Below are 72089 nucleotides of genomic sequence, written 5' to 3'. Positions count from 1 at the left end.
AGGGCCGGTTCACCCCAATATCTATTGGCCACATTGAAACCCTACAGGCTACAACTTAAATATCTTAAGGTAAACACATCTCTACAATAGGAAACTCTTCAAGCTACATGACATAGAAGGTTATTTCTTGGAATTTTCTTAGATACCATCTATGCATCCCTATGGTAATGCTTACAATGACGGGCCGTGGTTTACTTCTCATAAAATAACAAAAGGCAGAAGAGAACTCGAGCAATAGAGTTGCCTCCAGACATTGTGAATTAAAACGTTATATAATTTTAGTATGAAGTTATTTTTATACATACTTCCTCATCAACCTGAAATGTCCAAAACTATTGTGAGGCACTGGCATAGTTCAAAGAGGAAACATGGAGCCTTCCTCACGTCAGGCCCAAAGAAAGTAAACCAAGAGAAGATGAAGGTCAGTACAGCTTACCAAGATTAATTGAGAACAGAGTTTGTTCCTGATGTAGATAGGCCCCCAAACTGGAGATTTTTCTTCCCCTTTGGGCATATGTTAGCCATATAAATGAATATTTGTGGCTGTGGTTTTAATCAAATGGTTGCTTCCATAAAGCTTGGAAACACCATGAACTGATAAACTGGAGGATCTGAATGGTCAAATGTCTGCTCAACTGAAATTATTTTACTGATAAGTGAACTCAATTTTCTAATTGATGATGAATGCTTTAATGGGCTAGCAATGATATCCTGAGGCATCAGATTCAAAGACCAAAATATATCAGCATAGATTTTTGTTTTGTTTAGTCTCCACCCTCCTTTGATAGATTGTGGGGCTTGAACTCTTGGCCTGGATGTTGTCCCTGAGCTCTTCATCTCAAGGCTAGCACTTTTCTCCTGGAGCCACAATGCCACTTTTGGTTTTCGGGCGGTTAATTGGACATGTCCGGCTTCAGATAGCTTTGAACCGCCACCCTCAGATCTCAGCTACTTGAGTAGCTAGGATTACAGGTGTGAGCTTCTGGTGCTGAGCTCAGGATAGGTTTTATACCTCCCTAACAACAATCTCAGTCCCAGAACTAATATAGTCGCCCATTGCTCATACTAAAATTCAGGCATTTGCAGGAATGGGCAGCACAAGTTTAGGACAAGTTTCTACTTCAGCCACATCTCCTGCCTTATCCTAAAGTCACTTTGGATATATCACTCCAGACATCAAGCTGTTTGAGAAATGCTGAACTTTCCTCTCAAATAGATGAAGAGGCTCTCTACCCTAGCATCATCACATTCTGGATATACTGAGAGGTGTATAAATCTAGCTGGACTTCACTCCCTGTCCATTTTTAAAATAATGAACACTATCATTGACTTATACTGACTGCCATAAGAGGCACATCAGGGAAGCCTTGACAATCTAGATTCTACATTAAGAAAATTAAAATGTAATTTCTAGATATCATCATGGACCATATCCTATACTTTACTTAATAAAGCTCATAGATAAGTTAGGCTTCCCAAAGTTCAAACTAAGCGAAAAATTATCAAACATTCATTTCCCCTGGTATTCAATAACAAGAAAAATTGTGATATCCACTATAATAATCATACTTACTGCATGCATGTATAAATATATGTATATATGCACAAATTTACAGAATGTAAGTTTTTTTCTTTATTATTTTTGTCAGTTGTGGGGTTTGAACTCCAGCTCTGGGTGCTGTCCCTGAGCTTTTTCACTCAAGACTAGTGCTCTGCCACTTTGAGCTCCACTTACAGTGTTCTGGTGGTTGATTGGAAATATGCATCTCTGCTATAGCTGGCTTTGAACCATGATCCTCCAATCTCAACCTCCTGAGTAGCTAGGATTACAGGTATGAGCCACCAGTGCCTGGCATATGATTCCTTTAATTCCATCTTTTCTCTTCATTTTTGCTGGGTTTCCCACATGTTATTTTTTTATTTTTATTTTTTTTGGGTCACCACTGTTAACTACCAGCCTGAAACAAATTTTTATTCTTTAATACTTGTCTGAAACCTTTTGTATTCCAAAAAGTTAACAGTTAATCTGATGACGATTTATAAAGCTGTAAATACACCAATATAGCCTCTTCTATGTCCAACATTTAAAATGGTCAGAACCAAACTATATATTAAACAGAACATAAATAAGACCATAAATAAATAAATGAAGAAAATAAAATCGTACAGTACAACTACACAAAATTCTATAAACATTTCCATGGTCAAATGTAAGAAGCTGAAAACAGCTGACCTTCATTCATTTCACTCTACATTAAATAACTTGTGTATGTTTTGTTGGTACTTGCACTCTATTCGGTGGCTCTATAGCAAACATGCATAACATTTCATGGCCCCATGACAAAACAAAAACAACAACCCCACCCCCACCCCAGGATTTTCATGGCCTGTTTATTCACACTGACAGACCTAAAAGGAGAACTGAACATAGCTTTCAAGATCCAAGAAAAAAGAAAGATATCCTTTGAGAATCTGTAATAAAATAGACTGATTTTAATAGGTACCCTAACTCTTGTTCAATAACCATGATCAAAGTCACAGTAGTAATGCCACCGCATCTTGGCTCTCAGTTTTCAGAGCAAGACTATCTGGCAGGTTCAGATGAAATTTGACCACCCTCTGCTTTCTTTCCCAATGACCAAATGTCCAATTGGACAAGTATGGTAAAAGTGTCAGCATTTCAGGGGGATAATGATAAAATTCTACTTTTTCAAAATGTTCCATATTTCAATATTCAGGGTCACTGAGGAGAAATGTTCAAGGCAAGAAAGAAGATTCATTAAATTGGCCCTAAATTTTTGACATGGATTAAATTTCTACTTCCAAATGATGGAAATGTAATTGCTGTCATGTAGACAGCACGCTATGGGAGATTGTGGTCACTCATTTTACGCTTTCTTTATGAGAATTATTGCTCTGAGACAGAAAAGCTTATTTCTACCAAAGCATAAGACTGTCAAACATGCTACCACTCTAGACCTCGAGTTGTGGCTTATCTCAGGGGCAGTTTAGTTTATAGTTCAATCTCCTTTCTCTTCACAGTGTGATCTCTTTCATGCTAGGGTACAATTTAAGGTGATTTATAGAAAGAAAATGAAATAATGAAATTAAGGTAAAAATCTCCCATCAATAAACCTTATTTTGTGAACACTCAGAAGCCCTTCTGCTAGTTCTCTGATAACCTATATTTCTCTGTTTTTCTTGTACATTTTATGTCCTCATGAATAATAACATTGTCAAATATCCCATCAATAAGAAGAAGAGATGGAAGAAAAGAAGGAAGAGGAAAGTGGAAGAGAAGAGGAAGAGGAGGAAGTAGAGGAAGAGAAGTGGAAGTATAGGAAGAAGGGGAAGAAAAGTAGGCAAAGGAGCAAAAGAAGGAAGAGGAAGATCAGGAGGAGGAAGAGGAGGAGAGGAGGAGGAGGAGGAGGAGGAGGAGGAGGAGGAGGAGGAGGAGGAGGAGGAGGAGGAGGAAGAGGAAGAAGAAGAAGAAGAAGAAGAAGAAGAAGAAGAAGAAGAAGAAGAAGAAGAAGAAGAAGAAGAAGAAGGAGAAGCATAAATTCATTTATTTCACCTTACCTTTTGGAGTCTCTGGAGACTGCTTTGTGCTGATCCTAAGACCATGGGAAACTTTTGCTCATAGATTCAACAACAACTCCCAGAGGAAATTCCATACTAGGCAAACTTTGTATAATTTGTAGTTAAGACCTCCTCTGATATTTTTGATAATTGGTAATTGGCTTGTGGAACTGTCTTTCTTTAAATTGTGATTCTTATTATAATGGTGGACATACAGAAGGGTTACAGTTACGTAAGCCAGGCAAAGACATTTATTTTTGGGCAATGTCACCCCTTTCTTCCCTGTCTCCCACTTTTCCCCTTCCTTCCCTATGAAACTATATTTTCCTTCACTGATTAGTATTCTCACCTAGACAAATATAAACCTTTTGTACATTATCATGTTAACAAATATCCATGAATTTATCACATTAACAAGTGTTATTCCCTCAATGTACAACATGATTGAAATTTTAATTCAATACAAAATAGACTTCAATATTGTGATTTCTCTTCAGATCATCTAAATCTTTAGCTTTTCCCCTAATAGACTTCATTCACATTCATTCAAAAGCTATTTACAGAGCTTGTCTTAATAAGACTGCTAGAACTATAAAACATACAATACTATGAAAGGGGGAAGCATGAACTTTACTTTTAAGGAATAATGGTCTCTAGTATCTGAAATGAGTAAGATTAGCAAATCTGTATGTTTGGTAATCAGTTACAACTACTGGATGCTAGAAATTATCTACCTCCACACTTAACGTTTCTACTTTGATCTGTTTTTCCCTTTAAAACTCAGTCCAGATGTCACTAATTGGCTCTCTATAGTAAACAAAAAAAACAACCTCCTGAATGGTAGATAGTATGTACAACTTTTTATATATAAATTTTTGACTTGTAATAACAACTAGACTGTGAAGTTTTAACATTTAGGAGAGACTCTATACTAGACAGAGCACCCACCAAACATAGTCACCTTTACTTTAGACATCAACTAAATGCCTCACATATGACAATTATCTGTATCTAAGTATTACTTACATGCAAGAGGTATACTTAACCTCATGAATAAATTCTCAAAGCTCTGGTAGTTACATGAAGACATAATTGGGTTTGTAAGTTTTAAAAGAATATGGTGATTGCTTCACTATCACAAATGACAATCATGTTTGATCTCCATACTCTGTTCTTTCTATGATGCACAATGAGTTATTTTAACTCTAAATGAAAACTATCCAACCTATCAACTCTTAACTCATCATATAAATGTTTCATTATGGGATACTGGTTTCTGGAAGAATAGTTGCAGTGTTACCATTCAGCTGATGAACACCAGATAGCATAGGTTAATTTTACTCCAACTTATCAACAAAATGTGAGATTCTATTCTTTGTTTTTAACACTTTTACCTTCCTCCAGAAAAGCCAACACCATTTACATAAGATTTCCTAGTCAATATCTAGTCAAATCCGGCCCATTGCTCTCACATGTCCCTCGCTCATGTTACATCTGTGAAAATGCAACTCCACATCACCTATTGAGAAATGTTTTTAAGGCACTTTTAGAAATTGTTATTGTAAAGATGATAGACATAGGATTACAATTACATGTCAGATAAAGTGTACATTTCTTTTTAAACAATGTCACCCTTTCCCTTGCTCTCTCCTAGATTTTCCTTCCTGTCCCCACCTACAAGTTGAATAGTTCATTGTTTTATATCGTCCTTTCCATAATTATGCTCAGAGTGGAATCACCATGCAATAGAATACTCTACTTCCCAGAATTTGGTGAATACTTCCAACCTTGAGCATGCATCATCTGGAATAAAGTTTACATTTTGTTTCGCTTTTTCTCTATTTAGAGTATTTTAAAATTATTGTTATATGAAGGTGATGTACAGAGGGGTTATCATTTCATAAGTCAGGTAATGAATACATATCTTTTTTTTTTTTTTTGGCCAGTCCTGGGCCTTGGACTCAGGGCCTGAGCACTGTCCCTGGCTTCTTCCCGCTCAAGGCTAGCACTCTGCCACTTGAGCCACAGCGCCGCTTCTGGCCGTTTTCTGTATATGTGGTGCTGGGGAATCGAACCTAGTGCCTCGTGTATCCGAGGCAGGCACTCTTGCCACTAGGCTATATCCCCAGCCCATGAATACATATCTTAATGAGCAATCCCATTCACTCTCTCTTTCTATTTGTTTGTTGGTTTTTAAAAATTCATTTTAAAGCATCATTGTCATTATATCCCAGGAACCTAGTATTATATAGAAAATAATTTTGGAGTGCTGAGTAAATAAATAAATTAAATAAATTAATGGAATACTTAGGGCATTTATATGCATTGTGGAAATCACAAAAATATGATAGTAGTCCAAAATATGACTGAAGACACTCTTAAATGGCTAAGTAATGTAGAGATTGGGTTAAATTATTCTTTTCATATTTAACTGCTGAATAAATTGATTTCGTCTTTCAGAGTTTAATTTCTTTTATCTGTAAATCAGAGGTTTTATACCTGTTAAATAAGTTTATAATTATATAAAGTTCATTGAAAGAATTTACTAGATAATAATAACCAAATAAACATTAACTATTTATAATGGCATACATATGGCTCCTAATACACAACTTTTCTCACGATAAAATCAATAAACACACATTTATCTTCCTTTATGTAAGCATAATAATAATAAATTTAAATTCAAGCAAAATGTAGCATAGAAATGAAAACATATATACAGTGTGTATATATGTACATATAATCTATATATGAATATAATCTATATACATATAGATTATATATAATCTATATGTATTAATTATTAATAGATAGATATTAATAGATATTATAGATTATAGATTAATAGATATTATAGATTAATATAATCTATATGTATATAGATTATATTCAACATATAAAACACACATTTGTATGCACATTTTGAGATAGAATTTTTGTACCAGACTTAATGATTTATTTTCTAAAACAGAAATAGAAATAATAGATTTTTTAAATGGCTTGATTATGGTTGTATTTTTCCTTGTTGATTCTTCTTAAGTTTTTTTTAATATAAAACATTTAAATCACATCAGATTACCTCCTTACTGACCTGTAAGCCCCAAACTGACTGATTAATCTCACACATAAACTATTCCTTAGGTTATGTTACCATCAGCTCCTTCATTAGCAGCCAGCTGAGAAGAAGCCATGAGAAACAGAAAATAAATTTCTAACTCATAATTCTATTCATCTTTGGAAAAGGAGAGTTGTGTATGTAGGGAAAAATAGATAGCTGTGCTAGGTGCACTTAAAGCAAACATTACTTAATAGAATTTAGCTTTGCCTGCTTTTACATAGGCAAACTCTTGTAAAGGGCCACTTCTAGCACAGGGCTCCAAAGAACCCCCCTGCCCTCTCTCCCATTCCTGACAAGGTAGCTTTGAGCTGAATGTGTGCTGTCACATTCATAGAAGGCATCAAACCTAATGGAGACGTGCTGGGGTTCTGCAGAGTGTGAATTATTAACTCAGGTGTGTGAGCGAGTATTAAACGAATCTGGGAGGCAGAAGGCATTGTTTAATGCTCTGTTTGTGTGTGATTCTTTTTGTTTTCCATATACCATTGGAAGCCAGGTAGGAATGCTAACAAGAAATTTCAAATAGATAAGAGAGAATTTTAAACCATGGCCATCAGTCCTCACTTCTGTCAGCGCATGCAATAAACAACTTCAAACGAATTAGGCAACAATGAGAGAGACAAAGGATGGCAGAAAGGGAAATCAGCCTTAGCCCCATTCTCCCAGTCATTACCAAGGTTCAATTAAGTAGGTCTTAAATCTAACTGAGGCAAAGTTTCCATAATGTCTTCCTATTTCTGTATTATTTACAAGAAATCTTGAGGGCTATTGGGCAATGTATCTGAAAACACTGTTTTCTAAATTGTTCTGAACTTTGTACTTACTAATTATTAACAAATTCTTATTAATTATATTTGTAATCAAGATCCAAAATTAAATTGCCATTAAAATAGATTATTCTATTTGAGTATACCCTTGCCTGAATCATATGAAACTTTGAAAAGCAGAGTTCTCTTTACCTGAAGTAAAATAGATGCAATCTGGCTGACTTAAACCAACAGGTATAGTGGTCATTTGTGGCAACCATATAACAAAGACATGTGAGAGCCATCTGGGGAGATGACTGCACTCCCCAGCCTCAGCCTACAGTCAACAAGACCACAGAGACCACATAGTCTTTATGATTTCAGGAACCTAAATTCTGCAAGCATCTGGTTATTTCTCTTTCCATGATTTCTTCTTAGCTTCAACTAGTTGTAAGAGATGGTTTCATTCTGACACCTCATATATGGATACAAGATAACTCAATAAGCTTCATATCCTCTGGCCTTCTCCTTACTCTCCTCTCCAGATAGAGAAACTGAGTGTGAGATTAGTTATAAGCTTAGCCTGTTGAATTAGTTTCTTGGAATCACTTTCTTTGCAGTAAAAAATTTCCAGAAACTGCTGGGTTTTAAACAAAACAAAGAAAAAAACAGAAATTTATTCTACAGATCTTCTCCCATAGATCTAGCGGCTAGGAATGTAGGTATTAGATAGACCAGGGGCTTTGTGAGTCCTGAGAAAATCATGACTTGTTTCTTTCTAGCTTGTGGTGGCAGTTCTCCCTTCTGCATCCTTTGACTTGTAGCTGTGTCACTCCAAGCCCCGCTTCGAGCCTCCTATTTATCTTCCTATGTCTTCCAATTTTCATATAACAGTTTCCTTTCCTTATGAGGACACTAGTCATACTGAATTATGAATCATTCTAGGGACCTTACTTTAACTTATTGCATCAACAATGACTCTATTCTCAAATGAGATCATAGTCATAATTGCAAGAATTTACTTATGTATGTATGTATGTATGTATGTATGTATGCATGTATGTATGTATGTATGTATGTATTTATTTATTTATTTATCCAGTCTTGAGGCTTGAAATCAGGGCCTGGGCACTGGAGCTTATTTTGCTCATGGCTAGTACTTTACCACTTGAGCCACAGATCCACTTCCAGCTTTTTGTGATTAATTAGAGATGGAACTCACAGGCTTTCCTGTCCAGCAGGCTTCAAATCATGTTCTTCAGATCTCAGTCTGGGATTAGAGGTATGAGCTCTCAGCACCCAGTTTAAATGTATTTTGATGGGATGGAGAACATAATTCCACACATAGCACCCACAGAGACTCTGAGCAGAGGAACTAGTTTATGGGAGCCCATATTGAAACATGAGAAAACAGGATTGTGCAGTCTGATCAAACTTATTGTCATATGCTACATAATAGAAGAGATGTAACATGGTACATTATTTTTTTGAGATTCACTGTCAAGAAAATAAATGACATAGAAATAGAAGTAAGAGTTTATCTATAAGTCTGTCATGAGTAGCTTGAACCTGTAATTCTCTATCTACTCTAGAGAACTAGGCTTTGAAGCTAGCTCCAGCAAAAGTTTATGGAGGCCCTTATCTCAACAGAAAAAAGCTAGACATGGTGGCACACATCTGTTACTCCATCTATGTCAAGAAGCATAAATATTAACTTTACCATCTGTAAAATGGGAATTGTAATTGTTCTTTGGGGATTGTTGCCAGTCCTTAGTATGCCTGACACATAAGACGTATTAAATAAATGTTATGTCTTTCTGTGATTAATATCAATTTTGGCTACCTGGATATTTAATAAATACTATTTGGGGGGAAAAAAGAAGCATAACTATAGGAAGAGTCTCAAGGTTTGGTCAGTCTCTTGATTTAAGTGCCAGCCTTGCCTGAGAAATTGTTAGAAATATAAACATGAGCATTCCAGCCCAGACCTACTAGATCAGAAATTTGAATGGTGGGCTAGAAAAAAAAAAATTTTAACCAAGCCCTGTTGGTGATTCAGACTTGTGGTCAAATAAACTGCCACTGAGATAAAGAACTCTTATCTTCTTTGTTAAATTTAATTTCTTTTTTATTATTATAATGGTGATGTACAAAGGGGTTACAATTACATAAGTAAGGTAAAGAGTCCATTTCCTTTGGGACCATGTCACCCCTTCTCTTGCTTTCTCCCAGTTTTTCCATCCCATTCCCCCCACAAGTTGCATAGTTCATTTTCAATGTGGTATCCAGTGAGTAAAGGACTGTCTCTTGATTTTAAGCACAGAACTTGCTCAACTCCCATCTTTGTTAGAACCATAGCAAACCCAGCACAGTCAGGATCTTCCTGTGTCCATTCATGTTGCAAATATACTTCATTTCTCATTATCTTTTATTTTCTTGTGGTTTCCTCTCCTCCAGAATATAAAAGTAGCATTTCTTATAGAATAAAAAAACTACTTAAAATGCTGTTAAAGGTGGTATTTGCATAAATCAACTATTATGATGACACAATTTAGTAATTTGAATATTCATATTATCAAATGACCCCTCTAAACACATGAACATAATAAGCAGTAGCTTTTAAGAAAACAATGGAAGCACTATCCTGAAGTAAATTCATGAATAGATAGTATGTATTTCCTAAAGTCATTGAGTTGTATATTGGCACAGATCTGTTGCTAGACTTCTCCAAAGATAAGGATTATTCCATAAAATATATAATTATAGGACTAAAGCAGCTCATATAACCATGTGTCTCGTGGACCCATTACTTAGAAGCAGAAAAGAGTAGAAGATAAAGTATGCAAAGCACATAAATGTTTAACAACCACATAGAATTTGAATAATTAATGGAATGATAGTTTTTAGTGCGATCCCGTATCTTTAAAATATAAGTGCAGTATTTCAATATTTAAGCCAAAGTAACCAATGTAGTTTCTCCATGTTATCTATAAGTCTAAGCAATGGATTGAACAAATGCTTTGCAATAATAAAATGGCTTTTAAATATGAATTGGTCTCATAAGATGTAAGTATTTCTCTAGCTGACACAATTTATTCAGAATAAGATTAGTAAAGACAATTTTTGAAGCTATAGCATTCATTACCTCCACACTTTATAATACTGCTAGTTCAGTGAATCTGAAGTGGTCTAGTGCATGCAGGCTGAACTTTCATCACTTCTAAACAGCTTAACTGATAGTTACTTGATAACTCTTTTATGAAGCAATTTTTTAATAATGCTTTCATATTTCTCGTTTATGATGCCATTAAAGTCATCATTTGTCACATTAGTAATAGAGAGATTCTTAAAATATCCCCAACAGCAATCCAGGATGGCTTTTAATGTCAGCATAAATCTCTGTATAACTAAACTAGCTATTTGAAATATTAACAGCGTTGTTTGCAATTTCAAAATATATATGACAACATAAGTATATAGCATGAATCTCTTAGGTTTAGTTGGAAAGAGCTAGAAATTTAAAGAGAGTACACTAAAATCAGTTAGTGTAGGGGATGGCTCTAGCCAACTCCCACCTTCTTCCAGGTCCAAAACTGGAAGAGATGCCAAACCAGCCCCACCTCTCATCTAAGAGCACATGTGCCACCATGGCGCCGGCTGAGCCAGGCCAAGCCAAGAGGCTGGGCCTCTGCGGGAAGTTCCGTGACATCATCGTGATGGACATGCTCATTAGCCTATCGTTAGCACCTGGTCAGTCCCTCCCCTTTGCTAGTCACTGCTGCTACAAGTCTGTTAGCCCCTGCCTTGAATAAACAGAATGCTCCTTGAAGCTTCTCCCAGAGCCCACGTGCCCCTGTCTTCCTTGGCGAGTATAGGGATGGGGGAGGGCATTCTCGCAACCACACGCTGACCAAGGCTGCACGTGGACCTCTCTTCTGCAGTAATTCCTACTGGCCAGAGGATATGTGTTGAGAGCGAAAGGAAACCACACGGAGGGGGAAAATAGGCCCAGAATCTCTACACTGAAGGAGGTGTAGACTTAGCCCGGCAAGTTAGCTTGACCTTATGATATTATTTATCAGCAAACAAAAATGTCTTTTGATTATGGATGGGCCTGAAAAGTTTTTGATATAGAATTATTTATTTCCCATGTGCTAAGTAATTTAAAATGGAGAGAGGAAAAAATCAGCCCAGAATACAAATTTCTAGGTTAGGTCCAAATTCATAGAAATGATGCTCAGTTCTTTTAGAACACGAAACACTACATGGCTCATCCCTTTTCCACCCATTGTATCGCAACCTGGGGTGTCTTCCTAGAGGACCATGGATGATGCTTTTAAGATCTAAAATTAGAATGGAACAGCTGGGTATAGCTGGTTTGCTGCCTCAGGCTGTGTCCATATGAAGCACTGACCTATTGTGCTGTCAGTAGCTTTGTTTTTTTCTGGATCATCATCATCATCATCATCATCATCATCATCATCATCATCATCACCATTGATGTTATTATTAATATATTTTGACATTAATAGAGTATTTTCAACCCTAAACCCTACCATTGGACTGTTTAGGAGGCAAGCTGCACCCTGTGTCTCTCTGCTTTGTGTCTATTATACCAATGAGATAAGAAGAGAAAGATTGCATTTCTTTCTTCATGAGTGTGTAAAGCCACAGGTCTCATTTCTGAAGAGAAGTTTCTATTTGCAGTCTGTAATTTAGCCTTTTTATTTTGTATATGTGGTATGAAATCTACCTCAGAAACGAATCCATCTACTTACGATCATGAGAGAGGATTGTGCTTGCAAAATAGCATTAGTAGAAAGGGATCACTTGTTAGGAAAGTGGGTTATGATTGAACTCTATTTTTCTTTCTCAGATTGTAGAGTACTATAGTTCTATACTGATCTTGGTACATCTATAATACAATCCCACAAGGATTCATAATAATGTAAAAGCACTGAAGTGAAAATCAGAAAGTTATGCTTTTTAGTGCTGTTGTGTACTTGGGCCAAACTTCTCACATACGAATCTTAGTCTCTTTAAACATATTCTCTCTAACACATCATAGAAAAGATTCAGTAAAAACATACTAAAGATAAAATAGTATTACATAAATGGAGCTTGTAGAATGAGAAGTTTCTCCAAGCACATCAATGAGGGGATGTGAAGGATTGGGACATTGCTACCCATTACTGTAGGAATTCCTGCTGAGCACATGTGGCTTACCACTGTAGGCTCAGCTACTCGGGAGGTTGAGCTATAAGGACTGTGGTTCAAATCTAGCTCAGGCAAGAACGTCTTCTATTAACCACCATAACCTGAAAATGGTGTTGTTGCTCAAGTGGTAGAGCACTAGTTTTGAACAATATTAATAGCTCAGGGACAGTGTTCAAGTCCTGCTACCAAGAAAAAGAGAAAGAACAAAAAGTAAAAGAGAAATAAAAAGAATTATTTCTTTAATAACAAATTAACCTTGGTTCGCTATAATATTCCTTTTTTAGTTTTATTTTCTTTTTTATTCTTCTTGGTTGTGGGACTTGAACTCTGGGCCTGGGTGCTATTCTTGAGCTCTTCAGCTCAAGGCTAGTACTCTACCTACCACATGAGCCGCAGTACCACTTCCTGTTTTCTGGTGGTTAATTGGAGATAAGAGTCTCAAGGACTTTCCTGCCTAGGTGGCTTTGAACCACAATCCTCAGATCTCAACCTCATGAGTTGCTAGGATTATAGGAGTGGGCCACTGGTGCCCGGCTTTCTATAACATTTTTATATAGCAAGATTTATTCTTTTGACTGATTTTTTCAGTCCTGGAGCTTCTTTAACCCAGTGCTAGCAATCTAACAATTGAGCCACAGCTTAATTTACAGCTTTCTTTCTTTTTTTTTTTTTATTAATTTATTGGAAATAAGAGTCTCATGAACTTTGCTTCCTCGGGCTGGTTTCCAACTGCAATCCTGAGATCACAGCTTCCTGATTAGCTATGATTAGAGGTGTGTGCCATCACCACCTGACTTGCTTTTTTACTTTTTTACTCTATTAATAACATACAGCTTAAAACAAACAAAGTGCTGATTTACACAAAATGCTTTCTTCCTTTGTGATTTTTTTTTTTTTTTTTTTTGGCCAGTCCTGGGCCTTGGACTCAGGGCCTGAGCACTGTCCCTGGCTTCTTCCCGCTCAAGGCTAGCACTCCGCCACTTGAGCCACAGCGCCGCTTCTGGCCATTTTTTCTGTATATGTGGTGCTGGGGAATCGAACCTAGGGCCTCGTGTATCCGAGACAGGCACTCTTGCCACTAGGCTATATCCCCAGCCCCCTTTGTGATTTTTTTCCTCTGTATTTCTTACATTTTAATTTTTAGGTCTTTGGTTGCTAAATATAAAGACACTAATATAAATGTTATCACTCCCCGTACCCCCATATCTTGGCCTATTGGGAGGTTGGGAGGTCTTCTGGAACGTCAGCATTTGTCTTTAGTCTCTTCTCATGGCAATGCCTTGTTCTAGATCTGTCCTGAGGAACCTGCCTTAGGTTTAATTGAACAGCTGCTATTCTTCTCATGAATTTTTCCACACTAGTTTGTTTTGTTTGTTTGTGTTTTTCATCATTTTAAATGGGTAAGGTGGCAACAGTCTTCGTCTTGATGCAAACCTTTCAGTGTTGGCAAGCTATGATAAGGAGTCTGTTGAGTTCTGACAAAACTTCTGCTGAACCTGTGTTCTTGAGGAATATTCTTTTCCTGTTTGTAATTTCTTTTCCTTTGCATATTCTCCAGCCACGAATTTTGCAGGCAATGGGAATTCCTCAGCTCCATTCTAACATTATGGGACAATAGTCATATACATGATTGCAGTATTATTAAGTGAAACATGGCATTACCTTCACATATATGTGCAGAGAGAGAGGGAGAGAGAGAGAGAGAGATAAGTGTATTTTACAACAGTAGTCAGATTAAAACCACAAGAAAAGATAAATCTACAAGCCCCAGCATAAAAGACCTCTTGTTTTCCAGTACCTAGAATGCAGGTCTTTGGAATGAATCTGTCCCTATTTCTACCACACCCGACAAGCTATGGCTTCTCTAATTTTGTAATCTGCACCAATCCTCTTCTTTATGCTGAAATCATAGACTCAGAGGTGCAAATATCAGTTGGGTTTTATCCAGTCGTCTTCTTACATAATCTATGATGTCTCATCTCTCTCATCTCTGGCTTGCAAAGCAATCTAACTATGCTTCCTTTTTGCCTATGACATCTGCTGAAACTGCTTGGACTCGACAGTATATTTTGCCTTGATTCCATTGCATTTCCCTTATAATTACCGTAAGTCTGCTAAGACCACCACGATCAGAATTAGCACTTTATCATACCACATATAGTTAACAAAATATAGACTCTTTTATCCAGAAAAGAATAATTCTTTTGATTTTATACAGAATTTTCTTTCTGATCTATGACTAATCAGTCTACCTAAGAGTATATTTTGAAGAGTTGTTTCATTAGGTAACTTGAATTATTCTTAGTAGATTTCACAAACAAAATGTTCTTAAACATTCTTTTTGGTGAAACTGTGATTTGAACTCAGGATATCACTCTTGCTAGGCTTGCTTTCTCAGCTAACCCTTGAGCCAAACTTCCAGTTCTGCTTCAAACTGGTTATTTTGTGAACATCTATACTCATGCTAGTTTTGAACTATGATTCTCCACATTTCAGCCTTCTGAGTAGTTAGTATTATAGGTATGAACCACTAGTACCTGGCTTAAATATCTTTAAAGGAACAATTTAACTCAAGTTGTCCTTATTGTCTAGTGTATTAAAATTTTAATTCTGAGCAAGTAGTAGCTGTATTATTATCATTATTATTGTTATTACTAGTCATGGGGATTGAACTCTGGTACTGGGTACTGTTTCTAAGCTCTTCAGCTCAAGGCTAGTGTTCTACCACTTTGAGCCACAGTGCCATTTCTGGTTTTCTGGCGGTTGTTTGGTTTTTCCTTCCTATGCTGGCTTTGAATTGCAATCCTCAGATCTAACCCTCCTGAGTAGCTAGGATTATAGGTGTGAGCCCCTGTTACCTAGCTTAAAAAATATTTTATTAAATATATAAATGAAAGTTGCCATTCTTGGTAAGCAGTTGACCTTATCTCCAACTCCTAACTAGCAAACATATTTTTCCAGGTTGTATAGATTGCCTGCATTTAAGCTTCTTCACTTAACAAAAAATTATGATTAAGTTGAGCCCATCCAGATAACCCACTATAATGTCCTTATCTCAAAATCTTAACCAATTTTTACATGTGCAGTGTCTCTTTTGCCTTGTAACAAAATATATTCACAACATTTGCAATTTAACACATGGACAACTTGAAGCATCATTGGTCTTGCCACACTAAGGTAAAATTACCTTAGAAATACATTAAGAGTCCAAAATATTTCTTTTTATTTATTTTTTCAGCAAAACAATGTTTGTAATATTAGCTCCTTTCACTAAGAAACATTCAAAAATAAACTGTATGGTTCCATATGGTACTTGGAATTAAGCAAGTACCAAAAAAACTAAAGTTACAGTATTAACTATATACCCTAATTAATATCATTTTCTAATGACTAATAAGGCAGTCTGAATTGCAATTGAGATCAATTTATCTTCATTTAAAAATATTTTCTGCACAGTTGTGGCTTGATAATTAAAACATTTGTGTCCAGGGACCATCTCCTTCTAAATCAGAGTCATTATTGTCTGGTGAAGTCATTAACTTGGATTAATTAGGTAAGAGTGGCATAATAATCTGTGGATGACTTCAGCTCTTAGGAGAGTACTAGAGACTTTCTATTATCTTTAGAGTAGTATAAAAATTTAGCTTCATGAACTCAAGTTCTCAGTCTCCTTCAGTTCAGTCCTAGAACATTGTATATCATAGAATAACTTATCAATTAATATTTTAAAACAACAATGAATAAATCAATATGTGGGACCAAGATAATATTGAACAAGAAAAAACAATGAAAATAAGAAATGTTTTAAATGAGGGTTTATTTTATATCCTGCATCTTTGCCAAAGTTTTGGATCAGCTCTAGTAGCTTGGGAGTAGAGTCTATGGGGTTCTTTAGTATAGGATCATGTTATCTGCAAAGAGAGAAATTTTAACTTCATCTTTTCCTATTTGGATCCCCTTTATGTTTTCTTCTTGCCTAATTGCTCTGGCTAGAAATTCTAGTACTATGTTGAAGAGGAGGGGAGACAGCAGACACCCCTGTCTTGTTCCTGATTTTAAAGGGAATGGCTTTAGCTTTTCACTGTTCAGAGTTAACTCACAGAACTATGCCCACTTAACCTTTGATAAAGGAGGTAAAATGTAGGATGGAAAAAAGATAGACTCTTTAACAAATGGTGCTGGCAAAACTGGTTCAACAGCTGCAACAAACCAGAACTAGATCCTTATATATCACCCTGCACCAAAATCAATTCCAAATGGATCAAAGACCTCAAAATTAAAACAGATGCCCTGAAAACACTAAAAGAAAGAGTAGGAGAAACACTTGGGCTCCTTGGCACAGGACATAATTTCCTTAGCAAAGACCCAGAAATGCTACAAATCAAAGAAAGGATGGACAAATTGGAATGCATCAAACTCCAGAGCTTCTGCAGGGCAAAGGACATAACTCACAAGATAAACAGAAAGCCTACAGATTGGGAAAAGATCTTTACCCGCCATACAATGGACAAAGGCCTCATATCTAAAATATATGCAGAACTAAAAAAGTTAAATTCCTCCAAAACAAAACTGCAAAGAACCAACAGCCTCCTCAACAAGTGGGCTAAAGACAAAAAAAGAGACTTCTCTGATGAGGAAATGAAAATGGCCAAGAGACATATGAAAAAGTGCTCTACATCACTGGCCAAAAAGGAAATGCAAATCAAAACAACATTGAGATTCCACCTCACCCCAGTAAGAATGTCCTTTTTCAAAAAAACTAACAATAATAAATGTTGGAGGGGGTGTGGACAAAAGGGAACCCTACTTCATTGTTGGTGGGAATGTAAACTGGTTTTTTCACTCTGGAAAGCAGTATGGAGATTCCTCAGAAGGCTAAACATAGAGCTCCTCTATGACCCAGCAGCCCCACATTTGGGCATCTACCCAAAAGACCACAAACAAGAACACACTAAAGCCACCAGCACAACAATGTTCATCACAGTACAATTTGTCATAGTTAAAATATGGAACCAAACCAGATGCCCCTCAGTAGATGAACGGATCAGGAAAATGTGGTACATATACACAATGGAATTTTATGCCTCTATCAGAAAGAATGAGATTGCCCCATTCGTAAGGAAATGGAGGGACTTGGAAAAAATTATTCTAAGTGAAGGGAGCCAGACCCAAAGAAGCATGGATTCTATTGTCTCTCTCATAGGGAATAATTAGCACAGGTTTAGGCTAGTCACAGCAGAGGATCACAGGACCCTAATAGCTATGCCCCCATGAATGCATAAGATAGTGCTAAGTGAAATGAACTCCAGTGATATATCACTGTTGTAATTACTTTCAACATGCCATGTGAAACGTAGCTTCTATCGTTGATGATCGTCTTGTATCCCCTTCCTGTGGTTGTACCTGCACTATCACTGCGTCTTATCTGAGTACATTGGAAACTGTATATACTGGTAATAGAATTAGGAAAGTGAAAGGGAATACCAAAATCGAGAGACACGGGATAAAAAGACAAACGACCACAAAAGCACTGCTTGCAAAACTGTTTGATGTAAACCAACTGAACAACTCAAGGTGGGAGAGGGAAAGGGGATAGAGAGAGTGGGGAATGAGGGGGGTGGTAACAAACAGTACAAGAAATGTGTCCAATGCCTAACATATGAAAATGTAACCTCTCTGTACATCACTTTGGCAATAAATAGGGAAAAAAAGAAATGTTTCAAATGCTTCTCATTAGTTTACTTGAGATTGATATTCTTTATATTACCATTTATTTAACCACATTTTTCACACTGTAGAAAACATTTTAATAATACGTTTGAATAGTCCATGCATATAGGACTTTGAATTGTTATAGGCCCTTAATCCATTTTCTATGTCTTTTGATGGCTATTCAGCACGGGGAATAGGCAGATGGGAATTGCCAGTTCAAGAGCTTTACAAGGCCCACAAAATTATATACTTCTCATCAGCTGCCCCATTTGCCTGCATTGATAATTTTGTACAACCTACACATTACACATATTCAAATGTCCCATGCTAAAGAAAAGATTCCCTATCCCTGTCTAGGATATATGAAGAGACTTCAGAAACAATAATGCAAGTAGATGTAATAAGAGAAAACCAAAAGTTATAGGAGCGCTCTTCTGTACGAAGCTGCAAGAAATAGTTTGCTCTTTTTGAGAACAGTGTCATATGAGGGAGAGTTCCTGAAGTTCACAACAGCCAAATGCTCACTGACTTTAAAAAGCACTGACTGACAGAGAGGTCCTATCATATTCTTAAAAATAGGCTTTCTAAGTCCCAAACTTGGCTTTACTTTCAAGTCATAAAATCATCTATCTTTTCCCCTGAATCTGATCTTGGAAGAGGAAAATGAATCCTACCAATGTCAAGAAATGGACCTAATGTATAAATACCTTGCACTTGGAGGTCCACTAGCTTATTCTGTGTGGATTGTTGTGGCATGATATCTTTCTGTTGTAATATAAGACTTTAAAATTGCCTTCTGACAGAGTAACATGTGTTAGCCCTACATTACTTGCAGAGTTAGTGCTGTATCTCAACATGATTAATTTGTGCCCTCATTAAACTTAAAATTTCATTAATAGAGTAAGCATTTGCTTATATGCAGAAGCCACCATTATTCTTGTTTGTCTTTGAGCTCCACAGGTAAATAATTCATGTGTCAAAATTGAAGGAGAATTGAAAGGGGTGAAATAATTTTGGCAAAGTGGACATAGAAAACAGAAACCAACTCAGACTTCAAGACATTTCTATCTATTCTAACCAGCTCAACATGCCTGAAGAAAAAAATGGAAATGAAATATTATAGAGAAAAGGAAGAAGTGTTGTCTGAGGTGAGCATAGCTTGTGGAGTGTGATTAATGTGCCTGGAATCTCTAGGCTTCATCACATTAAAAGTCAATAATAATTTGGCTCCCAAAAAATGGACCTCCAGTCTGGCTTGCATTCAGATAGCATAGCAAAGTAAAACCTGTGCTTTAATTTTGCCTTTTTGATACAAAAAAGCATACTGATTGAACTTTAAGGAATTCAGAATACAAAGACACACAACAGACATATTTATTTTTTTAAAAAATTTATATTATAAAACTGATGTACAGAGAGGTTACCGTTTCATACGTTAGGCATTGGATACATTTCTTGCACTGTTTGTTACCTTGTCCCTCATACTCCCCTCTCCCCTCCCCCTGTCCCCCCCCAGGTGTTCAGTTCACTTACACCAAACAGTTTTGCAAGTATTGCTTTTTTTGTTGTTTCTCGTATTTTACCCTTTGTCTCTCAATTTTGGTATTCCCTTTGAATTTCCTAATTCTAATACCAGTACACACTGTTTCCCATACACTCAGATAAGATTACAGAGATAGTGTAGATACAATCACAAGAAGGTGATACACAAACATCATCAATAGTAGAAACTACAGATACACATGGGATGTTGAAAGTAGTTACAACTCTCATATAACAATCATTTTCATAAAATGGAGTTCATTTCACTTAGCATCATCTTATGGGATCATAAGGGTATAGCTATTGGGCTCTTGTGATCCTCACAACAGACATATTTAGAGAAGGGTGAAACAAATATTTTATTCTTTACAATTAGATAACAATTGAATCTCTATACTTCCTATTTTGTAAAGAGAAAATATTACATTTTTAATTATTTTATTACCTTTAAATAGTTGTACAAAGGTGTTACCATTTAACAAAACAATTTATGAACACAATGTATCATGATCAATGTCACCCGTTTCAAAATTTATTCCCAGCCCTCTCTTATCCACTCCTTCTCTTACTTTTCTTAGTTCTGTAGCATATACATTAACCACATCCTCGCCCATTCTTGCCTTTTGTCTAGCCCTCTCTTTGTGACCCTAACCTACCACTTGCAAGTACCCATTTCCTGGTCCTTATTTTACTGTGTTTTTCCAATGCTTTTCTACAGAATTACATTATTTGAGTTCTCCCTTAAATACATTTGTAAACACATGCATAAAACCCAACTTGTTTACTTATAGATTTATGGTATCTGTAACTTTCACATATGAAGGAAAATATACAAGTTGTCTCTATGGGCCTGACTTAGCACACTTAATATAATTTTTCACGTTTTTCCATTTCTTAACAAATTGTACAATATTATTCTTTCTAATAGATAACTACGGTACCATTGTGTATATATACCACATTTTCTTGATCCATTGGTCCAGTGAGTATTTTCTGGGCTGATTCTGAAGCATGGCTATGGTGAATAGTGCTGCAAAGAACATGGTTGTGCCTGTGGCTTTACTGTAACCTGATTTGTGATATTTTGGATAAATTCCCATCAGTAAAGTCATCAGTTATTTCCCTAGTAAAAGGCAGACACATAGACATAGACACTAAATAGCTAGGCTTGTAATGTGTTGGTGTTTTGTCAAATAAGTACCAGGAACACCAGAAGAATGTGTGAGAATGTAACCAAATGAAAGATTATGAAATACAAGTGATCAAGAAAGTACTAAATATTGAATATGAAGAAAGATATTGTTATAGTGAATGAAAATAAAACATGATATCAGGTTATATGTCTTCATAGGTCAAAGATCTAAGTAGACAGTGAACTGAAAAGATAGTGTATGATAGAGATTACATAGTTGATTATAGAGCATTTAATGTTATTAGTCATGTCAAGATCTAGAGTCAAAAATTAGAAGGATTAGGAAAGGACATGGAAGAGAACATAAGATCATTACAGAAAAATAAAAGAATTTTAAAAATACTGAAATGAGAAAAAAAAATTATGTCAAAGGCAACTTTGGAGACAGAGGCTAGAAAGTAGCCAAAACTGCAACATTAGTGGATGATTGCTCTAAGAAAAGGTAGTGGGTGGTATAATGCTGGGAAATTACTTTTGAATGAAGGGAGAGAGATTGAACCAGAAGGAGGAATAAAGGTTACCCATACTTTGCTAATACTAACCCAATTAGAGAAAGATGTGTTGACAGCCTCAGGCAGCCTCAGAATAAAACAATGTCTTTTAAGAATAGCTAGGTTTCGGGCCGGGAATATGGCCTAGTGGCAAGAGTGCTTGCCTCCTACACATGAAGCTCTCGGTTCGATGATTCCCCAGCACCACATACATGGAAAACGGCCAGAAGGGGCGCTGTGGCTCAGGTGGCAGAGTGCTAGCCTTGAGCGGGGAAGAAGCCAGGGGCGGTGCTCAGGCCCTGAGTCCAAGGCCCAGGACTCGTCAAAAAAAAAAGGGGGGGGGGCATTTATAAAGCAGAAGAAACTGAATTTCATTTATAATTTTTAATTTTATCTTTGATTTGGCCAGATGTAGAAATGGAGTACATGAAAATTTTACTGCAGTGGTAAAAAATATTCCCTTCTTAGTGAATACCCAGAAAGTAATGGATATATGCTGCTCACTTATATGTAAGCATTCTTCCAAAATTCCTAAAATTCTGTCTGCAAAAGATTGACATCTCATATATATGTAAACTTGAAAATACATGACTAGTTCTTGGACTATTGGATAAATCTAGGCAATGTTTTGTGGTAGAACTGAACAACAGTTTTGTGTTAGAAGCTGGAACAGTTTCTAGACATACTTTGATGAAACAACAGAAATTGCAGATACATTATATGAAGAGATTGAAGATCATCAGAGAGAAAAAACTAGATATTTCAAAGTTCCTATCCAAGAGAATTGGGTGGACAGATTTACATGACAAATATAAAGTCCAGAGTTCAAACCTTAGTATTGTTAAAACACACACACACACACACACACATATACAAGAAAAAGTTAAGAAAGATAGAAAAGATGGATAAAGAACCATTCCAAGTGGTGATCAGGGCTCAATCATGAATGAGATAGTTGTGAAATGCCCATTTTAACATCCAAGGAGAGATGTTTACCTAAAAGTTGGGTATATGTTTTGAAGTATGGACTGGAGATATAAGTTTGGATATTTTATATATAATATACATGTGTATATGTATTTGTGTATGTTCATATGTATATACACATGTATATGCAAAGTTGTAAGGAAATTACTGTAACATAAAGAATGAGAGGAAAGAGAAACAAATCAGTTTAAAATATAGCCAGGGGTGCTGGCTCATATCTGTGATCTCAGCTACTCAGGTGGTTGAGATCTGAGGCTGAAAGTTTGAATCCAGCCACAGCAGGAAAGTCTGTGAGACTCTTATCTCGAATTATGTACCCAAACTGTCCGAAAGTGAAGCTGTCACCAAAGTGGTAGAGGACTAGCCTTGTGCAACAAAGCTCAGGGACAGCACAAAGGCACTGAATTTCCAAGCTCTATTTGGAAGGAAAAGAATAGAACTGGAGAACAGGAAGTCATCATTATTTAATATTATGAAAAACAAAGTAACATGAATGGTATATTCATGTATTATGCAGAATTTAAACATAAGGTTTTAGAGAGGAACTCACTGGCATGAGAAGACTATCTGGCTATAATTATGACAGTTACAATAGTACATTCCATATATGTTATTATTTCAGCTATTTATACATGTATATGTGCATGCATTTCAGTATGCACATGCTACTGTGTACAAAATTGAATATTAATTTTGCTATCAGAAATCAATTCCTTTTTTTCAATTCTCATTTGTGAACAGTAGCAGGAAAAACTGAATATGTTGTTTCCTGATTTTTGTCACTTTTAATTTAAAACTCTATCTCTTTCAAATAAATATTTATTACAACTCAAGCATTATCATTATCTCAATTTTCAGTACTTTTCTATCATTTCTCCTACTGCCAAAGATAACTTTCTCCAATTCTCCTGAGTATTTTTTCCTGACATAACAACATAATTTTAATAATCAAGATAAATTTTAAATGGGTCAAAACACTTACCCCAACTTATCAAAAAATGTGATGAGTGTTAAAATTTTGGAAAACTGCAATGTATGTTATTTATGACTCCTAATTTTAGCACATTAGATGCACTAAATAATTATTTCAATTTCTGGTTACATTTTAAAGACTAAAATAATCAATATTGTACATTCTTGGTACAAGGGCAAAAGCATGCTGGTGTGAAAAAAAGGTCTTTTTATCCATATGACCAGTTGGAGAAAGTGAAATTTCTCCCATGAAAAAATAGCTATATCAGGATTTCTCTAGAGAAGGAATATGGGCCAGTACACATAGTTTGAAAATGATTACAAATATACTGGTATGATTCTCAACATCCTGACTGCCAAATTATGTATCACTCTTCCCTATTAAATATAGCTTGTTCTTATATTGAAAAAACTAACTTGAGCCCCTTTGTACATCACTTATAATTTTTTCGGAATAATTACTTATTTATTGTCAAAGTGGTGTACAGAGGGGAAACAGTTTCATACATAAGGCAGTGGGTACATTTCTTGTACAATTTGTTACCTCCTCCTTCATTTACCCCTTCCTCTCTCCCCCTCCCCCTTTCCCTCTCTCCCCATGAGTTGTTCAGTTGGTTTACACCAAATGGTTTTGTAAGTATTGCTTTTGGAGTCATTTGTCTTTTTATCCTTTGTCTCTAAATTTTTATATTCCCTTTCCCTATCACTGTTGTAATTACTTTCAACATGCCATGTGAAACCATAGCTTTTTGTTGTTGATGATCCTCTTGTGTCATCTGCCTGTGGATATCCCTGTGCTATCACTGTATCTCATGTGAGTACCATGGATACTATATGTACATCACCCTTATAATAACAATTTTTTAAAAAATTAGAAAGAAAAAAATTTGACTCAATGATTATCTCAGTCCCTATAGAATGATTCTAATTGTTTCATTTTATATCATTTTTTTCTCTGACAAGATCCATATAGCTAGATTTCTGCTCTGTTTGTAACTGCTAAGTACACTGCCTGTGACTTTATTTGATATAAAAGTGTACTTGATAGACCATTGCCCCTCAAATGCATTGTCAGAAATGTCATCTCCACTGAAGCATCACTCTTCTTTCACTCATTAGACATTGGGCAATGGGTAATCTGTCAGATTTCCTTGCTCATTTTGACTTTGAGGAGGTCAGATTACATTTCTGGCTTAAGTGGGAAGTTTCATCATTCCTTCTCTCTCCGGTAGATGTTTCCCTACACACACTGCATGTCATCTTTCAGTCTTTTAATTTTCATTTAGTTAATAATGTTATAACCATTTTAAAGAGATTTTTAAGCTAAATGGACTATAAATTGGAAATAAAAAATTTAGCAGAGATAAGGGCCAAAATTTTCAGTTTGAGACATAAAAAATGAGAGAACTTGGATCATAACAGTAAGGGAATGGCTTAGGGAATAGAGCAGAGATAAGACAGGAAGCCTTCCTTGATCAATATAGAACAAGGAGAAATAGAATGGAAGAATGGAAGCCAACTGGCTGGACTATCAAGGAACTCTGTAACTCCCAATAAGCTATTGAAGAAGAATAAAAGGAAGAGGAGTAAATTTAGAAACAATGTCTGGTAAAAGAGCTACTAAAATAGTAATGCCTTTATGGTTGTCCTCTGAAACTTCAACTTCAAGTATTATTATTATTATTTTATTTTCTGAGGAATGGGGGAGTTTCATCAGCACAAAATGGTTCTTGTCCTGTGACCCCTCTGTATATCAACTCTACAAAAACAATAATAAATAAAAAGAGTTCTTGTCCCAAACATCCCTACCGCTGATATCGTTAAAGTGCTATGGAATCTTATGTGGCATTGGAGGTCTGTTCTTTCTGAAATCCTGAAATAATTCTAACCTTATATCATCATTAGATATGAATGATTTTATTATAATTTCCTCTGTGAAACCTTCCACCTACCACAACAAAACCAATCTGTCTGAAATAATGGCTGCTTAAGAAAGGGTATCCTTCGTCAAGTGACCATTAATTAGTTCAAGAAAATAGCTAAAGTGTAGTTCCCAGAAGAGATTACCAGACACTCAGGATTCACATCCCCTCAACTCATGATAATACAGTAAAATACCAGAAAGATCTTAGAAAACTCTGATTCTTACTACATGTACAGTAAGCTCTCTCTCTGTTTCCACACTCATTTGTATACAGATGTTAGTTTAAAAAATTATCAGTATATGAAAGATTCCATGTAATCCCAGTCAGAATGACTTTCTTCGAGAAAACAAACAAGGAATGCTCCAAGGACATGGAGAAAAAAGGAACTCTCACACAGTGTTGATAGGAATGCAAACTAGTACAACCACTATGGAAAGCAGTAGGCTAAAAATGTACTTAACATATGGCCCAGCCCTATCAGGAGATATCTGCACCTTCATATTTTTACAGCATTATTCACAATTATCAAACTCTGGAATCAGCCTAGGCGCCCAATACCAATGAATGAGAAAATCAGGCATATATACACAATAGAGTATTGTAGCCAAACAGAACTATGAAACTATGTCATCTGACAGAAAGTGGATAGATCCAGAGATAATCACATTAGATGTGATAAGCCAAATATTGCATGTTTGCACTCAAGTGGAATCTAGATCTGGAAGGATGAAGATAATTGAAGGTAGGACCAGTAGTGCCAGTGGTAATGATGGTGGCAATGATGATTGTAACAATGAGTCTTGCATCTAAAAGGGTCCATTTTTGTTTTATTAGAAGGTGAGGGGGTGAGGGTGGTGAAATCACCAGGAAGGGAAAGGGAAAGAAGATACTGGGGGAATGAAATACAATGTTCTCAATATATTTTCTTATCAGTTCAGTCTACCAGAAAGTCCTCTGTGTATTATCACATATATTAGTAATTTATATCTGAGATAAATACAATTTGTCAATTACCTTGCTGCTAAAATACTTTATATCGCATATATAGATACATATATCTACATATATGTATATGTAGATATATGTATATATGGTGATACTGTGATTTGTTATTGGGGAAATCAATTTTATTTTATATATTAGACCATTGTAACAAAGGAAAAGAGGAAACCTAGGAAAATATTTACAATGTATACATATATAAATTAGTGGTGTCTTATTTGAAGGGGACAGGACACGTTTTAGCAGGGGCATAAGGTTTTTTGTTTGTTTGTTTTTGGATAGATGTTGTTGTTAGAAAATAGAAGCCAGAAAGAACAGTGGTAGTTCTAGAATGCAAGCAAATATTGGTTTTTAAAACACAAACTGACATAGAAAATAGATCTCATAACCCTACATACAGAAATATCTAGTTTTGTTTAAAAGTTTGGTAGGACTATTGTTGCAATTACAGAATGCAGAAAATAACTCAATGAAGCTGCATAGGAAACCCTTATTCAACACTTTGCTTTGCTCTCCCCTTTCTTTGAGTATATCTGACACTATAAGCATAACTGGTCCTCTGTGGACCTCTTAAATAATTTAAAGATGCTGAGCCTCATATTCTATAGCCCAAAGATGCTGACATTATTTTAAATTAGGTTTTTACACTTAAAACGTATTGAAGTGCATTGGGAGGAGATGAAGTTTTGCTACCTGTGCTTTTTTCCCTCCTATTAGAACAGTGCTCAGCAGACAGAGCTGAAATAAAATAATATCTTTGTGGATTTGCTTTTAATTTTTTACCTTCAGTAAAATGACATGAAGGAAGGTAACACATATATGACAACCTGGTAATTTCAAAATAAATTATGAATGCAACAAGACGTGTTTATGTTTAGTGAAAAGGGAATTTTTGAAATACATTTTCTAAGAAGAGCAATAAAGTAATCTAGTCTTAGAATATCTCTCACTGTTGTATGGATTTGGAGTTTACTACAACCCAAAAGATGCTTTTGATGCACAAAGACACAAATAAGGGATGACTGAGATGCTGAGATGTGGCCTGTATTCTATTCATTCTGAAACTCCATGTTTTCCTGTAGGAAGGAAGAAAGCAAGCTTCATACCATTCATGAGAGAACTGCCACACGTGGTTTTAAAGTCCCTAGGTTGTATGTATCTGGGTCAGAGGCAAAGCTCAAAGTTGAGCTAGGGCCGAGTTCACTGCTTGGCCTCAATCAGAATTTTCCTTATGTGATCAGGCATGCTCCCAGTTGCCAAGCAATGTGCATTGGCAAGGGAGAAGGGGAGCAAAGGAAAAAAAATATAATTCATCAAATGGGCACCTTGCCAAGCCTTCATAGAGTGAAAAATTGGAGCCCCTCAGAGAAGCAAATGTTTGGAACTGCTAACCCTTCTGCCCTATCACATTCCAAGTCAGTCAGATGGTCACAGCCATCTCTGCCAGAATATGCCATGTTACTGAGCACAGAGACAGACTTCCAGGCTCACAAGCTATGGCATCATGTGGTGGGACAGTGCATGAGTTCACATCAAAGATTCCTTTTGGATTGTCCCAATGACTAGGATTTGAAAATCTCCTTCCTTATTATGGATTTTTTTCTCTTGTCCAACAGGACTTCATTTTTTAAGTGAAATGTTAAATTCTTTATTGTCCTGATTATAGGGAATGTATTTTTCTTGCATGAGTCAAATTCATGGTCAGTACTAATAAGTCTAATATACAAAGACCAAAAAAATAACTGCCTCAAACAGGGAGACATTCCTCTCAGAAGGCAAAAATACATAAAATGTTAAAATATTTCAGGCCTATTCAGACTTCATGATATGATTATAGTGTATTTAAGTGCCAATTGTTTTAGAAAAGCTCAAGTCAATCAGAAATGATGGAGGAATTTAATGGATCAATATTTTCCATGTGAGTGAATTGAATGTGGTCATCAAGTGGCCATCAAGAGATGAATGGATAAAGAAAACTATGGTGAATATAAACATGATAGAACATAATCAGGCTGTTGAAAATTGAAATCCGGCTAATTGCAATAATATGGGAGACCATGAGAACATAACATTTACTGAAATAAACTTAGGCATTGAAAAATAAATACTACATGGCCTTGCCTACCTGTGAAATCTAATATAAATAAAATAGTTAAACCAAAGCATAAAACCAAAGCAGCTTTCCAAGAGCTGGTATAAGAGGGCATTTACAGAGATGTTGATCAAAAGGTACAAAATTTCAATCACGTAGCAAAAACAGGTTGAAGAAATCAGTTTTACAACATAGTTAGGGAATATCACACATAGTTAATACCAAGAATCTAGTATTTTTGAGAATTGTTGGAAGATATGCTATTCGTCCAAGATGCATCCAAGTACATCACCAAAGGTGTACTCAGAAATTCCCATGCTAGGTTGAAACTCTTTTTAAAAAAATTATTGTCAAGATAATGTAAATAGGGGTTATACTTACATATGTAAGGTAGTGAGTCCATTTCTTGTCAAACTTGTTACCGCCTCCCTCATTTTCTCCCACCTTCCCTCCTCCACAAATCCCCCTCACATTGTACAGTTCGTTTACAACATATTGTCTTGTAAGTTTTGCTATTGCATTGGTTCACCTTTTACCCTTTGTCTCATCATTTTGATGTTCCCTTTCCCTTCCCTAATTCAGACAAACATACATTCAATACCCAAGGTACCAAAATCAAATACAGTGACAACAGGGGCTAAACCATAGAGAAGATAAAAGAAAAAAAATAATTTCACATAGTATGTTAAAAACAACAAGAACAATGATGAACCACTTTTTTCCATATCTTGGAGTTCATTTTGCTTAGCATCATCTTAAGCAATCATATGTACATTGAGCTATTGAGCTATTGTGATCATCTGCCAGGACTATCCTATACATATACTAATTATTACCAATGAGGGAAACCAGAGAGTCTATGCTTCATTGGGTCTGACTCACTTCACTTAGTATGATTTTTTTCTAAGTCTTTCCATTTCCTTATGAATGGGCAATGTCATTCTTTCTGATAGAAGCATTGAATTCCATTGTGTATATGTACCATAATTACAACTATTTAGAGATTAAGTTTAAAAAAAGCAAATTGCTGAGAGATTTTTAACAATTTTTCACCACCACCACCCACAACAAAAAATGTATTGGAGGCATCAAATACGTTAATTACTCAATTTATCCACTTCATCTTGTATATGCTTTTAAATGGTACACATAAGTATCATTTTGTCCATCTAAAAGTAACTAAGCAATAAAATCTGTCTTATAGGTATCAAAAGTGATTTTGTATTTCCTATGACTTAGGGATAACCACTTTATCGCTCATAACCTATTTCTTCACTTACCAATACATGCTTCATATGTTCACATAAAAGGTTGTTTGAAAAGTCAGTTGAGATGACACCTAAGAAAGAGCTGTTTGTAAAGTGTAGGAAACTGTGTGAACATAGGTATCAGCTTGGCCTTTCCCGTGATTCTGAAGCAGTTGGGGCATCTGCATCTCTTCCAGAGCCTCTTGACTTAAAGCCTTGAACAACTTGTGATTGAAGTGGTTCATAAATTCCATTCTAACAGCTTTGTTGAAGTAGAATTAATATCCCATACAATTTCATTATTTTACATGTATAATTCAGTGCTTTGCATGCAAGAATAACTTAACTTTTGAACATTTTCCCACTAAATACACACACACACACACACACACACACACACACACACACTTACTTGTAAACAGTCACCATCCCAACCCAATAAATCCTATTTTCTCAGCCCTAGGCACAAATTCAATCAAAGGTATGTCCTTATGAAAATGCCTGTTTGGGACACTGGACATTTTATGAAGAAGGGACATTTCATACAAATTTCTTACCAATATGGTCTTTAGATCTGACTTCTTTCATTTAAAGGAATTACAGTTTATGTCAGAGTTTCATTCCCTATGGCTAGATAATATTCTTATGGCCATATGAACATACCATTTTGTATACTTATTTATCAGTTGATAGACATTTGGATTGTTTGAATGTTTTGGTTATTACAATATCTTTTATATTTTTCATCTGTAAGTTTTTGTGTGCTATGATTTTTGTTACTCTTGAGCACACATACATTAAACTATCTATTAATTCTATTATATTGGTCTGTATGTGAATTTTAAAGTTAGTATTACAAAGTCTTCATTAACAAAGATTTGCAACATCATGTAGGTTTTCCCATAACATTTTCATACATTTTTGATAAATTTATACTTGAAGGGTTTTTTTTTTTTGGTTGGTCAGGGGACATGAATTCTGGTCCTGGGTGCTGTCCCAAAGTACTTCACCTCAAGGCTAGCACTCTACTATTGAGCTATTGCACAAGTTCCAGTTTTCTGGTGGTTAATTGTAGATAAGAGCCTCACAGACTTTCCTGCCAGGCTGGCTTTGAACCGCAATCTTCAGATCTCAGCCTCCTGAGTAGCTAGGATTACAAGTGTGAACTACTGACACAAGGCTTACATCTGAGAAATTTATTTTGGTGTTTTTATAATGAGTACTGTATGTGTAATTTCATTAGAATTATATAGAGTGTCACTCTATATAAATATAATTGATTTTTTTTTCAGTCATGGTACTTGAACTCAGGGCCTGGGCACTGTCCCTAAGTTTTTTTTGTTCAAGGGTAATGTTGTACCACTTTGAGCCATAGTAGCACTTTGAATTTCTTGGTGGTTAATTGAGGATAAGAGTCTCATGGACTTTCCTGCCCAGACTGGCATCAAACTGCAATCCTCAAATCTCAGCCTCCTGAATAGCTAGGATTACAGGTATGAGGCAGTGGTGCCCAGCTAATTTTTTAAAACTGCCTTGTTTCTTTTCTTTTACTTATATCTTTGTTGAACTTTGTAAGTTCTAATTTTCTTTTGTGGATTCCTTACAATTTTCTGAAGTCAATGTAGCATTACCTGAAAACACAGATTTATTTCTTCCATTTCAATTGAGATGTGTTATTTCTTTTTGTTCCTAATTGTTTTGTCTAGACTTTCAGCAACTATTATTTTATATGTCAGAGGGTACAGTGTTAATTTGTTACTTTTTAAAGAGACAATAGTCTTAGGGGAAGAAAACAGTTATGAAAAAATGAATGGTTATAGGTATATTCATTTATTTCTGCTTAATTTTGTTTTATTGTCAAGGAGGTATATAGAGGGGTTACAATTACATAAGTAAGGCAATCAGTATATTTCTTGTCCAACATTGTTAACCTACTGCCATATTTTTCTATCATTTTCATGTGTTTTTATAATTGAGTTGGGGAATTTTAGTTGTTTGTTGACACGAAAAGTGCTTATGCGTTGTGTCCTCTTAGTTTGGTTATTTATTTGTATTTTATTTTATCTCCACAGTGATTTTTGAAGGACCTAATAATCCAATATAAATGGGAAGTAAGCAGCCTTCATAAGACAGCTTTAGGAGTTGTAAGGACTATTTCAGAGCTACTCTCATTTCTATTTGCTTTCCTTAGGTGTCTGACTAAAATCTGTGACAACAAATAATTGTGCTTTTAACACGAACCTGCATGAAGGAAACTGGATCACAGCAATTTTATAAGCTCACAGAATTAATAATTAGAAAAATATTTATTCTGTCCTCAGTTATCACAATATGCAAAGCTTGATAAGCATATACTTATTGTTATATGTGAATGAATACAATTATGTAAAATGTTTAACATTTTGTTGCATTTTCCACAAAAAATGCTGCTAATGTTTACTCTGCCTTTACTTTTTATGATAGTGTGTATAATTCATGTTTTTTAGTTGCATGTATTTCTTTACCAGCCATACAACGGACAAAAGCCCAATATCTAAAATATAAGCAGAACTCAAAAAGTTAAATTCCTGCAAAACAAAACTGCAAAGAACCAACAGCCTCCTCAACAAGTGGGCTAAAGACAAAAAAAAAAAAAGACTTCTCTGATGAGGAAATGAAAATGGCCAAGAGACATATGAAAAACTGCTCTACATCACTAGCCAAAAAGGAAATGCAAATCAAAACAACATTGAGATTCCACCTCACCCCAGTAAGAATGTCCTTTTTCAAGAAAACTAACAATAATAAATGTTGGAGAGGATGTGGCCAAAAGGGAACCCTACTTGTTGGTGGGAATGTAAACTGGTTTTTTCACTCTGGAAAGCAGTATGGAGATTCCTCAGAAGGCTAAACATAGAGCTCCTCTATGACCCAGCAGCCCCACATTTGGGCATCTACCCAAAAGACCACAAACAAGAACACACTAAAGCCACCAGCCAACAATGTTCATCACAGCACAATTTGTCATAGCTAAAATATGGAACCAAACCAGATGCCCCTCAGTAGATGAACGGATCAGGAAAATGTGGTACATATACACAATGGAATTTTATGCCTCTATCAGAAAGAATGAGATTGCCCCATTCGTAAGGAAATGGAGGGACTTGGAAAAAATTATTCTAAGTGAAGGGAGCCAGACTCAAAGAAGCATGGATTCTATGGTCTCTCTCATAGGGAATAATTAGCACAGGTTTAGGCTAGTCACAGCAGAGGATCACAAGAGCCTAATAGCTATGCCCTTATGAATGCATAAGATGATGCTAAGTGAAATGAACTCCATGTTATGGAAACCAGTGTTATATCACTGTTGTAATTACTTCCAGCACGCCCTGTGAAACCATAGCTTCTATTGTTGATGATCCTCTTGTATTCCCTTCCTGTGGTTGTACCCGCACTATCACTGTATCTCATCCTAGTATACTGGATACTGTATATACTGGTATTAGAACTAGGGAAGTGAAAGGGAATATCAAAATCGAGAGACAAAGGATAAAAATACAAACGACTCCAAAAGCTATACTTGGAAAACCATTTGGTGTAAACAAACTGAACAACTCATAAGGGGAGAAGGAAAGGGGGAGAGGTGAAAGGGGAGGTTGGAAGTGAGGGAGGAGGTAACAAAAAGTATAAGAAATTTACCCAAGGCCTAATGTATGAAACTGTAACCTCTCTGTACATCACTTTGACAATAAATAAGAAAAAAAAGTTTTCCAACCTGTCTTAATTTGTGAACACATTATATCAGCAATAAAGTGACCATACATCTCTATAATAAGAGTTGCACTCACCATACTTTTTATCATAATGTGTATGTTAGAATATTAATATATGATCATTGTAATAAACCAACACTAATATGTATGAAATAAAAGTATCCTCAACTGTCTTCATCATTCCAGTCAGTGCTTCTACTCCTGCTCCTATGGCAACAAAATCCTGACTACTGAAGCCTATGCAACCTCTACCCTCTCATAACCTCTTAACAACATTCAACCTCAAACAGAAGGTTTTAACACATCCTTTTCCTCTAGGAATCATTAAAAACTTAATAGGATGCCATTCCTGTGACTGATACTTTTAGTTGCTTCCAGTTCTTTTAGCTAGTTTAAATAATGCTACAAAATTATCTTCCAACATAAATTTGACTTACCTTTTTTCTGTTACTTTGTTATGGTTTTCCTATTCTATTGTTTTCCTTCTGATTTAATTCATAGCAATTTGTGGGATAAAGACATTTAAACTTTGTCTGTGCTATGTTTTCCATTTCTTCTCCAGTTTGCTGATCAGCCTTTAACATTTTAAAAATAGCATCTTCAATGAGGGAAACCACAGTATATGTCTGGGATAGTACTTGCAGATGATCACAATAGCTATGTACAAATGAACATAAGATGATTCTAAGTGAAATGAACTCCCAAGTTATAAAAACAAGTGGTTTATCATTGTTCTGGTTATTTTAAACTTACTATGTGAAATTATTTCTTTGTTCTTTTGTTTATCTTCCCTATGATGTAGCCTCTATTGTCACTGTATTTGATTTTGGTACCCTGGGTATTGTATATATGATTATCTGAATTAGTGAAAGGAAAGGGAATATCAAAATGGTGAGACAAAGAGTAAAAGGTGAACCAATGCAATAGCAATACTTACAAGACAATATGTTGTAAACTAACTGTACAACTCAGGGTGGGGAGAGGAACTGGGGAGGTGGGAAGGTAGGAGAAAAATGAGGGAGGAGGTAACATGTTTGACAAGAAATATACTCACTATCTTATGTATGTAACTGTAACCCCTCTGTAAATCACCTTGACCATAAAAACTTTAAAAACAATAGCATCTTCAATCTAGGTGCCAGTGGCTCATGCCTGTAATCCTAATTACTCAGGAGTCTGAGATTTGAGAAACATTATTTGAAACCAGCTCATTCAGGAAAGTCTAAAACATTAATCTCCAGTAAACTACCTCCAAAAACTGTGTGAAGTAGAGCTGTGACTTAAGTGGTAGAGCACTAACCTTGAGAAAAAAAAGCTCATGGATAGTGCCCAGGTAGTAAGTTCAAGGGCCAAAAGCAGCACAAATTTTTTAAATAGCATCTTCATCCAGATGATATTCTATTTTTTTTTTTTGGCCAGTCCTGGGCCTTGGACTCAGGGCCTGAGCACTGTCCCTGGCTTCTTCCCGCTCAAGGCTAGCACTCTGCCACTTGAGCCACAGCGCCGCTTCTGGCCGTTTTCTGTATATGTGGTGCTGGGGAATCGAACCTAGGGCCTCGTGTATATGAGGCAGGCACTCTTGCCACTAGGCTATATCCCCAGCCCCAGATGATATTCTAAAAAGTATTTAGATGATTAATATATGCTGTTCTATAGCACGTATTGTCCTTCCTGCTAAATGGAAAAAGATAAATAAAAAGTAGGGAGACAGAGATATTTAGATAGATAGATAGATAGATAGATAGATAGATAGATAGATAGATAGATAGATAATTACAAGCCTGTATTGATGAAGTATAGAAAATTTTTGGGAAAAAATTGTGTTCAAGTTCACATCCTCTCCAAATGTATACATTGAAACCCTAGTGTCATTTTAGAAGATAATGTCTTAGGAGGTAATTAAATTTAGATTAGAATGGAGCCCCAGTAAGGGATGTATGTCCTTTGAAAATTATCTAAGCGGTTTTTGTAAAAAAAAAAAAAAAGTTTTTCATTCAACCCCATCTTGATAAATGCCTGTATAAAAAGGATGAGACCCAAGATAAGCCTCTGACCCTCCTTTTCTTCACCCCTCTTTCTCCTTCCATTTCTTCCCCATTCCCTCTCTCTCTCTCTCCCTCCCATATCTCTCCTTTAGGAGGAAATTAAATTGAGGACTCTCCCTAGATATATACTTGCTTACCCTTTGATCTTGGATTGCTCACTGTCCAAAATGTGTGAAATATAATTTTTTATTTAAGCCACAAATCTGTGGTGTTTTGTGATAACAGACCAAACTAACTATTGTGAAGCACTCACTAGAATTTGGAAACAGAGGTTATTGAATTTGGGGGAGAGATTAGTTTTTGAACTCCCTCAATAAATTCAAGTTATCAATCCCTTGTTAGATGCATAGCTGACCAAAATTCTCTTCCATTTCTAACTCTCTCTCTCTCTCTCTCTCTCTCTCTCTCTCTCTCTCTCTCTCTCTCTCTCTATATATATATATATATATATATATATATATATATATATATGCCACACCACAGGTAGGAAATTTGATAATGAAAATGGAGATAACAGAAAACAAACAACAAAAATAGTGTATTCAAATGGTAGTTTAAAAACGAATCCTTTAAACATAATAGTATCAGCAAGAATTAGTAGGTAAAACAGAATGTTAGAAAGTATGATATTCATAGAATTTGTATGTGTCCCTGTGGTTTGCAAATATTTCTTTATGTCTTGTCCTTTTACTGTCTCAAGACTCTGACAATATTAATTTTTATATAGCTCAACTAACAATATTTTATTTTTTATCTAATTGATTTTGGTGTCTTACTTGAGAAATCTCTCTTTAACCTTCAAATCATGGAGGTCTTTTCCAGAATACAAACTATAATAATTTTCCTTTCCACATTTACATAAGCATATCTGAAGTGTGTGTGTATGTGTGTGTGTGCGCGCACGTGTGCATACCTATGCGCGCTTGTGGGCCCACATACATGAGTGTAGTGCTAGTCCTGGGGCTTTGATTGAGAGCCTGGCTACTGTACCTGAGCTTTCTTGCTCAAGGCCAGTGCTCTACCACTTGGGCCACAGCTCCACTTCAACACTTTTTTTATTCTCAAGGTGATGTACATAGGTGTTATAGTTACATACCTAAGAAAAGGAGCACATTGTCACACTTGTTACCTCCTCCCTCCTCCTCAGTTCCTCCCCATCCTAAGTTGTACAGTTGGTTTATGCATAATGTCTTGTAAGTATTGCTGTTGCATTGGTTCACCTTTCACCCTTTGTCTCACCATTTTGATGTTCCCCTCCCCTTCCCCAGTTGAAGAAAAACATATATATAATACCCAGGGTACCAAAATCAAATACAGTGACAACAGGGGTAAAAATCATAGAGAAGAAAAACAACAGAAAAAGACATAATTTTCACCACACATTGAAAATAACAACAACAATGGTAAAGCACTTACTTCCATAACTTGAATTTCATTTCGCTTAGCACTCCAACATTTTTGATGGTTTATTGGAGATAAGCATTTCATGAACTTTCTTGACTTGGCTTGTTTGAACTGTGTTCCTGAGATCTCAAACTCCTGACACACTAGGGTTACAGGCATATACCACTGGCACCTGGCATAACTGAAACTTTCTGTATATCTTGTGAGACAAGAATTTTTTGTTCCCCTAGAGTACAAGTAATTTTTAAAAATATTTATTCCCCATTATTTTCCAATGTCAGTTTCCTACAATTAAGTGTTCATAAATGTATTATAATTTCTAGGCTCTTTGTTCTGTTACACAGATTTATTTACCCATGTGTGAATGCTACATTCATTCAATTTGTATATCATTATAATAACCTTAATAATAGTCCTAAACTTAACAAAATAAAAGGCTACATAAGATGAACCCATAGTAAACCTTATACAGAATGAGGGAAAAATGTCATTGTATTTCGTCTAAATTCAGAAGTAAGGCAAAGGTACCTATTTTCATCAATATTATTCAATAGAGTACTCAAAATTTTAATCACAGCCAGTATGAAGGGAAAGGGTCAAATTATGTGTATGGATAGATAACCCACAATTCTATACTTAGGAGATCCTAAAGACCCTATCTAAGACCCACTTCAATTTGGAAAACAAATTCAGCAATGCAACCAGGATGCTAAATCAACACAAAAGTTAATAGTTTCCTATATGCAATCATCAACTCACTGACAAAGAAACCAGGAAAACAATTCTACTCACAATAAGCTACAAAATAAAAATCTCTATGCATAAAACTAACCAAGGAGGTAAATGGCTCAAAGATAAAAAGTATAACATCTTGAAGAATCTGAAGAATGCTTTATAAAATAAGAGAGAACTAACAAGGGAAAGCCTTTTCATGTTCATGGATTGAGTGAATTAACATTGTTAAAACAGCCATACTACTGAAAGAAATCTACAAATGCATAAAAATAGCAATAACATTCTTCACAGAACTGCAAAAGAAAAACAATTCTGAAATGTGTGTGAAATCCCAAATGATGCCAAATAGATAAGAAAGTCCCAAGCAAAAAAGGCAAAGCTAGGGGCATCACAATACCTTATCACCACACCTTATTTTAAGAAAACTACAAAGCCATACATAGTAACAAAACCAATATGGCATTGACATCAAAATGAAAACATAGATAAAGTAGAGAATCAAGAAATAATCCTATATACCTACAGCCAACTGATTTTTTAAAATTTGTTTATTTATTGTCAAAGTGATGTACAGAGGGGTTACAGTTTCATATGTAAGGCAGTGTGTACATTTCTTATACAATTTGTTACCTCCTCCCTCATCCCCCCTCCCGTTCCCGTCCGTCCCCATTTCCCTTCCCTCCATAAGTTGTACAGTTGGTTTATAGCATATACTTTTGTAAGTATTGCTATTGCAATGTATTGTCTTTTATCCTTTTTCTCTCCATTTTGATATTCCCCTTCCCTTCCCTAGTTCCAATACATGCATACACAATACCCAGGGTACCAAAGTCAGTTAAAGTGGTATTTCTTCCCAGCCAACTGATTTTTGATGAAGCTGACAACTACATACAATGGAGAAAGAAAACCTCTTCAACAAATGGCCCTGGGTATCAATGTGTAGAAAATTGAAACTGGATCTTTATCTCTTCCTTGTGCAAAATACCAACTGGAAATGGATCAAAGGCCTTAGTATAAGCCTGAAACCTTGAAATTTTACCAGAGAGAAACAGGGATGCACTTGAAGATATTGACACTGCAAATGTCAACTTCCTCAAATTGAAAGGACATCCTACAGAACAAAAGTTTTAGGAGAAGAGTAGTAATAGTATCATATAGTTCTACTTCTTTATGTGCTACCTAATCACAGTGATAAATTTCTGTTTGTTCCTCAGATGGGTTCTCCAACTAACTTTAGCTGTGCTGGCCTCAGATGTTGATTCTCCATGTCAGCACGCCTCCAACCATGTTTTAGTCCCAGCATGCTTTTGAAATAGGGTCTCTTTATTGCCCATGGTGGCCTTGATACGTAATTTTTTTCTTCCTCCTGAGTAGCTGTGATGACAGGCCCAAATTACCATGTTCTGTGATGGGAAATATTTCAATCTTACATATATTCTCTATGCCCTGGGCCAAGTTGAATCTCATTAGAATTTTCTCCTTGTCCATGATTTGAACTCTATGGTCCAATGCTTTTATTAGGGGATTTGTTTTGATTTTAGGTTTCATGGTTACTTCAGATAAACTCTTCTAATGCCATCATCAATTTATTTCACCAATAATTTCTTTCAAATTTAAAAAATTAATTGTAAAGAATCAACAAGCATATCCTCTTAGTCTGTATTTAGCATTTCTTAAAACTTTCTTCTAGCACATTTTGGTTTTTTATTACATAAAGCCAAACTATTTACTTTTACCTTAAAGGTAAAAAATAGTTTTTGGATTAACATAATACTTGCTTTGGGGCTGTATTTTAGTTCATTGATTTCTGCTTTCTGAATATTTTTTGCATATAACTATGGATATAATTTATTTTTATTCTTTAGGCCTTGTGTAGCTATTTATATACTAAGCTGGGACAATTGGGCCAATATATTTGAGAACTAAATGTGAGGTACTTTAAAACAGAAACGGAGAGGGGGGATGATTCAAGCTTGCAGAGTGCAATTTATTGGGAACTTAGTGGCAGATGTGTGGTTCTGGGCATCCTATGATTTGGGTGAGAACACTTATATTATGGCTAGGGAAAAGTGACTTCATCTAAGCCCAAAATAATCCTTTACTATCTTAGTTTAATACCAGTGAGGTCAGATCCATTCCTGGCACTGATGGCATCATGGTCTAGTTGTAAAGCTCCATACTCTATTCTCATGATTTTAGTTATTTATAGTTTTCTGGGAAGTTAAGTGATGAAAACTCACCAGGGCTCTTTAGGGGCAGTCATAATGGTGATTAGCACTCAGAATGGCTGTGGTTAGTTTGAGCTGATCCATACATATATATGTTATGGAAAAGTTGAGCACAATTTGAAGGATTCTTCTGTAAATTTTGATACAGTGTCTTATCACTTATTTTTCTAAAGATTTTGTTCTGATTTTTACTTTTTCACTCATTCTTTTATTTTGAAGGCTGGTTGTTATTTTTCTATAAGTAGAATGTTTGTTCTGTCTTATTTTTTTTTTCTGTCTTTGATGACTCAAGAACTTAGAAAAATAACCATCCTTTATGGCATGTGGTTTCTTATTGGATTGGTTCCTTTATGGAATGATGTGTTTTATTGGATTTGGATTTGTAATTAAAATGAAAGATTTTTAAAAAAAATACATACTAGCACTTAGAAATTGAGTTTCTTTCATTTATATTTATTGATGCAACAGAAATATTTGCTGGTGGTTTATTTCTGTTTGTGATGTAAATGAGATGGTGGTGCATCTGGTTGGAAGACTATCACACAGAATGAGAAATTGGAAAGTACCTTTAAGAACAAAGAGAAGAAACTTTGAGGATAGATGTAGGAAGCAAAGAACAACCACAGTACGCTCTTTGTCTCTAGGGTTCCTATATTGCCACAGGAGCTGAAACTTGTTAGAAATGTCACCTACATACAGGGAGCATTCCTCTGTGCTTTTGAAAAAAAGAAATTTTTACTTGGCCATGGCTACCCAGGCTTAGAAAATTTGGCTCTTTTCCTGCCTGCTCACCAGGTACAAGAAAGTGGTACAAACAGTCTTAGCATACCCTGCCGTGTTTAGGAAGAGATAAGTAGAGCGAAGACCAGTTTCCCACGTGTGTCATTCCTCAGCTGAACCAAGCTTAACACCTGCCTGAAGTTTATTTCCACAGAACTCTTTAATGGTTTTAACCTTGATTTCTGCTTTATCTGAATTCTTTCCTCCCTTCCTTTCCCACTTACTTTTTGCTTTAACATTTGCCTGTTCTTTATCAATGTCTTCTTCTTCTGGCTTTTCTCTGCTACTTTTTACATGTGCTCTAAAAAAAAGGTATAGAATTTTTTGTTTCACACTAGTCTGATTATTTGATATTCAAAAGTTATGAAAATTTTCTGAGATAACTAGTGCACTAGGAATTTTCACTCCATTTTATTTTCCATTAAGTACATTTACCACATAATGAATTTTATTCTTTTTTCTCATAGGGGCTGTTCAACTTAGTCAACTTTCTCTCCCCCCCTTTACCTCCTGTTAATTTTAAAGTACTGCCAAATACATTGGTTTTGATAAGAGTTGAAATTAAGCCTATATTACTCCATTTCCTACAGTCGATAATAAATAGAGTCTTTCTGTAATATCTTTGTTTACTCTTCCTACTTTCAATGGACTATTTTTGAACCTCGATTTTGCACCAATATGGCAAAATGAGACAAGAAATGATCCTCTGCACATTTTATACAATCGAAAGTTCTAATTTTTTTTAAAAACCATCATGTTATAAACTTCTATAAAATTCTGACATATATAATGGTCCTAGAATAAAGAGAGAGCACAGAGACTATTGTAGCCCACAAGCCTGAGGGGTAAATTGGATTGGATCCAAGAGGCAGGACCCGAGCTCAGGCTTGCTGTCCATGAGGAGCATCACACAAAACCACCCTTGCTCCTTATATAGGGAACTGAAAACTCTACTTACCTGTTTGAAGAAAAAAAAAAGAAGGGTTCTTTCTTCTTCAGGAGGTAGATAAAAATAGATTCATCTATTAGAGATTAGAAACCTCAAGAAGATAAATCTGCTGAAGAGCTCAAACCAAGAGTAAACCACCTGGGGTTTCGTTAAAATTCAGATCCTGACTCACAAGGGCCCCAAATTCTGCTTTTCTAACAGGGCTCTCACACTTCCAATACAATGTGGGCATGCATGAACTTATTTGCAGGAAACAGACAACTCCAGCAAGAGAATTTCTGTGGAAAAAAATAGCCTGAAACTAGCCAAGCCTGAAGAGAAAATGTCACAAAGAATGTCACAAAGAAGAGCCTCAGCAAACATTCTCATCCCCTAGGCTGAAATCAGAGTCAAATAGCAAATCACAGGAAGAAACTGGTGGGGTGGGTTGGCCTACACGTTACTCAGCTTTGTGTTACTATAGCAAATATCTCAATCAACTTATAAGGAGTAAACCATTACTTTGATTTTTTTTTTTACATTAGTATCAGTTCTACAAAAAGGTTTCATTTTAACATGTCCATTTATTTATAAGATGAATCTTGATCAGAGTGATTCTCTACATTGGTTCCCATCCTCCTTTCTCTCCTTGCCGAACTCAGACTCAGCAAGCTTCACTGTAGCATTTGTATACCTGGGCATAAAGTATTTAAACCATATTCATCTTCTTCCACCTTCTCTATTCTCTCACTACCCCCCACTCACTAGCATCTATGCAGGAAATAATTCAACATCCTAATATTTATCTTAAAGTGGAATATTCTTCAAAGGGTCTTCCCCAAGGTTTTGCACACATGTATATGCCATATTTGAATCAGGTTGTTTGTATTCAACTTTATGGGAACAACTACTTCGAGTCACAGTTTTTCAGCCCTTGATTGATTTGCTCAATTGATTGATGATGCCACTCATCAAGGAGACATAATCATGAGATATAAAACTGATCACCTCTTGAAGAGTGGAGTGGGGACAGTCTGGTGATTCACTATCCCCACTTGAGAATGATGACCAGAGTCCGTTCGGTCAGTCCAACTACTTTCCTCCAATAGCACCCACTGGGGACCACAATTTTAACAGCAGGAGGAACATTCTAGTCCACACAGGTGTAGATCTAACAAGTACATAATGGCTATTTTAATAATTTGATTAATAGAACAAATTAAAAGGTATTTTAATCAAAATAAGAATTTAAAAATTCATAGAGCTGGTGGAAGAAAGATACATATAAGGAAAGTAAAATGACATTGCCATGATAATAAAATATTTCACTACAAAGCATGTACAGGTGTCAGTATGTTGAACACACTCACTGACACTCTGTGACATTTACATGCAAACTTTACCTCCTAATTCAGCCATCAAGAATGAGAGTCTTTTTTTTTTTTTTTGCCAGTCTTGGGGCTTGAACTCGGGGCCTGAGCACTATCCCTGGCTTCCTTTTTTCTCAAGGCTAGCACTCTGCCTCTTGAGCCACAACAACACGTCTGGCTGTTTCCTATATATGTGGTGCTGGGGAATCAAACCCAGGGCTTCATTTATACAAGGCAAGCTCTCTTGCCACTAGGCCATAAACAGTACAAGAAATGTACCCAAGGCCTAACGTATGAAACTGTAACCTCTCTGTACATCACTTTGACAATAAATAAGTATTTTTTTTAAAAAAGAATGAAAGTCTTTTATAGATATTCAAGAAAATTCAACATAGACTAATTGAGAAAATATTTATTTAAATTATTATTTATTTTATTTTTATTATTAAATTCCATTATTCATATCAACACACTATTATTAAATATAAAACTGTTAAATTATTAAATATTACATTATTACATTAATAATATATTATTTGTAATGTTTATTTTCATTATTTTTAGTATTTAAATTTTAAGTATAATTGTTGTTGTACCTGTTTTCTTTTGTTTTTCTGGTTGTGAAGCTTGAACTTAGGGCCTGGGCCCTGTCTCTGATCTATCTTGCTCAAGGATTGTGCTCTACCATCAGAAAAAGGACCTACATCTCTATAACTTGTTTTCTGCTGTTTAATTGGAGATGAGAGTCTCACAGGCTTTCTTGCCCACTGGGCCAGGCTTTGAACCAGAATCCTTAGATCTCAGTCTCCTGAGTAGTTGCTAGGATGACAGATGTAAGCCACCAGAGGTAATGGAAAATATCTAAAAATATTTTGAAGTAAAATTTTAGGATTATCAAGTTTGTTTTAAAATGCTGAGTGATGAGATAAAGGATTTGGATCACATACACAGGCTCTTGAATCCAATATATTAAAAAAAAACAACAAAAACCTAGAGCGCATAAACAAGGACGGCAGGAAGGAGACAGGAGTGACAGGTATTTCCATTTTATGGAAGTTGACACTTCACAAAAATGAAAAGATGAAGCTGTCTAGATAGGTAAAGGTGCCAAATACTTTAAATAAACAGGAACTCAAAGATGGCAAAGAGTAAGTCAAGACATTTGATAGAAGAATAGTAAAAAGTGCATGAAAACTGTCCATAATTTGTGATAGTATTCAACATGGATAGCAAACTGACAATTTCTATGTAAGAACCAGGCTATTATTAGAATTGTTTGGTATCAAAAGTGGTATGATTTTCTTTTGAGGGGGGAGTGTTGGGTGCTGTCCTTGAGCTCTTTTTTCTCAAGGCGAGGTGCTCTATCACTTTGAGTCACAGCTCCACTTCAGATTTTTGAGTGGTTAGTCCAAGTTAGGAGTCTCATGGGGACTTTTTGTCCTGGGTGGATCTACAGAACTCACCATCCATGTATCTAGTGCACTAGAACAGATGTCATTCACTTTCTGGGACTGGACAAGTTGTCCTGGTTACACACTTGTGAACCTCTGGTCCCATCAAATAATTGGAGTTCTCTTCACCAAGGATAATGCTTTGGGTTTGAAAACCAACAATGCCTACTCACTTATTCACTTAGCTTAAATGTTCTTTGCCATAGAGGTTGTATCTGATGCTAATGAGAAGGAAACCCCAGGATTCAGATGATGCTGTTATCATCATCTTCTCTGGTTTTCTAATACTAATATGTTACCTCTTAAGTGAGATTTGCTTGCAATCACCTTTTATTATTGAAATGAAAAAAATCCATAATTTTCTTATTGCTGAAATGACACAGACAAAACAAGAATTATGATATGCTAGAGTTCATTTAGGACAAACACCAAAAGTAAATTTAATATCACTTACATCTTGGACAATCCTTCATATATACACATATTTATGACTTTTATTCTTCAGATAAGATAAATTTTAAGAAAATGAATTTAACAACAGCATTTCAGGCTTTGACAGCAACCTGATAACTCTCCAAATCATAATGCATGAGAGTTAACAAGAAAAAAATCTGTGACAACAAATCATGACTCTACAAAGATAATCTCTTTGTTAAAGCCATGTGTCTAAAGAGATATCCTGTCCCATACTCTTTCCATATATTCTATATGAAAAAAGTAATATTGTTAAGAAAATTAATTATAGTAATTATATAATCATAATAAGAAAAAATTTCATGTATTTTCCTTCCTAGTTGGTTTCAGGAAACACACACTTTCAGGAGTTAGAATGTTATCAGTAGAAGTTAAAATGCTTTTATCTTTTATCTTTACCTCCTTTAAGAAGTGTGTGTATATGATCATTTTATTCTGTGCTGAGTGACATTACTCTGAAAGATTTTGGTGCCTCAGACACAGAACAAGATTACATCTTGCAACTTATCTATTTGCTAATTCAGTAAAAATGCTACATCTTTCCCATTCCTTCTCAGGATGACAATCCATCTCACCATTTAAGTAAGTAAGAACAAATATGTCCTTCCCTCACAAATGTATCCCAAACAAATAATAATAAAAAATAAAGGATCCAGGGGTCACAGTCTCATGCCTGTGATCCGAGATACTCATTAGGTAGAAATCTACAGATCATGCTTTCAAGCAGCCCAGGAAGGAAATTCTGTGAAATTCTTATCTCTGATTAATCACCAAAAATGCTGACATGGAGGAGTGGCTCAAGTGGCAGAGTGCCAGACTTAAATAACAACAACAAAAAACCCTAAAGGACAGCACATGAGCTCTGCATTCAAACCCCAGTATTGTACTGCTACTAAATAATTAATTAAAATAAAAATAAATTCCCAGGCCTACCTTGACATATTGTGTGTTTTCAGTCTCATGATAAATTTAGCTGAATTGTCTTGCTTTGCTGAGGTATAGAGAGCCAGGCAATAGATGTTCAGATCTAGGAGAATAGAACAGGTGGCTACTGTTTCCAAAGCTAGAATCCGTGTAGGCAGTAGATGGAGTTCAAGCAGAGGATGTCACTCAAAATGTGAGGTAGAATTTGGAGAAACTACAGGGGTACCTACCCACATGGCAAGTAGTCAGTAGCATTTACGGAAACCCCACAGGGCATGTAACAGGAATTCTACTTTGAAAAGTTTTATGGGCTCAGCTCTGTGAAGATAATAGATAAAAGAGCAGTAGCTTCTGTTTTACTGATGGATTGAAATTTGTGTTTCTTCACATTATAACAGAAGTCCAACAACAAGTAACTTCCTTCTGAGTGTATTCCCATATAAATACATCTACCACTTTTAAATGCAAAGCTCTGTAAACACACAAAAAATAATAAAAGAAGAAGCACAGGGATTCTGTAGAGTTATATGGCATTATAAACTTGGAAAATAAAATAGAAGAAAGGAGCCATTTGCCCATCATCTTTGAACTTTCCCCAGGATTCAGGAAGGGAAGTGCACCAGAACAGGACCAGGAAAATAGCAGGAAGAGATGCCAGGCTGCTCATTTCCTTCCCAAAGAAAGTAAATAAGTGGGAGAAAGGCTTTCTCTCTCCTCTTCCTCATCACTCTCTCCTGCTCTCAGTCGTTTTTTTCTATCTTTTTTCTACTATTTCCTTCAAGAAAAACATTCATCTGTAACTGAATTTCTTTATATAACCGTCAGTATTCAGGGTCATAATTACCTTTATTTTTAAATGATGAGAATAAGTGTTTTTTTTTTTTTACTCTGGAACATCTAAATATTATTACGGGGGAGGTTTGAGTTTGAGGTCCTTGTGACTGTGAAAAGATTTCTATGAAAAAACACAAAAGAAAGTTTATAAAGATTAAAATGAGGATGCCATCAAATTATTAGGGACAGAAAATAAAGAAAAGGTAGAGAAAAATAAGATAGAGGACAAGAAGCAATAATCAAGCAAATAAAGACAATCAAATTGATATGTGGACATGTCACAATGAAACAATGTTGTACAATTTAGTATCTGCTAATAAAAATTAAAAATAAGAAAAACAAGAAAGATAACAGTCAGGGCCAGGAGTAGTGGCTCAAGCCTGAAATCTCATGTACTCAAGATAGAGATCAGGAGGCATATGATTAAAGGCCAGTTCAAGGGGAAAATGTTAGCATGATCCCATGTCAACAAAGAAGGTAAGCATAGTGATTCATACCTGTTATCCTAGCTATATGGAAGGGTAAGTAGGAAGATTTCCATGCAGGCCAACATGGGCAGAAATGTAAAAGGTGCCTACCAAACAACATGGAGTCCTGAGTTCAAACCCAGTGGGGGAGGAGGAGGAGGAGGAGGAGGAGGAGGAAGAAGCGGAGGAGGAGGAGGAGGAAGAAGCGGAGGGGGAGGGGGAGGGGGAGGGGGAGGGGGAGGGGGAGGGGGAGGGGGAGGAGGAGGGGGAGGAGGAGGAGGAGGAGGAGGAGGAGGAGGAGGAGGAGGAGGAGGAGGAGGAGGAGGAGGAGGAGGAGATTTCTTTCCATTTTTTAAATACCCAAAGCAAATAAATCCACAACTCCAAAACAGATGACCATATAAATTTTTAAATATCTTTATGGTAAGGGTGACAAACAGGGGGGTTATAGTGATATAAGTAAGGTCCTGTATATATTTCGTTTTAAACACTTTATTCCCTCCCTCATTTTCTCCTGCTTACCGCTCCCCACTTCCCTGCCCCTTGAGTTGTAAAGTTCATTTCCAAACATAGTGTCTAATGAATATCATTGTTGCATTAGTTCATCCTTTGTCCTCTGTTTCTGTGATTCCCTTTGCCTTCCACAGATCAAATAAGCTTATATACAGGCAAAGGGTACAGAAAACTAAAATAGAAAAAAATAGAAATAACTGCCCAGGGGACATACAGTGTTGACACTGTCACTATTAGAGAAATAAGCTAGTGCTACATTATAAATCATGGAATGCAATGGTATGTTGGCCTTTTAAGCACCCCCTTTTTTCCAAGAACTATACTCATTAATTAATTGCTCCATATACTGATATAGTCTTTTTTCTCAAACAAAAGATAAGCTCAATGAAGAGCTACCTTACAATCATGCAAATGTTCTCCTCTTCATATTCATAAATGTAACACCAGACAGAACTCTTTCCATAGTGTTCAGGACAAAGGCCAAGGGTATTTAGTAGGAAAGGAAGCAGACAGAGTCAGCACAACTTCAAACTGAAACTTTACCTAAAATTAGGACATATTTTGAAGTTATTTAAGATGGCAAGTAGGCCTACTAAGGGCAAGACAAATATGGCAGAGAAGACAGTAATCACACTGTCAGAGAACACAGTAACCTGACCTCAGGGCCCAGAAACTGACTGATCAAAGGTGAATCCATTTTCCCCTTGATATTTTATTTCACGCTCAGGAGTGTGCCTGCTCAGACTGTGCAGATGATAACAGGTGGTCCCCATAGCCTTCAGCTTCATCCAGACAGGCCCCGTGTTCTTTAAGCATGCTGAGATCTCAGGAAAGCCTGGAGGGTTGTAGACCAACTGCAGAGATGTTCAGAAGCAGGGAAAGTTAAATGTGAGTCAGAGCACCTCAGTGCTGAGGAGCTTGGTGGTGAAGCAGGACCACAATTACTAGTCACTAGGGCATGTCATTGACCTTCTAAAAATAAATTACAGAGCATTTGAGGTGATCTTTCTGAAAAGAGTTCCCTCATACATCAACTTGCCTTCCCAACAGGCACACACATGGGCAGGACAATACATGAGTGTATTCTGGCATATGCATGTTTGTGGGGAAACACTCCACAGCCTCAGCCAATCTCCTGGGAGACATGCAATCTAAGGCCAGCCACCTGTAAAACTTGCACCTTTAACTAGATGAGGAAAAAGAAAAGTTCTCAGCAGTGGGATTACATGAAGGTCAAGGAGACAAATCTAAGTCGCTCCTATTTCGAGACTCAAAGAAAACACATTAACATCATTTCTAAAATGCCAATAACTAATCATCTTAGCAAACCCAAGAATTTAAGGGTAGTTGGGAAGATAATTAAGGTTAAAAAAACAACAGCAACAACAACAAAATAACATTCCAGAACTACACTAGCACTGAAGCAAGAAAGTATAAGAGAAAGGAGAGTAGGGATGATTTTTCTAATGTAACAAGAGATGACTTTCCAGTGTCAACTCTATAGGAGAGAGAGGTTGGAGGTGAAGGTTTTAGAGTGCAGCTTTAGGTAAACAGTGTCCAACTAAGGAATAATCTGCCTGTGGTGTCAAACTTACAGTAGAACTCCCATTAAAAGTTCAGGGAGAAACTCAATAACCATCACTGGAATGAAAATATACAGACAGCAGAACTTGAAAATTAAAAAAGGAAATCTGAGCAAACGACATATTGAGCAAACTAATTATCATTAAGAAAAAAGAAAACAAAACAACTCAAACATCAAAAAATGTAGAAAAAGATGAAACAGAAGGCACTAAGGGAATAGTGTAGATCCATTCATACATTTTTAAAATCTGAATAAAATTAGGTTAATGTCATAAACTAGCTATATGCCTCTTAGAAAAAATGGGAGCTTTGTAGGAGAGTACTTACCTGTAATCACAGATGAGATCAAGAGATTATATGCTGTTACAACCTCTTCCCTCTAGCTGAGATAGTCTCTCACCTCAACCTTTATTCTCTTTGCAACATTGCCCTTCCATTAAATACACCTGACAGAAACCAATACTTGAATGGATCATTTCCCCTGCATGGACCAATACAATGAAAAAGTGGGTGGGAATTGCTACAACTATTATTGAGCAAAACCCAAAATTCGCATAGCTTATTAGCAAGCACAAAAGAAAATGGCAGCTTTATCACTCACCAGTTCCTTTTCATTCTTAATAATAGCTATTTTTAAGATTCTCTGTGCTCCTCCCAGTGGACAACCCCTGATAATGTTTAAGAATTCCCTCAGCTTCTGACCTCTAAGCCAGCAGTCATGCTTGTGTCTACATCTACTGCTGCCATTTCCCTCACAAAAAGGTGTGAAGTTCCCATGTACTTTAAGATGTTTTGACTCCTAGACCTTCCTGATCAAACTCTCGTTCCGTCATCTCTTCTTATAGCGTCAGTCAGTTTGTTCTTGAAAATATTTTCTATACTCAGCAAAAAATATTTTTAAAAAAACCTTTCTAGGTCATAAGCCCCATAAATGATGGTTCGACTAATTGTACGCGTTTTTATTTATATAACACTTCCTTACAGTTGATCTCACCAAAATCATCAATTACAAAAAACAAAATCACTGTGCAATGTGAAAGTTATGTTGAAATTTTATCTAAACGAAAACTATGGGGGCTGGGAATATGGCCTAGTGGCAAGAGTGCTTGCCTCCTACACATGAGGCTCTTGGTTCGATTCCCCAGCACCACATGTATGGAAAACGGCCAGAAGGGGCGCTGTGGCTCAGGTGGCAGAGTGCTAGCCTTGAGCGGGAAGAAGCCAGGGATGGTGCTCAGGCCCTGAGTCCAAGGCCCAGGACTGGCCAAAAATAAAACAAAACAGAAAACTATGATGGAAGATTGTTATGCTATAAAGAAGAATAATGGATGGAACTGGAGATCACCTTGTAAATCAAGATAAACAATGCTCAGAAAAGCCAAATATTGGAAATTTGTTTGTTTGCTTTTACTATGTGTACAATCCAGTCTTAAGACAATAATGATCATACAACATGATAAAAATGAGAAACTGATTGCAGGGGCCATAGAAAAGGCCAACAGGTGTGGGAGGACAAAAAGGGTAGGCAACTGAGGTGAATATTATAGAAGTACCTTATACATAATTTGTTGCATACATACACAAAATAGCATATTTAAACAAACTAAAAGTTCATGAAAAGGAAGAGGAAGGAAGAAAGTGAATAGTGACTTGATCAAAATACATTATATGCTAATTTTTACAAATGAGAGAAACCATGGAACCTATATTTAGGACAGTCCTAGCAGAGGATCACAATAGCTCAATAACAATGTACATACAACTATAAAATTATGCTAATCAAAATGAGCTCCAAGATATGGAAACAAGAAGTTTTTCTTTGTTGTTGTAGTTTTAATATACTGTGTGAAGTTATTTCTCTTTTTCTCTCATTTTTTTCTTTGAGTTTTCCCCTGTTGTCACTGTATTTGATTTTGGTGCCCATTTATCTGATTTTGGAAAGCAAATGGGAAAACAAAATGGTAAGATAAAGGACAAAGAGTGAAAAATACAACAATGATACTCATAAGACACTCACTAGATTGCAAATAAACTTTACAACTTGGGGAGGAGTGGGGGGAGGGAAAGTAGGAGAAATATGAAGGAAGGGGTAATAATGTTCAATAAAAATGTATTCATTTCCTTATATATGTAACTGTAACCCCTCTGTATATCACCTTGACAATAAAATTAAATTAAAAACTAAATAAAATAGATTATATGTATGTATTACAATAAAATTCCTTTGTACAAATAATGTGTGTTCATAAAATAGCAGAGAAGCCACCTCATAAAAAGGGAGGAAAAGGCACCTGTAGCTAATCTGAGCTAATCAGGAGATTGAGATCTGAGGATCATGGTTTGAAGCCAGTCAGGGCAGGAATGTTTATGAGACCTTTATCAACAATTAACCACTAAAAAGCTGGAAGTGTTTCAAGAGCTATACCATCTGCCTTGCATAAAAACAAATACAAAGAAAAAAAAACACAAAATGTAAAGCGTAGCATGCAGGCTCTATATCAGCTCTCACACTAGCACAAAAACAAACAAATAAAAAGAGCAACAAAAATGAAATAAAAAGATAATAAGAAACCACATTACATGTAAACCAAATAACCACAGCTACAGATTATTAATATCCCAGACTGACAAGTACACATTTTCAGAATAAATAATTATGCATTGGCATATCCACACATAAGAAATCCCTCTTCAGCTGACTTTGACAAGGAAGACCAAAGAGCAATGTTGCCAAGAGTGTGTTGTGGTTTCATCGATGGAGATTCTTGTCTGAAGGAAAAAGGAAAGGAGGAGAATCCACAGACACTGCCTTTGGGTTAATGGTTGAGTGTAGAACCATGAGTGATGTCTTCCCTTTATGTGCCAAACTTCCTGTAATGTGACATTGTATTTGTGATTCAGAAAAACAAACTATTTTTTCATAGATCAGGAAATGCTTTTTATATAAGTTATGACATATAAAGCTGCCAAGGTTTTACATGTTTTTTCACATGTAACAAATATATTGAAGATCCATGAATCTTTTAGCCCGAGGACAGCTGAGGGCTAAATACATTATTTTCATTCCTCACTGAGACCTCGAAAGTGTATTATGTTTGTAGAGTCTTCTAGTAAGCAGAGGAATAGTCAACAAGTGAATTGAATTTGATTTTGATTGGCATAAATATCATACTTATCTTCTCACACATGAAATCAGAAGACAGCTATCTGGCCACACTTGATTACTAACGTATCTAAGGTTAATATAATATCCAAGTTCAAAGTCTTGCCTATTAAGAGATAAAAAATGAAGCCCTCTGAGTTAAGAGGCCTCATTTATTCTGCCCTCATCTTTCAAAAAAAGGGCCATAGTAGGTTTGTTTGTTAATTAGTAATAGAGAAATTTTCCATAAAAATAAATTGCACTTATCACTGTAATTAAGTCTTTTTTGAAAAGTACAACCTATTAGCAATATTCCTATCTTCCCTGGGGTCAAAATGATGGACCATTTGTTAGTATCACATCCAGTTAATATAGCTATACAGATAAAATGATTTTCTGTGACTTGTAGCATTGCTTCACACAACATAATGTTTACACTTGCCTAACGCAAACATTCAGGATTTTTTTTTTCCTTTGAGCTTCTTTTCATGTATTTTCCAAGCAACGATAGATTTTAGTGCAGTTCCATTCCCTTGATACCATTGTTTCTTTTTCTATAGCTACACATGAAAAGAAAATAAAACACAAATTATTCAGTATCACCTAAGCAGTGTCACTTTATCTTCTGCAAAACAAATCCTCACTCTAGGTTAGTTGGGTAGAAGGGAGTGTAAGGGGTAAATAATAGCCAATCAGGTTTTGTCCTGGGATTTTTCAATGCATGTCTTTATTTACTCTAGGGTTCTCAACCATTCTTTCTTCCATAGCTCATGCATTTAGTGTGATGCTGGGAGATGAAAAAAACCTCTCAACTTAACGGACCAGAAGAATGTGACTCCTTTATAGCACACAGCCTATAGAACTGTAGACACCAATCAAGATCAAGTGTGAGAAGAAAACTCTGGTAAAAATGACAGTCTGAGAATACTGAAACAGAGAAATTTATTTCTTTGGAATCCTGTGTTTTATAATCACCTACTGAATATTTGCTTGAAAGGGAAGTAATGGATTGAATGAGTAAACAGTAATTTTTTTTTGACAGAAGAGAAAAGAACATGCACAGGTGTTTAGAAGTAGTCTTTGAAGTATCTGCTACTTTTGCCACAATGAGCTGGGAACAAGACTCTTCTTCCATTGCATTGATCACCAGCATCAGGACCACTTCTGCACTGGAGATCTAAGGACCTAAGGATACTTCTTGGCTCTGCAGAACCTTCATTGGTAAACAGTTCTATCTTACTCATCTTTCAAACCAAGTTTGGGTAAGTGTATCTAACCTGTAGAGCTAGTGTGATGTAATGTATCCTAAATGCACACATCCCTTCTGCTACCTTAAGGTCGACAAGGAGGACAATACTCAGGAACAGAAAAGACACTTAAAAATGATACATAAAATGCGTATGAAGAATCAGCAAAAAAATGCGTATGAAATATTACTTTCACCATTTAACTGTGACGCTATTGTTTTAGTAAAATTACCCAGTGAAAGGCTGTTGTTGATGTTAGGAGCCTTGAAAACAATCATCTATTCTTCAGTACATGGAGAGTATGAACAGCTTTATAGCATGAAGAAATGTGTTACATTCTTTCTTTGCATGACATGTAGTCTGAAGACATGATGTTTCATTCTGACAAGCAAAGAAGTTGTTCACAGGTGAGGCTGAGAGAAATTGCTGACTTGTCTAGCTTCTCTCCAACAGACCAGGCTTTTCACCCAAGATGAGTCCTGGCAGATGTTCTATGGACCACCAGCACCACTCAAGAACTCACAACATTCCAGATTTGTTGGTACAACAGCTGAGAGAGCTATGAGCCATAAGCTCCCTGCGGCAGCCAGCCCAAGGAGTTAGCTGAGCAGTTGAAAAGAGGCAAGAGGAAATATTCAAAAGAGCAGTATTCAAAGAGGTGACTGGAGAATAACTAGAATGCAAAATATCTTGCAGAATTCTCTTCAAACTTTTCTTGTTACTCATATGCTTTCTAAAATAATTTTGTATAATTATGTACTCCTCCTTCGTTTTCTAAATTGACATAGTTTTTTTTTACATTTTAGGTTAAATAGCTGAAAAGCATATCATTTTCAGCATACTGTAAATGTTGATATTGCAAAATATACATCTCATCTCTTTAAAAAATGTATTCGGTGGGAAACTATATATTGCTATACCCCCCAATCTACATTTACTAAATATATTAGTTGTATAATAAGATTTCATTGTGATATTTCCATACATGAATATAATATGCTTTGATCAGATTCATTCCATTCATTACACATTCTTATTCCCCAAATGCATTTGATTCATTATTGTATTTTCATACATGTATGTAAATTACTTCAATCATATTCACCCCTCATCACCATCTCTTTTCCCATTTCCCCTCCAACTGACCACCTCTTAAACAGTCCCCTTTTACATTCATGTCATATTTTATAGATAGCTTCCATATATGGGAGCAGACATTCAATATTTATCTTTCATTGTCTGTCGTACTTGAATGAACATGATGATCTCCAGCTGTCATTTATCTGTAAACAATACAATCTCATTCTTCTTTATGCCTCAATTCCAGTGTCTGTGCTGTGTTTGTGTGTGTGTGTGTGTGAGAGAGAGAGAGAGAGAGAAAGAGAGAGAGAGAGACAGAGACAGAGACAGAGAGACAGAGAGACAGAGAGACAGAGATTCTCATTATCCACTCATTTGTGATGAGTTTTTGGGCTATTGAAAACAGTGGGTTCTGCAGGTATTTGGTTACATGACGACCTGATTCCTTCAGGTATATACTCATGAGTAGTATAGCTGGATCATAAGGAAGCTCCATTTTTAGGTTTTGGAGGAACATTCGTACTGGTTTCCATAGAGGCTCCACTAATTTACATTCCCACCAAAAGTGTCTGAAGTTTCATTTTCTCCTGCATCTTCACCAGCACTTGTTGTTTGCTTTCTTGATGATGTCACCAAGATCTATTTTAAAGATGTATTTCAAAGATCTTCGCTCTTTGGAATTTCATTTCTTTTTCTTGGATATGTATTTCCAATATTTTCCACATTAAGTTTACTGATGAAATGTATTTTATTCCTGAAAGACTTTTATTGATTTCTTATGTGTTTTCTTCACTAAAAAAGAACTGTTTTTTATTAATTGGAAGTTAAATTTTTTGCCCTGTGAATCTATCTCTATTAGTAAAAAAAAAGTTATAATTTTTGTAGTGATAATTAATTATTGAAGCTCTATAAATACATGTCATAAAATATTTAAGATATTGATTATTCATTATGAAATAGATATGTTTTATTAGAAATGTGTAACCTTACTGGAAAAAATGGGAATTTTCATTGGTGACCCTTCTTACAAAGGACATACTGTTAGAATGACACTTGGTTTTTGCCACTTCAGTGGTTTAAAGTAGAAATTGATGACCTTCAACTTTCATACTTTCTTCTTTGTCCTTGTATTTCCCGTTTATTTCATACTCACCTACTTGTTATCTGAGTCAAGGAAACTGTGTTCCTCACTTACTGCCACCACAACATCCTAACAGATTTCAAGTTCCGTCATTTCAAAACCTGCACCATTTTGCTTACCCCTACCACTATTCTAAATTCCATTGGTAGCTATTAACCTCACCCTCCTCTTTTCTTTTCAGTCCCCAGATAAACCATTTTATATATCACTACCAAAGCACTCCTGTTCACTCAAAAGAAGTTTCAGCCTTGTGGCTGCTCTGCTTTAGAAACTTTTATCATCAGTCATTACTTAAAGCATTTCTTCCAAACACTTTAACTAAGAACTACATCCTCAAAGCCACCTACAAGTGACATTAATCTTTCCTCTACTTATTTCCTGCAACTCACATATAAGCAAATGTACGCTTATGCTTTTCTGACTCATCCATGCCAGACTTCAGGATGCTTACTCTGAAGATTCTGACATCTTCCTGGAAACAACCTAAGATATTTTTGTAGAAAATTAAATGTGCCTGTGATATGGAGAAAACATAAGTTTTATATCAACTATGAGGAGAAAAGGTCAGGCTTTCAAAAAATTTAAACCCTACAAATGTTCTCTGGGTACAATACCGTGTTTTCTTGGCTAGCAGTACACTTTAGAGAAAAGTTTGAAGAATTAGTGTTGTATGCAGAATTCCTTGCTTGGCAGGTAGCATCTATGGTGAATGTCACTTAGTTGTCCTTTTACTCATCTGTCCTCTGAGCATACATACTGTCTACAGTTTCATGATGCCTTTGACTTCCATGTACTATTGCTACCTCCTAATGTGCCTTTTCAGGTACACTGTGAAATCCATGTTTCAATCAAGGCTCAGATTAGAAAGCTGGCTCTCCTATGGAGGCTTTGCTCATGACAAAGCTTCCCCCTCATTCTTTGTAAGAAGTGAACCTGGAGATTTTTCTCTTAAGTGATAGCAATTCCTTTACTCCACTTTAACTTCTTTTACTCCAAGGGAAACTGAAGAACTAATGTATATGAGAGCAGGATTTAAAGAAAGTGCTGTCCTGCTCCTCTAACAGCACATAGCAAAATAGGAGCTCAATAAATAAACAATTGAATGTTAGAAGGAATGCATCACTGTGTCCAGATGTCATATTTGAGTTACAATTACTTGTCTTACAAGTCTATGGTTTTTGTTTCTCAACATGCAAAGGACATCAAATATGTGCTTATGCCTGCTGCTCCATATGGAATTACTAAAACGTGACTCTCTGGACAGGAGTTGATATTAACCAGAAGGTTCTGTCAAAACTTCTCAAAGATCAACAATATAGCTAGATGACTCTCTTCAATGGCCAATGGGCCATCTCCCAAGGAAAACATAAAGTTTCCAGTGACATCGAGAAAAGGCAACTAGACCTGATATAAATAAAATACTGAAATATTTACTAGAACTCTGGTCTTCATGTGAAGAAAGAATATTACTGTGTCTGCTTCCCAGCTGCTAGGTCATTTCGGGAAATATGGGTCTGACAGATGGAGAGAAGCTAGAATTAAACCTGCAGGTATTTCTTGTTCTTTCTCAAGTCATGTTTATTTTAATTAAATTAGGGAAAAGAGAGTCTCATTTCTTAAAGGGAGAAGTCTTAAAGGACTTTCATCTCCCTACCATTTCTTTCCCTGGAGAATTCTGAATGGGGACAGGGCGGTCACAGGGGTGGTAGGAGGAAGCCTGTGCCATTTTATGATTGGAATGAATGCCTTTAAAAGGAGTGATACATTTCTTTTTCTTGAAATGTTTAACAAATTATGTTGGATAAGCTGTTAAGGTAAAGACTCTTCCATTCAGAGGTAAAAATGCAGAGAGAAACATAAAACCAAAGTGAGGTATTTAACTAATTACAGTCAATTTGTTCTTGGCAACAGATCCCACATTTTTCTAGTGCATTAAAGCTATGGAACTTTAAAGGGAGTCATTGAACAATCATAGCAGATATGAATTTATAGATGTGTTGACCCACTTGTGAAAAATAGGTCTATAAACACCCATTTCCTCTATTGTGAGGAAAATACCAATTCAAAGTAAATTGAGTGCCCTCTAGTTTTAATTATATTCCATCTAAGTAAACATGCGCTTAGTAAATAGTCTCTCCTTCATCAGCACCTCCAGGGAGAGAGCGGAGAGGATTACAAAAATTCCCAAAGTGAGGTTTCTTCATCACTCACAACTGTTAACAACCAGTTTTGAAATAAGTATGTGTCAGGAAATCTCTAAGTATCTGCCCATTCTACAGATTATAAGAAATTTACAGGGTCAGAGAAATTAAATTATGTATCAGCTCTCACTACTAGAGGCTGTTTAAACAAAGATGAAGCCCTCTGTTGGCAGGTGACAAGTTCTGAGAAGGGTATGTGACATCCTCTACCTTTTTTTCCTATTTATCTTCCTTGTTCCTTTTTTTTCTTCCTTCCTTCCCCTTTCTTCTTTTCCTTTCCTTTCCTTTCCTCCATTCCTTTCTTTCTCTTTATTTCTTTGTGTGATGTTCAGGATTGAATAAAGTATCTCAATTATTAGACAATCAAGTACTCCACCCATTGAGCCAAATTCTCAAATTTTTATATATTCATTTTTCTGACAAAGTCTCAAGATACTTTTGCCCAGGTTGCCGTTACATTAGAGAGCTCCCTGCCTCTCGCTTCCAAGAGCAGAAAGTATGGTAATATAAAATCCTATCAGATATTGCAAGCTTTCCTTTACCTAGATCTATCCTGTCTAAGCTAAGAAAGTATATCAATAATTAGCAGCTACAATTTGTCTAAACTTTCCATTCAAATGTCTATGCCGTAAAGGAATGCAGAGGTCTGGAAACATGAGTCAGGATGTCCAAGAGAAGCACAGGAGGCATTCAGGTTGTAAGAGGTTGTAAGATATTGTTGTGCTGCTATAAAGGAGATGACAAGAAATGAGACGAGTGCTTTAAACAAGTAAAGCCATAAAAGCCTTTTGGTGAACTCCAGACCAAAATCACAGGGGAAAAAAGAGTTCCAAAGTGCCAGGATTGAAGGATTAAAGGGGCCCTGTGGACAAGAACAAGAAATGTCAAGTAATCAAGGACATGGATCACCGACCATGAGGACTGAGATAGGCCCCTCCTTTATAATGTTGCAAATCAAAAGTCCTCAAAGCCATAGCTCAATATAGGGAGGAGAGGGACACCCCAGGACACCCATCATCACTGCCAGTCTTCTTGCTTTTGTTCCACTTCTAGAAAACTAGTCAGGTGAAACAGCATACATAGACTGAAATTCATCCTAGCTACTAATTACTACCACTTTTGAATTTGAAGATAAGCATTTATATATAAACTCTCCAAGAAAATACTGAAAGAATAGGTATAAGGTAGGTGACTTCACAGAGACTAGAATTGATTTTATCTCGTATTTGCAAATGTTATTCAACTCTGACAATATCTAAAGAAACAGATTGTTTTGTATCTATTACATAGATATCAATTATTATCTGAAGTCATGGCCAGACAAGCTCAGCCTTAGGGATATAAATATATAAAGGAAAGCCAGACATCTGTAATCGTAGCTACTGGGGAGGCTGAGATCTGAAGATCATGGTTCAAAACTAGCTTGGGCAGAAAGATACATGAGATCTCAGTAAATCATCAAAAAGCCAGAAGAGGAGGCATAGCTCAAGTGGAATAGGACCAGCATTACGGGAAGAAAATATGTGAGAACTTAAGGTTCTAAGTTCAAACCCCAATACCTGCACAAAAACATTTTTAAAAATAAAGCTACAAGAGGAACATTTGTTAACTGAGAGTCAATTCTGTCTCAACAATTTCTATTTATACATTCCAGGAGCACCTTGAAATTGTTCTGTGTTTAGAGGAAATAGTCTCTTTATGAAGGTATCTTTATTGTAAATACCCTTTGGGAAGAATGACGAGCAGACAAAATCAAGATGGTTCAAGAATAATTTGGCCTCAATACACAGATGCCAGAAGTCTACTCTCCTGGCAGAGAGGGCTGACTCACTCCTGTATGATGAGCTTCATGTTGTTCTTTAGACAGGTGTTTCCTGAAAATTGACACCAAGAATGTCAAAGCAAAGGCAATATAACAGGTTTAATCACACACATCAAAATACACACCAAAAAAGCAACTCCAGCCTGCAAAGATAGACATTTTCCAAATGAGTACAAAATAATGATTTCAGGAAAATATTTAAAATATTGTCCTCACACTTACCAAAAATGACAAAACATTTCCTAGCTTCTAACAGGATGATGCTTTCAATATCTGAGATCCAACAAAATATCTTCAGGAGAACAAAATAAGGTTCATAACATTATTGATGGGTGGCTTCAGAGTCACAAAGTATGGGTCTCACCCTGGATCACCACAATGATGTTTAAGATATGAACTCTTCTTCATCCCAGTTGAAACTAGCTCACATGTCTTAGATCTGAGTAGACAGTTGATTTTACTCAGAAGAAGAAAATGTTCTTCAAGAATGGAAAACTTAGGTGTTTTTAAAGTTTCTTAAGAATATATGCATTAATTTAAAATATGTGAGGGGAAATGGAAGGCCAACCCACCCTGCAAATAAGGAATTCACAGGCTGGCTTCTGTACCTGGGACATACAATTCTGGCAGGAATTAGTTCTTTCATTTGCAAACTGAGGCTGTTACATAAATAAGTCGAGAAGTATCCAGAAGTATCCAGAAGGCTATGCGAGGTTATTCCTATGATCAGAACCCAAAGAAAGAGACTCTTGAGAGTATCTAGGAGAGAAAACAAAGATTTAAATATCAAATACTGTATCCTCAAATAATTTGTTATAATTTGAAGGAATGAACATTTCTCATTTTCTATTTGATACTCCAAATAATTGTTTGTATGTAGAATTCCTGCCCTCATTTACAAAGAAAAATAAAGACACAATCATTATAAATATTAGAGGATATATTTTTGAATCTCGGTTGTTGTCATCAACCATCCAAAGTTTTATTTTTATTTCTTTTCTTGAAAGTACTTATCTATGGCCAGACACTAGAGGTACACACCTATAAGCCTAGCTTACTCAGGAGGTTGAGATCTGAGGATCATAGTTTGAAGCCAGTTCTGCCAAAAAAAAAAAAATCATGACTTAAACCACCAAAAAGTTAGAAGCGATCGAATGCCAACTTTAACTTCAAGGCTTTGAATTCAAGTCCCAGTACTGGCATGAAATTATAAAAGTAAACAGACAAATGACCATCTATATTCAATTAGCCAAGGTGTTACAACTGTTGTAAACAAAAGCAAATAGTATTCGATCTATCTTGTAGTTCTTTAATTCTAGCTGATGTATAAGTTCTAGAAGTCATCAATGTATTAGGGAAGAGAAAAGGGTAACTTAGATTTTTTTGCCTATTTTCAAGAATCTTAGAAGGAAAATGAGTGGAGGAGACATAGTTAAGAGGGAAATGTATTTATGGAAAAGTAGCATCAGATTTACTTATTCCCTTTTAGTTTATTCCAGTAGCCTTCAATGAATTCATCATAAATAACCTATTTAATTAACTTGTCAAGAGCTAAGTATTGAAAAAGACTCATTAAAATCGTGCTCAATTTTGAAATTAAAAAAAATTCAACTTTCATTTTAATCCCTGTAAGTCTAAATGTTGCATCAAGTTCTCTGCATGTTGGGAAGGCTTAAGCTACAGAGTTCATGCTCCAGGGTGAAGATGGAGAGAAGACTGGGAAGCAGCAGAGATGACATGTTTTGCTCAAATTGCTTCAATTAAAGTTAGACCCTGTGCCCAGTGGTTCAGCAGCTTTGCTCCTTGTTGCAAAAATGTCCTTCTTTTGACATCAGAATTTTGTTTCCTAGCAGAAACATCCCACTGAGATTTAGTGGATCCCAGAAGTACCTCTCCATCCTATGGTAAACATGCTATTAGGAAAGATTTTCAGTGACTAGAATCTGGAAGGGGCGATTCACAGGCTATTCCAGTAGCTTAGCTATCACACTGGCATCTCGCCAGTTTCTCTGCTAAATACATAATTAAATCTCACGGTCGACATGGTGTGATTCATTCCCATAAAGTGTGAAAACAAACAACTGTGCATGCGCTGTCCCCAATTTCAAATTCAAAACAAAAATATCCTGGAATCTTCTATTTCCCTGAAGTTCCAAATGTAATTAGACCATTTTTAAAGAGAAGTAGTCTTCCAGCTTCCATGTGTTAAATCCAATCTGTCAATTACAAATGGGGAGGGGAAGGGGGGGCAAATGACTGTGAAATGTAACATCTTGGTTTCTTCTCTTTATAATCAAGTGCTCAAATTGACTCCCCTCCCCACTTCGCCCCCCAGACTTACCAAAATGTCATTGCTTTCTCTTGAGCAGTGCCTTTATATGTTTACCAATTTGCAGCCAGGCGCAAATGTTCACAAGTTAGTAATCAGACCCTCCAAGTGCTGTTGAGTAATGCAAAGTCACACACTGTGACCATGGCAGTAAGGGTAGATAGGGTGCTGGCTTGGGCTCTATTCCATAGCCCTAAATCACAAGCAATTTAGGAATTTAAACAATATGCCCAGTTACTCTGCAGATGTCACTATAAGCTCCTCTGTATGGAGCCATTCTGTGTGTGTGTGTGTGTGTGTGTGTGTGTGTGGTAGTGCGCACGCACGGGTGCTGGTCCTGGAACTTCAACTCAGGGCCTGGATGCTGTACTTGAGGTATTTTGGGTTTTTTTTATTGTTATTATAAGGATGATGTAGACAGGGGCTACAATTACCTAAGTCAGATACCTTAGGGTTTTTCCCAAAGGATAGCACTCTACAACTTGAGCTACAACTCACTTTCTGGTTCTTTGGTAGTTAATTGGAGATAAGACTGCCATGGGCTTTCCTGCTTGGGCTGTCTTTGACCCATGAACCTTAGATCTCAGCCTCCATGAACAGGTAGTTTTACAGGTGTGAGCCAATGGCACCCAACTTCTTTCTCATTTTTCCTAATAAACTTCACATGGAGCAAACTAGATTCTTCTGGCTGCTTCCAAAAAAGAAATACAACACAAGAGAGGTCAGAGCAAAATTTTCAATCTATAAATAGATATTTATCATTTATTTCTACTAGCAAAGTTTAAAATAAACCAGAAAATATTTCTAAAGAAAGGAAGTCTACAGATGCATTTCTGTTTTTAATTAAAATCAGTTTTGCATCATATCTAAAATTACTAACCTAAAGAACCAGACTATAGATTGTAACCAATAAGTGAATATAAATTTTGGAGGACTGTGTGAATTATATATATATATATATCAATCATATATAAGTAGTACACCTATATACAGCCTTTAATGGTCAGTAATTTTCTATCACATTGTCTCCTTTTCCATGCTTGGTTCTACTCTATGGTATACATTTCCTTACACTATACAGTACACAATCATGCATACATACTTCATTTTTTTTTTGCTTTTGTTTTTGCCAGTCCTGGGGCTTGGACTCAGGGCCTGAGCACTGTCCCTGGCTTCTTTTTGCTCAAGGTTATCACTCTACCACTTGAGCCACAGCACCACTTCAAGTTTTTTCTGTTTATGTGATGTGGAGGAATCGAACCCAGGGCTTCATGCATGATAGACAAGCACTCTACCACTAAGCCACATTCCTAGTCCCCATATGTACTTCCTAACACTCTATTTACATATACTTTATAAGTCAATCATACTAGAACATTTGTTTTCTCAAATATGACTTATGTATCCCTGACTATATATTTCTACTAATTCTTTTTCCTCAGCTGAGAATTCGATTCCACAAACTGTTAAAACACCTTCCTGATATTTCACAGCCCACACAAATATTACTGACAGCTAAATATTTGTCTCCTCTTAACCCCTCATAATATTTTGTTTGTGTTTTTAGGATTTCATTTGTGGGTTTTTGGTACCCTGGTTAAAAATTGTGAAGACTGATGACAAGAATTATGTCTCATTCATTTTTATATCTTTTTCAAAAATATGCAGAATTAAAAAAATAAACCCTGTTCAAAAAATGTACTCATTAAACAAAAGAGAAGATGAGCTCATATATCTTAGTGTTTTCATTGTATAGACACCTTTAATGCTGAGAAACAGATAAGAACATTTTCAAACATCTGTCATCCATGTATATGTCTTTTTATGCCTCATATGTAATAAAATACATAATATTTTATACTTGTAATAATATGGCCCATTTCATGATGCCTCATGTTGACCTAAAGCTACCTACCATATATGCTGAGAAAACATATTATTACATTTTGTACTTACTACATAAATTTATATAACAATTAATTATATGGACATAGTGTAAATTTTAGAAAGCCTGACAAATATTTTGGTTGCTTCTCATTCTTCTGGCTTCTAGTCTTCTGATTTGTTTGATTTGCTTACTTGTCTATGTTATTTTATGATGTAGTTTTGTTTGCTTGGATTTTGATATTATAGATAATTCTCCAAATCCACTGCTATTTCCAATGACTGAAGTTACAGATTTTATCCTGGCCTCTCACTTGAGCTGTTGAAGTAGTCTACTACTCGTCTGCCAGTTTTCACATCTGCCCTTCTTTCAGAGATTCTCCACTTAGCACAGAATGATCCTGTCATCTACACAACCATATCTTTTATTTACTTAAATTTCCCATGTATTCCCATTCTATCCAGAGTCAAAGTCAAAGTTCTGATAACAACAACAACAAAAATCTCTCTTTTCAGTTCTGCTCTTCCATTCTCATTCAAGTTGTTTTTCTGGTCCAATTTGTTATGTGTCCCCGCACCTATCAATGCTCTTAGCCACACTGGTTTTTTTTTGTTATCTCTTAAATACACAAGCTCTTCTACTTCAGGACCATTATACAAGTCCATCTGTAGCTAAAATAACCTAAATAAAAGTTGTTCATTATCCATTCCACTTTGCTTGTGTTAATTTTGCAGTCTAATCACTCTTTCCCATCTTCTATATCTTTCTGTACTGGGGCTTGAACTCAGGGCCACACAGTCTTACTGGGCTTTCTCCCTGACAGCAGGTGTTCTACCACTCAAGTCATGTCTTCACATATGGCTTTTTTCTTATTATTTGGAAATAATAGTCTTACATATTTGCCTGCTCAGTTTGACCCTGAAACTCAATTCTCAGCCTCCTGAGTTTCTAGAATGACAGGCACCCAACATGCCTCTCCACCTCCACTGCAATATTAACACCTATGGAAATCCTAAAATTGCATTCCTTTTCTCAACATAAGTTTTCACTATCGCTTTATTTAATTTTTTTAATGTCTTTTTCTCCTAACCATGAACTTTACATTTCAAAAGATAGAGATTTATATCAACAATCAGAAATTTGTATCAGATACACAATTGCTACTTTAAAAAATACTCGTCAAATATCTGATGCCATAATGAGCAGACTTGAAATAGATGCCAACCTTAAAGGTTCCTGAGAAAATTGCTACTGATCCCTAATCAAAATACAAATTTCTCTGTGTGATAAATTGAGACATATCTTTGCAACTGTAAACATTTGTATTATTTGTCACGTTGAGTATTCAACAAACTCTTCACAAAGGCATTCACAGAGTTCTCCTATCAATTAACATTTTATTTTTATCTTTCAACATAAATATACATCCTTATGTAGGTTAAGATCTTTTTGTACATATGTATATAAGCACATGATATATGTAAATAAATATACATTATATGCATATTCATACATTCACATATGGAAACATATAGACGCAAACAATATATGTTCATGTATATATGTGTATTAGGTATATTTATTTTAAATATATCAAACATTTACATTTAAATCACTTCTATTATTTTAGTAACTTGTCATCAGTAATAATAATAGCAATAGATTTAGCTAATCTTTCTGCCCTTCTATTTGCCTGTCAATAAAATGAAGAAAGTACTACTTATATTGCTTATTTGTTGTAAGAATAAAATAAACATACACATTATAAAGTGCCTTGGCAAGTTTTTACAGAGGTAAGTTGGTGGCATAATTAAAAGGATTTAAGAAAAAGCTCAAAGTAATAAAAGACACCTTTACTTCTTCATTCCCCTTAGGCATATTCTTTTCTGGAATTACCAGAGCATTTTCATATAATACTGTTCTAAACTTTAAAATTCAAATGCATCAGGAATTCCAAGCATATATGGAACAAATTCCAATGAACAACAGATTTCCATTTAAATCCAATTTTACTCACTTTCTCCTTGGGTCTCAACTCTCAGAGCACCCATTCCTGTTATAACTGAGCTCTTTTCTCAAGAGTCAAGGAGCTCATCTGGGGCCAGCTTCCTACCTGAGGCCCAATCATCTTCAAAGAGCTTCAACTCTGCATATCAAGGAAATGTCCACACCATACACCTTTTCAGGTTGCTAAATGGATTCCAGAAGTGAATGATGAATGCCATGACAGGATGGCTGGTGAGTAAGGACACACTGGTTTCTAAGAATTCAAATATCTCAAGTTTTCAACCCATCCTCTGCAACCTAAGCAGGAGGCACCCAGACCCTACCTGGCTATGCCACAGCCCAGTGAGTCTTTCTTCATGAAAACCATGTCATCAGCAATGTGAGAAAGGGAGCTACAGATATAGTTAGGTAGTAGTTTGAGTAAATGGAATGGGTCAGACAATTTTGAAAATATTCCCACAAGATAGAGTCAATGCACAAGGGTTTGGGTTTAGGGAATACCTGCTTAGCATGTTTGGATCTTGTGCCAATTAATAATTGTATATACATTTATGGGGCATAGGGTGGAAGGGGAACATCAAAATGAAAAGAAAAAGGGTAAAAGGCCAACCAATGCATCCACAATACTTACAAGACAATATGTTGTAAAGCAATTGCACAACTCTGAAGTGGGGAGTGGGGAGGGAATTGAGAAGGAAAAAGGTGGGAAAAATGAGGCAGGAGGGGAGCGGGAAAGGGGGAGGGGGTAGGGGGAATGAGGGAGGGGGTAACAAACAGTACAAGAAATGTACCCAAGGCCTAACATATGAAACTGTAACCTCTCTGTACATCACTTTGACAATAAATAAGAAAAAAAAACAATGGTGTAATGAAGAGCATCTCTAAAATTTCAGAGCATCATTTTACAAACCATCTGCATTAAAAGTTATAAGAACAAAGTAAAAAAATGAGGGAGGGGTTAACAAGTTTGATAAGAAATTTACTCACTGTCTTACATGTGAAACTGTAAGCCCTCTGTACATCACTTTGACAATAAATAAATAAATAATTTTAAGTCTCATAATCTTATTTCTCAAAGAAGTATTAGAATGCCTTTCTTAGGGATTCTTTAATAGTTAAATTGGGTATGTTGGATCTATATATGTATGTGTGTACTTGTGTGTACACATATACATTGCCCAAATATATATGTGTGTGTAACTCAAATATATTTACACCCAAATATATGTAGTACACATATATATGTAATATATAGTGCCCATATATAAATATTTATGTGTATGTACATACATATGCATATATATAAATGTATATGTGTGCATGTATGTTTGTATTTATAAGCATAGATATGTAACTATATATGTACCCAAATATACTACATAGATATTATCATTCACTTTAAAACTATTTCAGGTAAGACAGAATATCTTGCTATTTCAGGCTTAACATAGAAATAAATATCTTCTTCCTCTCTTATATAAGGAGGAAGAGTGAGATGGACCTGAGAGAAAGCTCTGTGTTTTCTCCTTACATGCTGTGCGATGCACACAAGTCACTATCCTTCCAGTTAACCTCAGAAAAGCATAGTTTAACTATTATAGAATTAATTTTATTACTAAAACAGAAAAAAGACACTCATAGCCATGCAAATCTCATTTTCCTCATCTTAACTGTGTCCCTTGCTTCCCACAAGGCACAGATGTTCAAACTAGTCTCAGAGGAATAGCTTTCGTGTTCTTTAGGTAAAGATATTTTAATGAACAAAGGTTTGAGTAAAATGTCATATTTATAGACACCAGATTTATGTTGCATATTATAAGTAGCACACTTCCAAATAATTGTAGTTGTTTTCTAAATGAATCATCCTGAAGATATTTCTAGACAGATTGCAATGATATTATCATGAAAAGACAGTAAAGGATCATTGTAATAATATATAGTGAGTATATATGACATCATAAATAAGAATGAAGTCCTGTAGGAGAGATTCCTTTGTTAGTATGTAGTAACCTTCTTTGTCTCTTCTTACTGCTTTTAATTTGATGTCAATTTTATCTGATATTAAGATTGCAAGTGGTATATCATTGTTGTTATTTTCTACATGCCATGAAAAATTATGCCCTTTTTCTTTTGTATTTCCTTCCCATGGTTTTAAGCCCTGATATCACTATAACTGAATTTAGTACCGTGGATATAGTATATATGTGTGTTGGAACTAGGGAAGGGAAAGGGAATACCAAAATTGAGAGACAAAGGATGAAAAGGCAAACCAATGCAACAGCAATACTATACAAAACTATATGGTGTAAGCCAACTGTACACTCATAGGGGTAGAGAGAAATGGGGAGGGGAAAGTAGGGGAAAAATGAGGGAGGAGGTAACAAGTTGGATAAGAAATGTACTCACTGCTTTATGTATAAAACTGTAACCCTGTGTAAATCACTTTGACAATAAAGAAATGAAAGAAAAGAATGCAGTCCTGATACATATGCTTTCTAAATTCCTTCCAATTGTTTTTTTTTGGGGGGGGGGTTAGGAAAAACAGACACTCTCTTTCATTTCTAAATAAAAATACTTATCACTTTAAGAGAAGTCCCAAACCACTTTCTAAGAAAACAAAACTTTCCTTGGAATAGATGTACAATTTCAAAAATAAATTAATAAAGACCAGCAAATCATGCACCAAACAGGGAAAATATGGTAGATTCAAAAGAGTTTTGTGTTTTTCATCTGATAACTAATAAGCTTTTTGTGTTACAGCTTAGCTAAAGATAATCATTCTCATAGTTTTTATCAGAAGCTCCAGCAGGCCCAACCCCATGCAGACCTGGTAATTAGGCTGTTAAATTAGGAGGTGGTGAGCCCTTTAGGCAGATTCATTTCATTGTTACATCTTCAAATCCTTTCTTTCCCTCTAGGTTCCTAGATAGCTTCTGACATACTCATTTTTTGTACCTGGTGTGTTGAGAATTTTAACAGCATCTCTGGCTTTTAAGTCACTATAAACTTCATTATCTCCTTAGGGACACATAAAAGGACAGTCTGTAAATATTCTAGAAATGTAAATGATATATAAAAGGCAAGTAAAGAGTTTGGAGAAAAGGAGCTTTTAGATAGAGTATTAATGTATTCTTATATGATGAACAGGAAAGAATTCAAATTCAAAGAACTCAAATGTTATAAGCAAGCCCTGTTAACTAGAAAGCTAGTAGGAAGAGCATCATTTCTCCCAAAAAAATCAAAAAGAAAGAAAAATGTACAGCAACAATCCAGGTATAATATTCCTTTCATTCATCTAAGACAATGCTTTGTATAACTTCTAATTCTATCTTTGTCAAGTTAATACTTTAAAAGATTTTTTTTCAGAGAAAGTATACAAACCATTTCAAGTTTTCTGAAAAGAAATGCTAAGCACTGGTTGAATGGCTGTGTTCTGGAAAACAAAACAGTGTGCTGAAGAGACTGTGGTAAGGGATCATAACTAGAACCTCAAAGTCCACCACACCATTGCTGAGCAGTGTGATACTTCATAAGATGGCTTTAGAGACAATTATTGTTTTCTTTAAGCACATGCACATCAAAGATTAGAGAACGCAGCTAGACTGAATAACATCAATAACTCTGTGAGCCCCTAAAGCACACATTGCATGGCAGATTATTACAGTGCATTTATAGGTAAAACAAACCCAAAGTATGAAAAACCCTACAAAATGTAATTCTCTCCCCATCACACACACCTTTTTATTAGCATCAATTAGTTGTACAAGGAGGCTTCCTCTTGATATGTCCATATCTGCATACCACATACTTTGATCAGACTCCCCTCCTCTGTCACTCTCCTTTATCTCTCCACCCCTCCTCAAATCAATCTCAACAAGCTTCTTCATTTCATTTTCAAATTTGTGCATAAGTTATTTTGATCATTTTCACTCTTCTTCATCTTCTCCATTCAACCTGCCCCCCTCCCACTTGTACCCACAGCCCATACAAGATCTACATTACAACCTGTCATTCACTATTTAAAATATATGTTAATTATTCAAGAGGGCTTAACCTCACCATGGTATTTCACATGTGCATGTACAGTACTTTAATTAGATCAACCCCTCACTTACTGTCGCTTTCCCCGTACACAGCTTTCAGTGAGGTTTGTTTTCTTATCTCTATTCACAGATGCAATGTATTCTGGTATTGTTCACCCAACTAGATTTGTTTTTATTTTTCATTTTATATTAATTTATCAGGGAATTTTACCATGTTATTTTGATGTGAGCAGGTGATACTTCAATCATAAAAACTTAGCAATTGTTCTCTTTTCTCTATCCCTATACCCCTATTGTCACACATAGACATAAGACAGTTTGATATTATTTACCCTCCCTCATTTTCTTACATTCCCTTACATTATTTTCCATACATAAAGATCAAACAGTAATAAAATAATAGAAGGAATACATGCTTCAGATTACTTATGCATTTTTAGAGGTATATCATATAAACATTATACAATACAGCAGCAAGTTCTGGGTGCTCTAATCTACTTCAAAATTGGGATGCACTAAAAGAACAAGGAAAACATTTGATTTCAGAGACAAGTGGTACAAGTCTAATTGATATTTGTTAAAGGTGCAAAGTAATACATAATTATATTTATATTTCAAGATAACCATGAATGGAGAAATAACTTTCAAAAACACTTCATTGACAAAGCAATGGAATAAAAACATTAACTAATTTGTTCAAGGAAATATATATGGGAATTGAGTTTCTTGGCCCCAAAACTATGTTTGCTATTGTGACACTTGTATGTTCTTCCTTCATTACTTGTATCTCAGTGAGTAGAAATCTTGTCTTTATAACTTTAATCTCTTGGAACTTGTCCATTCAAATGAGGAGCAAATGTGTGCTAAATCAACAGAGGAATTAATGAATAAATTTATTTCAAAAATGAACATACTCAAATTTTATAGTATATTATAATGTCTTAAAAATAACTAATATTTAGTAAGCTACAACTATATTCCAAGGATTTTTTGTGATCATATTTGTTATTTTAGGAATTTCATTGTAATAAATAACACGGTATCCTATGTAGTCTAATGGGTACATAGTTTTCCATAATGTTAACAATTTGTTAAAATATAAGATAGCATTATACCCGTAATATCGGTACTGATATAGTTAAGCTATAGAACAGTGTCATTACCTGTTGCCTTTTACAGCCACAAGCTATCATCATCCCTCCTTCCTATGCTCTGAGATTCATGCATGGGGATTTTATAAGTATCAATAATTCATTGCTTTGTATTGACGGTCAATGTCCCATAAAACTCTATCTGGGGTCTTTCTAAGTTATGGAGTAGCATGGTTGTTTCATCATCTGGGGCACTACTGATCATGAAGAAAAATAGCCTTCAAAGCTAGCAAAATCCTAGAGAATGCCAGGGACCTGATGGCTCAGGTGTAATCCTCGCTACTCAGGAGGCTGAGATTTGAGAATCTCTGTTTGAAGCCAGAATGGGCAGGAAAGTTCATGATATATATTTTTTAATCTCCCATTAACTACCAGAAACCTGAAAGTGGAGCTGTGGCACAAAGTGGTAGAGAAGTGGTAGAGTACTAGCTTTGAATGAAAAAACTCAGGGGCAGTGCCCAGGCCCTGAGTTCAGCCCCATGGCAGACAAAAAGAAAGAAAGAAACAAAGAACAAACAGAAGGAAAGACGGAAGGAAGGAAGGAAAGAAGGAAGGAAAGAAGGAAGGAAGGAAGGAAGGAAGGAAGGAAAAGGAAAAAAGAATCCTAGAGAATTATTCATCTGCAAGCAAACCTCCTAGTTAAAAATTTCAAATTTTAAAATTTTTGTGATTTTTAAATAGTTGTACAAAGGAAACTCAATCCAACATGTCAATTTATGAGTACAAT

This window comes from Perognathus longimembris, chromosome 1, assembly GCF_023159225.1.
Source record: "Perognathus longimembris pacificus isolate PPM17 chromosome 1, ASM2315922v1, whole genome shotgun sequence".
Taxonomy (NCBI): domain Eukaryota; kingdom Metazoa; phylum Chordata; class Mammalia; order Rodentia; family Heteromyidae; genus Perognathus; species Perognathus longimembris.
Note: the sequence above shows the minus strand (reverse complement) of the source record.